Source organism: Capra hircus, assembly GCF_001704415.2.
Source record: "Capra hircus breed San Clemente chromosome X unlocalized genomic scaffold, ASM170441v1, whole genome shotgun sequence".
Taxonomy (NCBI): Eukaryota; Metazoa; Chordata; class Mammalia; order Artiodactyla; family Bovidae; genus Capra; species Capra hircus.
The window spans coordinates 41787536-41858440 of NW_017189516.1; the positions used below are offsets into that span (position 1 = coordinate 41787536).

The 70905-nt window shown below is 46.7% G+C and overlaps 3 protein-coding genes and 1 pseudogene across 4 annotated transcripts; 3 read left to right on the forward strand and 1 right to left on the reverse strand.

Moving 5' to 3' along the window:
- Positions 1-1367: 1367 nt before the first annotated feature.
- Positions 1368-19971, forward strand: LOC102171238 (melanoma-associated antigen B1-like). Of its 2 annotated transcripts, none has more exons than XM_018043670.1 (2): positions 1368-1462; positions 18404-19971. In XM_018043670.1, exon 2 carries the CDS (start codon positions 18462-18464, stop codon positions 19473-19475), a length of 1014 nt encoding a protein of 337 aa, XP_017899159.1. In that variant the 5' UTR covers positions 1368-1462; positions 18404-18461; the 3' UTR covers positions 19476-19971. The 2 variants fall into 2 exon arrangements, with proteins under 2 accessions (XP_017899159.1, XP_005701947.1); XM_005701890.3 differs by lacking the exon at positions 1368-1462 and adding an exon at positions 14629-14727 and having other exon boundaries at positions 18404-19475.
- LOC102171782 (melanoma-associated antigen B2-like) lies at positions 3887-7840 on the forward strand. The gene is made up of 2 exons (XM_005701892.2): positions 3887-4910; positions 7737-7840. Exons 1-2 carry the CDS (start codon positions 3887-3889, stop codon positions 7838-7840), a joined length of 1128 nt encoding a protein of 375 aa, XP_005701949.2.
- A 4460-nt stretch (positions 19972-24431) lies between the features above and the next one.
- On the reverse strand, positions 24432-39481 carry LOC102172057 (annotated as a pseudogene).
- A 2949-nt stretch (positions 39482-42430) lies between these two features.
- On the forward strand, positions 42431-43790 carry LOC108634304 (melanoma-associated antigen B2-like). The gene is made up of 3 exons (XM_018043699.1): positions 42431-42647; positions 42684-43393; positions 43494-43790. The coding sequence occupies exons 1-3, from the start codon at positions 42431-42433 to the stop codon at positions 43788-43790; spliced, it is 1224 nt and encodes a 407-aa protein (XP_017899188.1).
- The last annotated feature ends 27115 nt before the right edge of the window (positions 43791-70905 follow it).

Sequence of the window (70905 nt, forward strand, 5' to 3'; positions counted from 1 at the left end):
GAGCAACTCACTCCAGGATTCTTGCCTGGAGAATTCCCATGGACAGAGGAGCCTGTCAGGCTACAGTCCATGGGGTTGTAGAGAGTAGGACATGACTAAACAACTAAGCACACACCCAAAATCTAGCTGAAGAGAAGGAATATATGAGCTCTTTTTCTCTGACAGCATAACATCTGTCCTGAGTTCCTTGATTTCTGCTGCATTTTCCAAATCTTACATCACTTTAGGGACTGAGACCCATTTTCTCCAAGATTTGCTAGAGGATAACTGCTCAAGTGTAGGAATATGCATTTCCCAGGAAGCCTTTAATCAAGCAACAGAAGCTGATATCGGAACTCCATGAAAGAGGACTGCAGAGACAATGACTTCTGATTACAGTGGTCACCCAAAGAGGTATCTTACATCAGTAGAAAGAGCAGTCCCAGGCTGTGGTAGATGTAGTGAGGATGCTGAGCAAGAGGAATCCAGAAGGACTCAAGTTGCATCCCCACTGCCTGTTTTCAGAGGCCCTTATGGATTACGATCACATGAGGGTCACCCTGACTTTCAACTTGGAATTCTCAAGGAGACTAGGACCTTGATGTAAGACAAGCAGCTCCATAAAGCAGAGAGTGGAGTTACAGGGTTCGTCACATGTCAATGTGAGGACGTGAAAGTGGACTCACAGTAGCACACACTGCATCAAAGGAGGCCCTGGAAAATCTGTCGCTGTGGTCCCCAGGAAGCTCAGGGCACAGATGTCAGGTTGATTTCAGTCTGGAAATTCTCATTGAGGTGAGGCCTCTGTCTAATAGGATCAGCCTAGTTTTGTGGGTGGATGAACCTGAGCCCAAGCAGGACCTCAGATGACAATGCTGAGTGTTAGAGGGGACCCCTGGAGAGGGAGCCAAACAGCATTCTGTAAATTCTTAGCTCTGAGAGACCCAGAGGACCTACTTCTGAGTGGTCCCCTCATTCCACCTGTGTGATCTCAGGGAGGGCATGGCCTTCTCTAGCGGGATAGGGCCCCAGATCTGCAGAGGGGTGTCATCTTGACCATAACCGGACTTAAGGTGAGGAGGATCAGTGCTAATGAGAGGATCTCTCCCCAAAGAGGGAGGCTTACAGAGTGGCTCCCCTCCTGACAAGCAGAGATTCTCAGAGCAGTGCCCTGATTCCCTCCACTAGGGACTTGGGAAGGCGAGGGCTTTGTTTGGGGGTGTAGGATTTGGGTTCTTAGATGGAGGTGTTCAGGGCTTTGATAAACTGCACCCGGAGGACCCTGAGAGAGAATCCAGGGACGGATGAATATTGAGCTACCCGGGTTCCCGTAGCACGCTGCCCTTGCCGTCGTTCCTGGGCGACCTCACGTAGGACCTTACGCAGCTCCCCTCCACTTCCGCTTCGAAGGCGAGAAGCTCGACGGGTAGCCGCAGCGACCGTTTGGCGGAGACTTAGTGTCCAGGACTCGTCCGGAACCAAGGTGAGGACCTGAATGGAGCTGAAGGGACTTCCCAACCCTCCCAGTAATGAAAGTGACCCATCCACATCCCACCCCTGTGATATGGCTCTTGTGGGCCCCTCAGTGCTATCGGCTGAATGTGGTTTAGAGTGTCTCAGGCTAAGGCGTTGGTCTGTGGGGAGGTCTGCAGCTCCTGCTGCTAAGTCGCCTCAGTCGTGTCCGACTCTGTGCGACCCCATAGACGGCAGCCCACCAGGCTCCGCCGTCCTGGGATTTTCCAGACAAGAGTACTCGAGTGGGTTGCGATTGTGGGGAGGTCTAGGACCTAGAATAAGGTCCTGAGAACTGATGAGCTGACGTCGACACCGCAAAGGAGCCACATTGAGCTACTCCCCTCAGTGTGGGACTGAGTGACTCCCCTCCCTGGGCTCTAGGAAGCCCCAGGTAGAGCTGGCCAACTGTGGTGCCTCCTGGTGTCCACTGGAGCTGGTTTTGGGGGAGTGAGAGCCTTGCTCTAACAGAATAAAACCAGTTCAACAAAGGGAGCTAGTCCCCAACATGATTCATGGTTGTGACGCTGAGTGAGGATGGGGGCCAGTTCCTTAAGAAACGGGGCCACATAAAGCGCCAGCCCTGTTTTCAGGCCTGGGAGAATCGGGCATTTGACATGACACTTCCCGGGACATCTAAGGGAAGTGAGTGACCAGGTCAAAGGGCGCACCCTCAGGTTGACAAGGGAGGGTTTCAGATTTGCGAAGGGTCATGGTGAGAACCTCGGGGGCTGTGGGGATGTTCCACACCACATCATTCAGACCAAATCATCCCTGTCGTCATCCCTGGCAGACCTCAAGAATATATGTCGGTCCCCACTGTGGGCTAGGGAGTGGTCAGCAGAGGGAGAACTCTTACATCCTGTCATGAGTCAAATGTAGACCTTGGTTACTTCTATGTCCTGTCTATTGTAAATAGTGATGCAGTGAACATTTGAGTACAAGTATCTTTTTCAATTACCGTTTCCTCAGGGTATATGCCCAGTAGTGGGATTGTTGACTCATGTGGTAGTTTTATTCCTAGTTTTTTATGCATAGTGAATTAAGTCAGAAAGAGGAAAGCCAATATCATATATTAATGCATATATATGGAATCTAGAAAGTTAGTACTGATGAACCTATTTGCAGGGCAGCTGAAGATGCAGACCTAGAGAACACACTCGTGGACACAGTGGGGGAAGGAGAGGGAGGGGCATGAGAGAGTAACATTGAAAACGTACATATTACCATATGGAAAATAGATAACCAGTGGGAATTAGTTTGACTCAGGGAGCTCAAAGCCAGTGCTCTGACAGCTTCAGAGGGGTGGGATGTGGTGGGAGGTGGGAGAGAGTTTCAAGAGGGAGGGGACATACAGTATACCTATGGCTGATTCACATTGATGTGGGGCATAAGACAACACAATATTGTAAAGATATTATCCTTTCATTAAAAATAAATAAATTTGTTTTAAAAAGACATAGAGAAGAAAAGAGGAACAAAAAGAAAATTAACTTTGAATTGGGATCTTGGATGAGACCACAGGGACATCAACCCGCCTGCAACAGCTTCCATTCTTAGGAGACCGTGTTTGGTAAGATGAGGTCATCTTCACTTCCTCCTGCTGGGACACAGGGTGATTGGCTTTTACTATCAGACAGGTATCAGTGCCGGAGAAAGAATAAGTTCTCTACCAGGAGCTCAGTTGAGGAACCTGAGTGAGGACTCAGAGCATCCATCCCAATCCTTGGATTTCAACCCAGGAAATCTCAGGGATGGGCTGTGAGTTTGAATACCTGCTTTACTGTTTTATACCAAGTCTAGGGGAGGGGAAATGTCTAGTCTGAAGGTGCAGCCACCAGTCAGCAAATGGAAAGCAGTACCCAATGTTTGAAGGAGCCACGGTAAGGACCATGAATGATGATCCCAGTGAACACAGGATAAAAAAGACCCTACTGAGTTCTCAGCACTGGGTATCCCCTGGGAGGGAGGTGGGCTGAAGCATCCCTTCACTTGTTTCTGGATCATGTGGAGGTCTAAAATGTCTGTATCAGAGTATCAGAGGGAAGGGTGCCCAGGCTCCACCAGGACTTGACGTAATAATACTGAAGATGAGCTGAGAGGACCCCACTGCCAGCACCTGCTGTCACCTCAGTAAATCCAAAGCAGGGCTGAGAGGTCGCAGAGGAAAAGTAAGGCTTCTATTCTTCCTCTGTGGGATTCTCAGGGGACGGGCTGACCAGGAAAACAGGAGCCTTGTGGGTTCCTAGGGCAGTGTCCTCAAGGATTTGATTAAACCAAGGTGGAATCTCCCTGTTTTAAGGTACTCATGCCACCTCATTCTCCAACCTCCAGGTGCCCCAACCTCCTGTCTATTGGCCCAGACTCGTGCCTGCGGTCCCTGACCACAGCCATCATGCCCCGTGGGCAGAAGAGTAAGCACCGTGCTCGTGAGAAACATCGCCAGGCTCAGGCTGAGACCCAGGGTCTTCATGATCAGGCTACCACATCTGGGGAAGAAGAGACCACCTCCTCCTCCCCTCCTGATTCAGAGAGCGGTCCCTCAAGTTCGTCTGCTGCTGGCATCTCCAAGGGGCCTCAGGGAGCCCAAGGCACCACCAGCGCTGCCTCAGGTGCTATACGCAAAAGATCTGGTGTCGGGCGCGCAGCACGCTCGAGATCTGTTGTTGGTGTAGGTGCCGAGGGCCAAGTTCAAGAAGGGGAAAATTCTTCCCAGGCCTCAGCTGCTGCTGAGAGCTCTCATACAGATCTTCTGACCTGGAAGGCAGAGATGTTGGTGCAGTACATGCTGTGTAAGTATAAGGCGAGGGAGCTCATTAAGAGGTCAGAAATGCTGAAGGCAGTCACTAGAAGGTACAGGGAGCAATTCCCTGAGATCCTCAGCAGGGCCTCTGAACACATGGAGATGGTGTTTGGCCTGGTGCTGAAGGAAGTCAGGCCCAACAGTCACTGCTATACCCTGGTGAGTAACCTAGATCTCAGTGACAGTGAGTCTATGAGAGGTGACTGGGGGCTGCTGAAGAATGGTCTTCTGATGCCTCTGCTGGGTGTCATCTACCTAAATGGCCACCGTGCCTCTGAGGAGGAGATCTGGAAGTTCCTGAATATTCTGGGCATCTATGATGGAAGAAGGCACTTCATCTTTGGAGACACCAGAAAGCTCATCACAGAAGATCTGGTGCGGGAAGGGTACCTGGAGTACCGCCAGGTGCCCGGCAGCGATCCCCCTCGCTATGAGTTCCTGTGGGGTCCTAAAGCGCTCTCAGAAACCAGCAAGACAAAAGTCCTGCAGATTTTGGCCAAGGTCAAGGATTTGGTCCCCAACGCCTTACTGCCGCATTATGAGGAGGCTTGGAGAGAGGAGGTAGAGAGTTCCAGAACCAGAGCTGTAGCCGGGACCAGCCCTTCTGCCTCGGCCAGTGTTGGCCCTTCTGCCTCAGCCAGTGCTGGGCCTTCTGCTCGGCCAGTGCTGGCCCTTCTGCCTCGGCCACACCTGGCACTTCTGTTGCAGCCAGGGCTGACATGTCTGCCATGGCAAGGCCCAGCTCTTCTGCCTCAGCCAGTGCCGGCCATCCTGCCTCGGCCAGATCTGGCACATGGGCCTCGGCCAGGGGTGACATGTCTGCCAGGGCCAGGCCTGGCCCTTCTGCCTCGGCCAGTGCTGGCCCTTCTGCTTTGGCCAGCGCTGGCCATCCTGCCGTACCCAGACCTGGCACATCGGCCTTGGCCAGGGCTGACATGTCTGCCAGGGCCAGGCCTGGCCCTTCTGCCTCAGCCAGTGCTGGCCCTTCTGCCTTGGCCATACCTAGCACATCTGCTGCAGCCAGGGCTGGCACTTCGGCCTCAGCCAGTGTTGACATGGCTGCCAGGGCCAGGCCTGGCCCTTCTGCCTCTGCCAGTGCTGGCCTTTCTGCCTTGGCCAGACCTGGCACTTCTGCTGCCAGCAGGGCTGGCACTTTGGCCTCAGCCAGGGCTGACATGTCTGCCAGGGCCAAGCCTGGCCCTTCTGCCTTGGCCAGTGCTGGCACTTCTGCCTTGGCCAGTGCTGGCCCTTCTGCCTTGGCCAGACCTAGCACATCTGCTGCAGCCAGGGCTGGCACTTTGGCCTCAGCCAATGCTGACATATCTGCCAGGGCCAGGCCTGGCCCTCCTGCCTCTGCCAGGCCTGGCCCTTCTGCCTCTGCCAGTGCTGGCCCTTCTGCCTTGGCCATACCTAGCACATCTTCTGCAGCCAGGGCTGGCACTTCGGCCTCAGCCAGTACTGACATGTCTGCCAGGGCCAGGCCTGGCCCTTCTGCCTTTGCCAGTGCTGGCCCTTCTGCCTCGGCCAGACTTGGCATTTCTGCTGCAGCCAGGGCTGACATGTCTGCCAGGGCCAGGCCTGGCCCTTCTGCCTCAGCCAGTGCTGGCACTTCTGCCTTGGCCAGTGCTGGCCCTTCTGCCTTGGCCAGACCTAGCACATCTGCTGCAGCCAGGGCTGGCACTTCGGCCTCAGCCAGCATTGACATATCTGCCAGGGCCAGGCCTGGCCCTTCTGCCTCTGCCAGTGCTGGCACTTCTGCCTTGGCCAGTGTTGGCCCTTCTGCCTTGGCCAGACCTAGCACATCTGCTGCAGCCAGGGCTGGCACTTTGGCCTCAGCCAATGCTGACTTGTCTGCCAGGGCCAGGCCTGGCCCTTCTGCCTCTGCCAGTGCTGGCCCTTCTGCCTTGGCCAGACCTGGCACTTCTGCTGCCAGCAGGGCTGTCACTTTGGCCTCGGCCAGGGCTGAAATGTCTGCCAGGGCCAGGCCTGGCCATTTTGCCTCAGCCAGACCTGGCACTTCTGCTGCAGCCAGGGCTGGCCCTTCTGCCTTGGCCAGGGCTGACATGTCTGCTAGGGCCAGGCCTGGCCCTTCTGCCTCAGCCAGTGGTAGCCCTTCTGCCTTGGCCAGGCCTGGCCCTTCTGCCTCAGCCAGTGGCAGCCCTTCTGCCTTGGCCAGGCCTGGCCCTTCTGCCTCAGCCCGTGGTAGCCCTTCTGCCTTGGCCAGGCCTGGCCCTTCTGCCTCAGCCAGTGGTAGCCCTTCTGCCTTGGCCAGGCCTGGCCCATCTGCCTCAGCCAGTGGTAGCCCTTCTGCCTTGGCCAGGCCTGGCCCTTCTGCCTCAGCCAGTGGCAGCCCTTCTGCCTTGGCCAGACCTGGCCCTTCTGCTGAATCCAATGCTGGCACTTCATGCTCGGCCAGGGCTGACACGTCTGCCAGGGCCAGGCCTGGCCCTTCTGCCTCAGCCAGTGGTAGCCCTTCTGCCTTGGCCAGGCCTGGCCCTTCTGCCTCAGCCAGTGGTAGCCCTTCTGCCTTCGCCAGGCCTGGCCCATCTGCCTCAGCCAGTGGTAGCCCTTCTGCCTTGGCCAGGCCTGGCCCATCTGCCTCAGCCAGTGGTAGCCCTTCTGCCTTGGCCAGGCCTGGCCCTTCTGCCTCAGCCAGTGGCAGCCCTTCTGCCTCAGCCAGGCCTGGCCCTTCTGCCTCAGCCAGTGGTAGCCCTTCTGCCTCAGCCAGTGGTAGCCCTTCTGCCTTGGCCAGGCCTGGCCCTTCTGCCTCAGCCAGTGGCAGCCCTTCTGCCTTGGCCAGACCTGGCCCTTCTGTTGAATCCAATGCTGGCACTTCATGCTCGGCCAGGGCTGACACGTCTGCCAGGGCCAGGCCTGGCCCTTCTGCCTCAGCCAGTGGTAGCCCTTCTCCCTCAGCCAGGCCTGGCCCTTCTGCCTCAGCCAGCGGTAGCCCTTCTGCCTTGGCCAGGCCTGGCCCTTCTGCCTCAGCCAGTGGTAGCCCTTCTGCCTCAGCCAGGCCTGGCCCTTCTGCCTCAGCCAGTGGTAGCCCTTCTGCCTCAGCCAGTGGTAGCCCTCTGCCTTGGCCAGGCCTGGCCCTTCTGCCTCAGCCAGTGGTAGCCCTCTGCCTTGGCCAGACCTGGCCCTTCTGCTGCATCCAGTGCTGGTACTTCATCCTCGGCCAGGGCTGACACGTCTGCCAGGGCCAGGCCTGGCCCTTCTGCCTCAGCCAGTGGTAGCCCTTCTGCCTCAGCCAGGCCTGGCCCTTCTGCCTTGGCCAGACCTGGCCCTTCTGCTGCATCCAGTGCTGGCCCTTCTGCCTCAGCCAGTGGTAGCCCTTCTGCCTCAGCCAGGCCTGGCCCTTCTGCCTCAGCCAGTGGTAGCCCTTCTGCCTCAGCCAGGCCTGGCCCTTCTGCCTCAGCCAGTGGTAGCCCTTCTGCCTCAGCCAGGCCTGGCCCTTCTGCCTCAGCCAGTGGTAGCCTTTCTGCTTTGGCCAGTGCCCACTCCAGGGCCACATCCAGCTGCTCATCTCGCCCTAGTGTGGTCTGAAGCTCACTCTTCACTTTGTGGTTGGCAAAGCCTGTCAACTTGTGTTCCTCATATGCATCAATAACTTGTTGACTCCCCCCCCCCAAATTTTCAGTATTACTTTTTCCAACAAAAACTTTATTTAGTTTAATGATAGAAGTATATTATTTACATGGGTACACATTGTTTGCTATTTGTTAGATTCAGGAGTAAGAGTTTTGTTTTTTGAAATACATATTGGAAATCTTTAAATCACTTGTGATTCAGGATGAGAATAACATCACTTTAGGATGAGAATATGCTTAGAAATGTGAAAGACACCACGCTAAGAGAGGCTCAGAACATTGATACATAAATAGAGATATAGCTGAAAGCTAGTCAGTTTTTGGTTTACTTTCCTCTCTGTTTAGTCTCCCTTTTTGTAAAGGTAAGAGTTATATACCTGAATATGCTTATGTTTTTCAAGAATGTTTGAGATTATAAATTATTGCAAATGATTTATTCGTGGTTCTTTTACACAAACATTAATTGAGCATCTGCTTTTAAGAAGTCTTCATGCTTATACTGGTGATATTTAGTCAAAAATGTCTCAGCCTCTTCCCATTCAATTATAGTCTCTCAGAGAGAGAGGATCAGAATGTGTAGCCAGAGCAGTAAGAATACCAAATATATTTAACCAAAAATACATATCCCTTATTCATTACTCACAGATTAATGAGACAATATTTGGTGCTCTCTACCTCAAGAAGAAAAAAGGGTAAAGTGGGGTTGGAAACAGCATATTACTTTGTTTTCATTGCTAGGAAGAATTTTTGCTAGATTCAGGAGGTTGGGTATTTTTTTTCCCTTCAGTTAGAATGCTGCATAGTACCTGATATCTCTTAGATGCAAAAAAAGAAAAAAAAAACCAGCTGATGTAATCCCAGCTAATTATCTGAGGTCAAGATAATCATAGTAATAACTGCCATTGCCCCTAATGTCTCAGTAGAGTCAAGCACCATGACAGATGCTTTCTGTAAATACATATATTCCACCAGTCCAACAAGACAGGGCCTATCAAACACAGTTCATGATGGAGAGCCCAAGGCTCATAGAGATAGTGTTTGATTTTTGCTGAAGTACTTCAGGCTGGAAAATGACAGAGTTGGGACTAGACTTCTCTATAAACTACTGTAGCACTCATACTATTTCCACCGCCCACCCCTTGTCTTTTTTTTTTTAACAAGTACTTTTAACATTTGATATTTCATTTCCTTTTTCTTATTTATTTGGCTGTGCTGGCTCTTAGTTGCAGCACGTGGGGTCTACTTCCCTGACCAGGGATCAAACCTGGGCCCCCTGCATTGGGAGCCTGGAGTCCTAGTGCCTGGACCACCAGGAAAGTCCCCACCCTGTATCTTTTATTTCAGGGTTTTTCTTAATACTTCAAAATTTGTTCTAGGTGATTAAAAAGAATGCCCTTATGCTCAAGCTCCTGGATCAGAATGTGTAGCCAGAGCAGTAAGAATACCAAATATATTTAACCAAAAATACATATCCCTTATTCATTACTCACAGATTAATGAGACAATATTTGGTGCCAGTATAAGCATGTACGTTGGCCATATTAGATAACCTCTGAAGACCAAGGGCTCTCCATATCATGCTTACAGTCTCTTGCTGGTGGAAATTATATCTATCAGAAATAACATGAGAATCTTCACCTGGCAGATGAGGAGATAGACTGATGTACTTTTTTTCCCTAATGGGTGACCACCTGTCCTGGGACTCCTGCCTTGGGCTATAGCTTCTCCATCTCCCATCACTCCTAGGACAGGGACCCATTCTCTGTAGCACTGCAGAGCAAATACGGCTCAAGAGTTTGCAGAGATGTATAATTTCCCCAGAAGCCTTTAATCCAAGACACAGAAAGCAAGATGAGGACCCCATTGTAGGAGGATTAAGGAGAGCAACACACCAGAAAAGGAGGGAGTGGTCACTGGAACAGCATTCCCGACTGCTCTCAGACACACAGGATCTCAGAACTGTTAGGCAAAGCATAGCCTCGCTTATTCTTCAGGCTTCTCAGAGACCTAAGAAACTTGGTGTTGGGGCAGAGTTCTGAGTTTAGATAGGAGTGAGGATCAATCTCTCAGAATTGACGGTGATTAACGTGAATGAGGGTGATAGAAAGACCCAGCCACAACAGTAGCAACCCATAAAGACCTGTCCTCATTGGCAAGCCCATAAAGTCCGGAAAAATCCAGGCTGCTGTGGTTAATGCTTTCAGCTCAGGTCCCGGGAAGGTGGGGACATTGGGAATCAGCAGAGTCAGCCTCAGATCAGCAGAGAATAAAGCCCCAGGAAGGGTGCAAATTGAAGACCCAGAGTGTGGATATGGAAGCCCCTCAACCCCAGCTGACAAGGCTACACTTACTCCCTCCTCTCCAGTTAGCCCTGGGAAACATAGGTAAGTGCTAGCCAGCTAAAGGGCCCCTTGACTTCTGCCTGGAGGGTGTCGAGATGTGGACATTGATTTATAGGCTGGCTCTTCATCAGAGAGTGGAAATCCCAGACATGACATTTGCACAGTCCTGTATGAGGAGTGTGGCAGCCAGCTACCCCTTTACAGATAAATTCTTAGACAGTCCTACAAATGTAATGGGCCCTAGGAGGGAACAGGCAGGGCTTTCAGACTAAGTTTATCCCTTATTTTCTGAAGGTGAATGGCTTCAGCACCTTAAAGTCCTTGGGCTAATGGAGGGAGCCTGTATCAGCTGAGGAAGGGTACCCAGTTCCTAACAGGAATCAACTGATGATACAGACCGACAGCGAAGGATCCCTCCCAGAAAGAAGGGGGCTACAGAGGGCACTGTCCCTGTTAGGCCTTAGACTGTGCCACTAGGCCTGGTGACATGGTGAGTCCTACTCACTTCCTCCCAGAGGATCACATGGAGGTAAGGAACCTCATCCTGATCAAGGCAGCAGCCGAAGCTCAGTAGAAGGATGATTTTCAGCTTGTGCCAGAAGTCAAGGTAAGGACCCTGAAGACTGAAAAGACCACCTGCCTCAAAACAGTGGGGGCAGAACATATTCCTTCCACTACTGTTAGCCTTGGAAGACCACAGACTGGGTGGCCCATTAGACAAATTCCACCTACCTTGAGAGTCTCAGGGAATTGGGGGCCTGATTGGAGAAGCGTTAAGGCAATTCAGGGAGCATTTCCAGGTTATTTCCAAGTCAGATTGAAGATGGTAAAGAATGTGAGAGTACATATACCAGGATGTCCACACAGAATCCTCCCTACTGTCAGGCTACAAGGCCCCAGGCAAAGTTGTCAGGCCAAGGGGCCGTTCAGTTCTGACCGAGGAGTAGCAGGAAAGTTAGGGTTTTGGGTCCGATGTTAACAAGGGGGAATCTTGGGCTTGGCTGTGAGTCAAATTTGAGACCCTGATTTGGGACCCTGAGAGGAACCATCTGTCATCCTCAACCAGCTTCCAGAACTTTCATCCTTATGAGACTATTGGCAGGCATGGCTAGTTAAGGCCACCCTTATTTCTTCCTCCAGGCTCACAGGGAGGTATCAGTCTTACTATGAGGAGTTCAAGAAGGAGGGGATTCCCCGGGCCCCACCAAAATTCAAATTGTGGAGCCCGAGTGGAGACTGAGGGGTCTATCCATCGTTGAATAGAGGGGACAAAAGAGAGTCATGCCCTATCCTTTGATGTCAGTTCTAGAAGATCAGGGCATGGCTGTCAGCACTCTCCCTAACTTCTTTATATCACACCTTTTTGTTATTATTGAATTGCTAAGTCATGTCTGACACTTTTGTGACACCATGGACTGTAGCCCACTAGGCCCCTCTGTCCATGAGATTTTCCAGGGAAGAATTTTGAAGTGGGTTGCCATTACTTTTTTTAAATTTTTTGACATTACTTTGCCAACAAAGATCTGTCTAGTCAAGGCTATGGTTTTTCCAGTAGTCATGTATGGATGTGAGAGTTGGACTGTGAAGAAGGCTGAGTGCTGAAGAATTGATGCTTTTGAACTGTGGTGTTGGAGAAGACTCTTGAGAGTCCCTTGGACTGCAAGGAGATCCAACCAGTCCATTCTAAAGGAGATCAGCCCTGGGTGTTCTTTGGAAGGAATGATGCTAAAGCTGAAACTCCAGTACTTTGGCCACCTCATGCGAAGAGTTGACTCATTGGACCCTGATGCTGGGAGGGATTGGGGGCAGGAGGAAAAGGGGACGACAGGATGAGATGGCTGGATGGCATCACCGACTCGATGGATGTGAGTTTGAGTGAACTCCAGGAGATGGTGATGGACAGGGAGGCCTGTCGTGATGCAATTCATGGAGTCGCAAACAGTCGGACACGACTGAGTGACTGAAATGAACTGAACTGAACTGAATGGTATATGAGGCTGAGCATCTTTTCATATGCTTGTTTGCTATCTGTGTATCTTCCTTGGTGAGGTATCTGATCATATGTTTTGTCCACTTTTGTTAGATGTTAGTTTTCTTATTAAGAGTTCTTTGTATATTTTAGATTAGAGCCTTCAGATATGTCTTTTGCAAATATTTTCTCCCAGACTATGGCTCATCTTCTTGTTCTCTTGGTTTATTTTTATAAAGCAGAAGTTTAAAGGGAATGAAATCTAGCTTATCAATTATTTCGTTCATGGATCTCTATTACTTTTTTCTATGATGATATTTTATTGATTGATTGATTGATTGGTATATGGCACATGGGGTCTCAGTTCCCCAACCAGGGTTTGAACTCACACTCCTTGCACTGGAAGCACCATTTTTCTTTAATTTTAACTTTTTATTTTGTGTTGGGGTATAGCAAATTAACAATATTGTGACAGGTTCAGGTGAACGGTGAAGGACTCAGCCATCCATATACATGTATCCATTCGTTCCCAAACTCCTGTCTCATCAATACTGCCACATAACACATAATTAACCAAATAATTAAGAGTGATAAATAAAGGAGACAGAGATAATGCTCAGTAACAGTATGATCATCTGCTTGTGCAAAATTAAACACCTTCAAGTCATCAAGGCTTACAAGATTATCTGCCACTATCCCTCTCTATAGAAAGTAAATATTTATTTAATTAAAATATTTATTTTTATTTTTATTTTTTGACTGCTCTGGGTCTTAGTTGTGACACTCGAATCTTTTTTGCCATGGGCAGGCTCTTTAGTTGTGGCATTTGAGATTTTTAGTTGTGGCAAATGAACACTTAGTTGTGGCATGTGGGATCCAGGTACCTGACCAGGGATCAAACCCAGGCAGGGAGCACAGAGTCTTAACCACTGGATTAACAAGGCAGTCCCAAAATAAAGATTTTAGAACTAACCTAAATCTGATGGCTCAGATGGTAAAGAATGCACCTGCAATGCAGGAGAGCTGGATTCGATCCCTGGGTTGGGAACATGCCCTGGAGGAGGCAACCCACTCCAGGTTTCTTGTGTGGAGAACCCACATGGACAGAGGAGCCTGGCAGGCTACAGTCCATGGGGTTGTAAAGAGTTGGACATGACTGAGTGAATAAACACACACCGTAAATCTGACTGAAGAGAAGGAATATATCAACTCTTTTTCTCTGACAGCATAACATGTATCTTGGATTCCTTGATTTGTGCTGCATTTTCCTAATCTTATATCACTTTGGGGACAGAGACCCATTTTCCCCAATATTTGCTAGAGGGTAGCTGCTCAAATGTTGTAGGAACATGATTTCCGAGGAAGCCTTTAATCAAGCGACAGAAGCTAATATAGGAACCTGCATGAAAGAGGACCGAGGAGACAGTCACCCCTGAATGTAAGGGTCACCCAAAGACTAAGAAGAAGAATCTCAGATCAGTAGAAAGAGCAGTCCCAGGCTGTGGTAGGTGTAGTCAGGATGATGCTGCGTAAGAGGAGTCCAGAAGGACTCAAGTTGCATCCCCACTCGGAGGCTCCAATGGACTACGATGTAACGAGGATCACCCTGACTTCCAATTTGGAATTCTGAAGGAGACTAGGACCTTGATGTAAGACAAGCAGCTTCATAAAGCAGAGAGTGGAGTTACAGGATTCGTCACGTGTCGATGTGAGGACGTGAAAGTGGACTCACAGTAGCACACACTGCATCAAAGGAGGCCCTGGAAAATCTCTGACACTGTGGTCCCCAGGAAGCTCAGGGCACAGATGTCAGGTTGATTTCAGTCTGGAAAGGCTCAGCGAGGTGAGACCTCTGTCTAATATGATCAGCCTCATTTTCACAGAGGGAGGGACCTGAGTCCAAGGAGAACCTCACGTAATAATGCTGAGCGTTAGAGGGGACCCCTGGAGAGGGAGCTAAACAGAATTCTGTAAATTCTTAGCCTTAAGAGACCCAGAAGAGCTACTTCTGAGTGGTCCCCTCATTCCACCTGTGTGATCTCAGGGAGGGCAGGGCCTCCTCTAGCGGAATTGGACCCCAGATCCGCAGAAAGAGGCATCTTGACCATAACCGGACTTAAAGTGAGGACCGTCGGTACTAGTGAGAGGGCCTCCCCCCAAAGAGGGAGGCTTACAGAGTGGCACTCCTCCTGACAAGCAGAGGTGCTCAGAGCAGTGCCCTGACTCCCCCGACTAGGGACTTCAGGAAGCAAGGGCTTTGTTTGGAGGCTGGAGGACTCAAATTCATAGATGGAGGCGTCCCGAGTTCTGATAGGTTGCACAGGGTCGACTGTGAGACAGGATCCAAGGACGGGTGAATATTGAGCTACCAGCGTTTCCGTAGGTCCTTACCCCTGCCATCATCCCTGGGAGACCCCACGTAGGGCCGTATACCCCGCCTCTCCACTTCCGCTTCTGAAGCGAGGCGCTCTACCGCTTGCTGTGGCGTCTGTTCTGCAGAGATAGATTGTCCAGAACTCGTGTGGAGCCAAGGTGAGGACATGAATGTAGCTGAAGGGAATTTCCCAACTTCTCCCAGTAATAAAAGTGACCCAGCCCCATCCCACCCCTGCAATACACAGTTTCACTGGCCCTGTCCTGAATTACAGGGCCGAGGAGCCATCTTGTAGTTGCCATGTGGAGGGCCACAGCGGGTCGGGCGGCTTTGTTTAAAGAGGGCAGCCTCTTTAGGCGGAGGGAGTAGTCTTGTTCTCAAAAGGTGAAAAGATGGGGCCGTGAGAGCTCACAGGGGTATCTCTTTCCAAAGAGGTGACTGCACAGAGGCCCCTCCTGCCGCCACTGCTGCAGGGACCTGGAGTAGCAGCCCCCAATCTTTTTGGCACCTGGGACCGGTTTCTTGGACGACAGTTTTTGCATGGGGTGGGGTGAGCTGGTGGGATGGGGCGTGACGGGGTGGACAAGGAAGGGTGGGGTGGCATGGGAGTAGGGTGGGTTAGGGTAAAGGGATGGTTTGGGGATGCACATTACATTGTTACTTTATTTCTGTTTTTATTACATCTACTCCAGTTTAGATCATTAGGCATTAGATTGGGAAGGTTTGGACTCCTACCATAGGGGTCCAAATTACCATAGAGTAATTCAGGCTGAGAGAACCCATCATTTTTGTGTTGGGGGTGGTGGCAAGCATTGGGGGTAAGGGACGTTCAGGTAGAGAAAGACATTTATATAAAAAGGTATGGACCTAGAGAGTATTATGTATGTTAGGTGAAATAAGTTAGAGAAAAAGAAACTATATGATTGTACTTCTATGAGAAATCTGTAAAACAGAAACAGTTGTGATGCAGAGGAAAAAAAGGAGGTGGTAATTGATGGGAGTTAGGGTTGAGAGTGTGGGGGAGGAGAGAAATAGATGAGGAAGATTAAGATGTACAAACTACCACTTACGTAATAAAATCAGTGGGTGTGAAAGGTAAATAAAGAGCAAGATAGATAAGGTAACCCCATTAGGCATAGGGAGGAGTCTCAGCCTTAGGAGGAGTCAAGCCAGGACCTTCAGTGCTAGTCAGCAGGCCTGGCATCCAAGCGGATTGCTGCACTAAGGAGCAGCCCCGCTCTCAGATCTGGGCATCCCCAAACAAGGTAGCTGGATATGGAGCCCCCAGCGTCTCCTCTAGCCACTCAGGGAGGTGAGAGCTTTGCTCTGGGGCATGTAGACTCGGGTCAGCAGAGGGAAGACTCCCAAACTGGAGGCCAGAATCCTGAGTGGGGACTGAGGGAGCCCCTGACTCCAGAACTGAGGCAGGGGGTGGAGGTCAAGAGTCCTGCCCTTGTGGTTAGCAGCATAGCCCCAAATCAGTTTTGGCAGGATGTGACTCACTCTGTCACCTCTGGTCCCAGAAAGGTGAAGACCTTTTTGCAGGGTTTTGGGCTCAGATTGACAGAGGGCAGAGTCCCAGGAAGGATGCGGAGTCGAGGGGAAGATCCATACACGGTAGAGAGAGCCACATCTGATGCCGCCTCTGCTGTCAGCCCCTGGGGTCCCAGGGCAGAGCTGGCCAGTTCTGGTGCCCCTGACTTCTGCCTGTGGGGTCCAAGGGAGATGAGGGCCTTGGTTTCAGATCTGGCTGCCCAAGTCAGCAGAAAACAAGGAGTCCCAGGCCATGACAGATGTTGAGGCACCAATTCTATGTGAGGAAGGAGACAACTGACTCCCCCAGAACAGAGGAGCCCACACAGAGTGCCACCTCTGCCGTCACCCTGGGAAGCCGGGTTAGAGCTCTCAGGCTGAAATACCCTCTCATTTCCTCCAAGGATGGTCTCAGGGACATTGGGGTTTCAGTGTGATGGGCGAGGCCTCATTCAACATAGGGAGGAAGCCCGGTTCCTAAAAGGAGTCACAGTGGTAACACTGAATGAACATGTGAGAACCCCACCCAGAAGGAAGTGAACCACGTAGTCACATCACTCCTCTCAGACCTGGGAGACCCAGGCATGGGGACCAGATGACCCCCACTTGCTTCTGCCCAGAGTCTTGCAGGGAGGTGAGGAACCTAGTTGATGGGGGTATGGGTTCAGGTCCACCACTGGAGCATTTGCAGCTAGTACCAGGAGCCCAGAAGAGGACCTAAGAATTGAGGGGACCATCCAGCTACCCTGCGACAACAGAGGGCAGTGCAGAATCTCTTCCTGACTGTCTGCATCAGGAGTCCACACACAGCTGTAGCTAGAGATCGGGAAAATGTTGCTGCTTTCTAGTGGGTCTCAGGGAGATGGGGGCCTTAGTAGGAGGGAAGAGATCTCAAGTCGAGACAGAGATTTCCTGGTCTTGCCAGGAGTCACAGAGTCACAGTAAGGACCCAGAGAGATGACTTAGATGAGCACCTACCCAGAGCAGTGGGGGCCTGCAAAGTCCCAGCCCCTGTCAGCCCTGGGGCACCCCAGGCAGAGGTCGCCAGATGTCACCCCTCACTTCCAGCCCCAGGAACTCAGGGAGATGTGGGCCTTGATCTGAGGACAGGAGAGTCAGGGTGGACTAAGAGAGGAGCATAGATCCCATCCAGGTGAGGACGAAAGGGGCCAGCAATGACGGAACAGTGGAGTCCCAGAGAGTCCAGCCCCTGCTGCCATCCCAGGGAGGTCAGGGACAGGGGTGACAGGAGGTGGCTCACACTTTCTTTCACCTTGGGAACCTCAGTGTGCTCAGGCCAGCAGAGGGAGAATTTCTAACATTTGCCAGGACTCACAGAGAAGATGCTGAGGACTGTGGGAAACTCCCAGAATTCCTCTCACTGTCACTCCTTGGTGCCCCCAGGCATACATGGCAGGCAGAAGCGTGCCTCACTCACAGCTAACAGGGAAGTGAGCGCCTTAGTCTAATGGGTCAGCAGGAGAAGGAATCTTAGACTCTTTGAGTAAAATCTGGGAACCCATTACAGGGCCTCAACCTCCTGCTGCAGCTCTTCAGGCCCCAGAGACCATGGGCGGTAGGGCCAGGTAGGGCCACCCTGGCTTCCCCCAACGATCTCAGGGAGCTGTTGGCCTTGCTGTGAGGAAAGGTCCTCAAGCCAGGAGAGAAAGGAGCCCCCAGATCCTCCCAGGAGTCAAAGTGGGGACTGCGAATTTGGACTGAAGGTAGCACGCTCCCCCTTCCAGCTAATCAAACGAACGCTAGAGTCTTGCCTGATCCTCCTCATTTCTTTGTGTCATTTCTAAGGGAGCTGAGGTTCTTCACCTGAAGGGGCGGCACCAGAGGCAGGAGGGAGGGGCCCATACCCTTGGTGTTGACAAGATGAGGACCCTGAATGGTGGAGAACCGAGTTCAGGACAGAGCAGGCCCCAGAACTGCCAGTGCCATCCACCCCTAGTGTCCATGACTCAGTTCCTTCTCATGGGTCCCAGGGAGCTTTGAGGCATCACCTTTCAAGTGGCACATGGCAGGGGTCCCGGCCCCACTAAGAGCTGATGTGATAGTCGTGTGTGCGAATGAAGGGACCCAGAGAGGGCCCCACTCCCAGGATCTGCTGTCACTGGAGGCAGCCACAGGCAGGCTGAGGCTGGCGCGCGCTCACTTCTTACACCGGGTTCTCAGGGGATAGGCTGACCAAGCACAAGAGGCCAGCGGTTCCTGGAGCAGGGCTCTCCAGGAAACGGGCAGAGCAGCCTTCCCTCCATGCTGAAGGAGCTCATCCACTCATCTTCCCTCCTCCAGGTGCCAGCATCACCTACTTGCCTGCCTGCTCCCCTGCCTGCTGTGCCTGCTGATAGTCATGCCTCGGGGGCAGAAGAGCAAGCGCCGTGCACGTGAGAAACGCCGCCAGGCACGCATGGAGACCAAGGATCTCGGGGATGCTCAGGCTGCTGCCTCCCCCGCCCCTACTTCTGGGAGTGCACCCCCGGGCCCCCCCACTGCTGATGCAGGCCAGAAGCCTCAGGGAGCTGAAGCCACTAGCTCTCCTGTTGCAGAGGCTTCACCCCCAAGATCTAAAGCACGTGGCAGGCGCCAAGTTAAGGAACATAAAAATTCTTCCCAGGCCTCAACCTCTGCTAAGACCGCTCCTCCAGATCCTCTGACCAAGAAGGCAGCGGTGTTGATACATTTCCTGCTTGAGAAGTTTAAGATGAGAGAGCCCATTAGGAGGATAGATATGCTGAAGCTTTTTCACAAAAGGTACAAGACACGCTTCCCTGAGATCCTTAGGAGAGCAGCTGAGTGCATGGAGCTGGCCTTTGGCCTTGAATTGAAGGAAGTCAAGCCGAATGGTTACTCTTATACTCTGGTCAGCAAGATAGGCCTTGTTAGTGATGAGGTGCTGAGCAGCAGCTGTGAGCTGCCGAAGAATGGGCTTTTGATGCCTCTGCTGAGTGTGATCTACCTGAATGGCAACCGCGCCTCTGAGGCTGATGTCTGGGAGTTCCTGAATGTTCTGGGCATCTATGATGGAAAGCAGCATGTCATCTTTGGGGATCCCAGGAAGCTCATCACGGAAGAGTGGGTGCAGCAGAATTACCTGGTGTATCGTCAGATTCCCGACAGCGATCCCCTGAGCTATGAATTCTTGTGGGGCTCAAGAGCCTACACTGAAACCAGCAAGATGAAGGTGCTGGAGTTTTTGGCCAAGATCAATAGTACCATCCCCAGTGCTTTCCCATTCCATTATGCGGAAGCTTTGAGAGAAGAGGAAAAGAGATCCCGAGGCAGATCTCTAGTTAGATCTCGTGCTGCTGCCAGGGCCACTGCCCGCTCCAGGTTCCCACCCAGAGATCCGTCCAGTGCCCAGTGAGTTCTCAGGCAGCTTCTTCACTTTGTTTGGTCGATACTGCCAACCTTTTAAGAAGTGAGAGGCTATAGTAGGCCTGGAAAAGTAATAATATATATCTTCTTTGTGTTCCTGTTTTACCCTGTTACCTTTCAAATGTTGTTTCGTTTCCTAGAATGTTTGTTTAGATTCAGAATCCAAGTTTACAAATGACAGTTTTGTTGTTATCTGTCAGATCTAAGAGTAAGAGTTTTGGCACTGTGTAGTAGAATTCAGAAAATTCTTCCTCTTTTTTGGATCCAGAACAAGATAACATAGCTTTGGAATAGGAATTTTCTTGGAAATGTGAAAGAATGTTGTTGTTTTAAAACAGATGAAAATCAAGTAAGCTGTAGTCAAGTTTTGATTTATGTTATTCACCTTTGTCTTTCTCTTTATAACATTCAGTAGTACCTTTAGCAATACACTTAGATGTTGTTAGTTTATTCAAGAATGCCAATAAAAATAATAAGAAACTACATTCCTTGCTTGGTGGCTCCTTTATGCCCATCTTTACTTGAGCATCTGCTCTTCAGAAGGTTCTGTGCTGGTGAGGGTGATGCAAAGATAAAGGAGACCCTGCGCCTGCCTGTAGATGTCTTGAGTATATGAGCAGTGATTCTATAAGGAAGGTGACAAAAAGCAGGGAGGATGCTGGGGAGGGAGTTGGGATGAGAGCGGCGAGGTATAAGTTCTCTCAGCCTTTATTCTCTTAAACTAAAACTTTGAGGTTTGGTATTTTGGCCAAGGTCAATGGTAACATCCCCAGTGCCTTCCCACCCCATTATGAAGCGGCTCTGAGAGATGATGACGAGAGAGCCCGAGCTGCAGTCAGGGTTTGTCGTCCTGCCAAGGCCAGTGTGTGCTCCAAAGTCACGTCTAGCAGTCCCTCCAGCCCCTAGTGAGGTCTGAGGCAACTGTCACTGTGTTCCATCAACACTCCCAACCTTTTAAGTTGTGAGAGGCTAAGGTGGGGCTGGAAAGCTAATCATAATATCCCATCTTTGTGTTTTTGTTCCTTCTTGGGAGGTCATTTTAAGTTGGCTGCGTGGTGGGCTGGATGAATCTGTGATAATGGTGAGCTGGGCCCAGACCCCTAGATGGTGGGCCTCAGATTTGGGAGGCTGAGACTGAAATGAGAAGCTGCCCTGAACAGTTACCCTGAGATTGTGAGTCAACCAGAGGGAATCTCCGCCTGTGGGAAAGAACAGAAGGTGTCCAGTGCTCCTGCCCCAGTGCAGGTGAACACAGTCCACAAACCAGGTGTTTGATGCGTATTATTGTCACCTTTGTGATGGGATGTTGAGACGTCACTGTGCTGGCACTCTGGGCCCTGAACGGAAGGAGCCCCAGCACACTCCAAACATGAGGGTATCTTGAGTGTAATCTAGTAGACCTGCTGAGCGGGGCTAGATTTTAGTGGTGGTGAAATACATGAAAATTAGGGTGTTCTGTTGGGAGGGCTTTGGGAGGCAGGGGAGTTACTGGTCCTTGACGTAAATTCTATAAGGTTTTGTGTTGCATCCTGGTAAAACGCTTGCCTCTAAATTTACTTAGGGTTACTTGTTTAGTTGCTAAGTCATGTCTGACTCATTGTGGCCCCATGGAGTAGCCTGGCAGGCTCCTCTGTCCATGGAACTTTCCAGGCAAGAATACTGGAGTGGACTGCCAATTCACAACCCAGATTGCCAGTCTTCACAACCCAGGGATTGAACTGACATCTCCTGATTGTCAGGTAGATTCTTTACCACTGAGGCACCTGGGAAGCCCTACAGTTTCTTGCTAAGCAGCAGTTTGATTGACTTAGCTTTCTTTGTTTAGAAGACCACATAGTCTCTAGTTTCTCCTGGATAAAGAAAAATTTCCATAGATGAAGGTAGAAATTCCCATAGATTGTCTTTCTGGTATGAAAATAAGTGTCATAAGACCTAAACATTGCCAGCTGCAGTGCCAGGTGCTGTACACAAGCTATATATGTTCTGATACTTCTGTAAGACAAGGCTTATCAAATTCACTTAGCAGACAAAGAACTTCTATTCTACAGGCTGATAAAGTGACAGAACTGAGTGTAGAGCCTGGTCTGAATTGCGCTCGAGTCCATAATGTTTCACTCCTCCCAGTCTGAGGCTGACATTTTGTCAATTCATTTCTCTTCACACTGCCTGGCCACAATCCCCCTTGCTATAGGGGGATCCGAGAGCGCTCCTGTGGGTTCCAAGAGCCGTTATGGAAACCAGCAAGGTGAAAGTCCTGGAGTTTTTGGCCAAGGTCAACTATACTGTCCCCACTGCATTCCTGCCCCCATTATGAGGCGACTTGGAGAGAGGAAGTAGAGAGCACCAGAGCCAGAGCTGCAGCTGCATTTCTCCCTGGGTGGTGATGGCCCTTCTGTGGCCAGTGCCCACTCCATGGCCGCACCTGGCCACTCATCTCACCTCTAGTGTGGTATGAATCCGTTCTTTACTTTGTGATCAGAAAAGCCTGTCAACCTGTGTTCCTGATATGCATCAATAACTTTTCGACTTACCCTTTTCTTGCGGGGGGTGAGGCAGTAATTTTCAAGTGATTTTCTTTTCAGTAGAAAGTTTTATTTAGATTCAAAACATAAGCTTATGAATGACACGGGTCACACACTTATTGCTGTTTACCAGATTTAGAAATAAGAATTTTGCTTTCTGAAATACAAACTGAAAAATTTTAAATCATCTGTGTGATCCAGAGCAAGATTACATGGCATTGGAATAGGGGTATCCTTGGTAATGTAAAAAACCCCACACTAAGATAGGATAAGAAGAGAACAAAATTTTAAAGTGATTCAGTTATAGGTCTAGCTTACTGTATTCAGTCTCTCATTCCTAAATTTCAAAGATATATACTTTTTAAATTTAGAAGCATATGTAACTTGCATTTAGGATATACTTAAATTATTAAAGAAAATGTGAGTTTATGAAAATGTAAATTGATTCAGCCACTATGGAAAACAGTATGCTGGTGCTAAGTCACTTCAGTCGTGTCTGACTCTGTGCGACCCCATAGACGGCAGCCCACCAGGCTCCCTTGTCCCTGGGATTCTCCAGGCAAGAACACTGGAGTGGGTTGCCATTTCCTTCTCTAATGCATGAAAGTGAAAAGTGAAAGTGAAGTCACTCAGTCGTGTCCGACCCTCAGCGACCCCATGGACTGCAGCCTTCCAGGCTCCTCCATCCATGGGATTTTCTAGGCAAGAGTACTGGAGTGGGGTGCCATTGCCTTCTCCGGGAAAACAGTATAGATGCTCATAAAAAAACTGAAGATAGAACTACCATGTGATCTGGCAACTCTACTCCTGGAAATTTAGCTGAAAGAAATGAAGCCAACACCTGGAAAAGATATCTGAACCCTCCCCCCATGTTCGCTGAAACATTATTTACCATAACCAAATTATGAAAACAACATAACTGTCCATTAATGGATGAATGGATAAAGATAATGTCACATAGACACACACAGACACACACAAACACTCATCCTCACTCAGATATTATTTAGCCAATAAAAGGAAAAAAGGAAATCTGGCCATTTGCAGTAACACTGATACACCTTGAGGGCATTATGCTAAGTGAAATAAGTCAGACAAAGACAAATACTATATAATCTCACTTATATGTGAAAATTTTTGAAAAATGAACTCACAGAGAATAGATTGGTGGTTGCCGCAAGTGGGGGTTGGAGGATGGATTAAATGGGTATAAGTGGCCAAACAGCATAAACTTTCACAACTTTCACTTACAAAATAAAGAAGCCCTAGGGATATTATATACAGCATGGTGACTGTAGTCAGTCATTGTTAAGTCACCAAGTGGTTTCCTACTCTCTGCAACCCCAGGGATTGTAGCTTGCCAGCCTCCTCTGTCTGTGGAATTTTCCATGCAAGGATACTGGATTCAGTTGCCATGTCCTTCTCCAGGGGATCTTCCTGACCCTGGAATCAAACCCTCATCTCTGCATCAACAGGCAGATTCTTTACTGCTGAGCCACCAGAGAACCCCATAGTTAATAATACTGTATAGTATATGTGAAAGTTCCTGAGAGAATAGATTTTTTTTAAGTGAGGTATAGTTGACGTGGGCTTCCCTGGTGGCTCAGATGGCAAAGAATCTGCGTGAAAGGCAGGAGACCTGGGTTCAATCCCTGGGTCAGGAAGATCCCCTGAAGAAGGGAATGGTTACCCACTCCAGTATTCTTGCCTGGAGAATTCATGGACAAAGCAACCTGGTATGCTACAGTCTGTGCGGTCAAAAAGAGTTGGACAAGACTGAGCAACTAATACTTTCACTTCATTTTCATAGTTGATGTACAATATTTTATAAATTACAGATGAATAACAAAGTGAGTCACAGTTTTTAAAGGTTATGTTCCATTTACAGTTATTACAAAATATTGGCGATATTCCCTTTGTTGTACAATATATCCTTGTTGCTTATTGTATACATATTAGTTTGCACCTCTTAATCTTCTGTCCCTGACCTTCCCCTCCTGCTTCCCACTCCCCACTGGTAACCACTAGCTTGTTCTCTGTATCTGAGAGTCTGCTTCATTTCCCAGGTCTGTTTTATTTTTTAAATTCTCCATGTCAGTGGTATCATACAGCATTTGTCTTCCTCTGTCTCACTTATTTCATTAATACCGTCCAACTAATACCCTCCAACTCCATACATGTTGTTGAAAAATTGTGAAAGGTCATTCTTTTTAATGACTAATATTCCATTTGCACGCACACACATGCGTGTGTGTGTGTATAGGTTGTATACATATAGATTACTTTTGTACCTTGGCAAATGTCAGTAATGCTGCTATGAACATTGGAGTGCATGGAATTTTTCAATTAGTGGATTTTTTTCCATTTTAAACAGTAATTTAAAGTTTACTCAAGATTTAATGCAGGTTATTCTGACTTTTACGTTAGCACAACATGGCATACTTATGATTACCTTCCGGAAAAATTCTGTTGTACTTATCTCTGTCTGTCTTATAGATCTATGCAACCTCTGGCACTGAGGAGGCTATCATTTGGATTCGGATCGCATAGCAGGGAACAAATGGACACCAGAACTCTAGAAATCATGAAAGCAAGAGACCACAGTGATCTTAGAGTAGCGAGCCGAGTGCCGCCGTTAGTGTTCATGTCTGGGTGATAAATTCTGTTGCAAATGCACCCTTAGGTAGTGTGAACGGGTAGTCTTTATGGAAATGAATTGTCACAGAGAATACACTGCCTTGATATGGGCTGCCATTCTTTTTCGTAATTGTGATTTGCCAATGAAATGTATCATCCCCAACTGGACCTGCAGAATATTATGCTGGACGGTCACTGGCCACATCACTATGTTCCTTATTAATCCATTTCAGTGCCACAGTCTGTGCTTTTTGTCTGACTCCTCACTGTCTCAGTGTGTGCTCAAACGTCCAGCTAAACCTCCTATCTGATAGCTGGGAAGGACTATCTCTTCATCTCACACTGGCTCTGCCAGACACAGGTGCCTTCTTAATAACCAGAGAGGTTGGACTGGGGAGGGCTCCCTGGCAGAGAGTAGATGAGGCTGGAGGGGAAGGGGAGACGAGCAGTGGAAACCCTTAGACTCAGACAAGCATCGAGTACCTGACAGAGACCATTCAAATTAGTGGGTTATTTTTTTTTTTTCAGCTATACACCCAGGAGTGGGATTGCAGGGTCATTTGTTTGGTCTGTTTTTAGATTTTGAGGGCCCTTCTTACTGTTATCCATGGTGGCTGCACCAATTGACATTCGCACCAACAGTGTACAGATCTTGTCCACATGTTCACCAGCATTTGTGACTTCTCTTCCTTTGAGATGGTAGCCCTTCTGATAGGTGTAAGATAATACCTCATTGTGGGTTTAATTTGCATTCATATGATGATTAATGATGTTGAACATCTTTTCATGTGCCTCTCGGCCATTTGTATGTCTTCTTTGGAAAAATGTGTATTTAAGTCTTCTGCCCATTTTTTAAATTCTTTTTTTAAACTGTCAAGTTATATAAGCCATTCATATATTTTGGATATTAACCCCTTATTGGTTATATCATTGGCAAATATTTTTTCCCATATAGTAGGTTGTCTTTTCATTTTGCTGATGGTTTCCTTGCTGTGCAAAAGTTTTTAGCTTTAGTTACATCTCATTTATTTATTTTTGCTTTTATTTTCCTAGCTTTAGGAGACAGATCCAAAAAAATATTATTATGAATTATATCAAAAAGTGTCCCACTCATAGTGTCTTTTAAGAGTTTTATGGTTTCCACTCATATTTAGGTCTCTAATCCATTTTCAGTTTATTTTTGTATATAGTGTTAGAGAATATACTAATCTCATTCTTTGATAGCAACATGTCAAAAATAAGATTAGAGGCTAAACACAACTTGGTATTATCAGAAAACTAAATATGCTTTCACATTTGAGCCAGTAATTAGAGTTTTCAGAAATTAACCCTGAAGAGACATCCACAACCATATGAAAATACTTACATATCCATGAACATGCTAACTGAAGGAACATAATACATATCCACAGAGTGGAGTACTATACAGTTACAAAAAATAATGAGCATGGTCTTTGTAAACTAATATGGAGTGCTTCCATGATAGATATAGATATATAAAAGAATGTGGGAGTTTGGGGCTAATGTCAATGATACCAAGTCCAGTGCCTTCACATCCTGGTATGAAGAGGCTTTGAGAGCTGAAAGAGAACCAGAGCCAGAGCTGCAGCCAGGGCTCTTATGGTGCCAGGGCCACTGCACTTTCCGGAGCATGTCCAAAGCTCCTCCCACCCCTAGTGAAGTCTGAGCAGATACTTCACATTGCATCTAGAGAAAGCAGGCAGCCTTCCAGCTACCAGAGGGCCAAGGTTTTTCTCATGGAAACACAGCATATAAAGTATTTGTGTTCCTATACAATATGCACAAATTGGAGGTTTTTCTTTTTTCTATTTTTAAATGTTGTTCCTTTTAATTAAAGATGTGTTTAGCTTCAGAGTCTAAGTATACTAATGGCACACCTCCCCCATGTACTGCAGATTGTCAAGTTGAAAAATAAGAATTTTCGTATTACATGGCAAAAACTGAAATCCTTGAATCATTCCTTGTCATTCAGAACAAGGAAACATGATATTAGAATATGGATTTTTTGCAAAAATGGAAATTATTTCACGGTGAAGTCTGTGTAATTATCAGATACAGAAAAAAAGAAATCTTAAGAGGTATTCACTTCTTGGTTTGTTTTATTCCTTTTAGTCTTTCTTTGTAAAACTGAAATGTATATACCTGGATTGGCTTAGCTTATTTAAGAATGTGGGAGAAGTGAAATCCCAGTAAACTTCACTTCTTGCACACTTTCACTATAATTCTTCAAATATTAATTTAGCATCTGCTCTTTGGAGGCTTCTGAGTAGTATTGGTGATGCTAAGAAAAATAAACCTAACCATTTCCTATAGGATTCTAGAGTCTAAGAGAACAATTCATATAAAGTAGCTTGTGGACAAAGATCTAGGGGCCCAATAAAAAATGAGGTGTAAGGAGGTGAGGGGATTGAGGGCTTCCTCATGAGGAGTCTAGTGTAAATACACTGAGGCAAGGCACTTGGAGACTTTAGGACAATAAATGTCCATGGGAGGTAATTTTAAGTTAGGCTACATGTTGAGCCCACCAGGGAGGCTGTGGAAACACTAAATAGAGGCCAGACCCTCAGATGGTGGGTCTTAAAGATGAGAGACTTAAGCCTGGAATGGGAAACTACCCTGAACAACTGCTGGGGAATTATGGGGCTTCCCAGGTGGCTCACTGGTAAAGAACCCGCCTGACGCCGCAGGAGATGTGGGTTCAATCCCTGGGTCAGGAAGATCCCCTGGAGGAGGAAATGGCTACCCAACCCAGTATTTTTGCCTGGAGAGTCCCATGGACAGAACAGTCTGTTCAGTCCATGGGGTAGAAAAGGGTCAGACACGACCGGGTGACTAAAGAGCAACATGACTAGACGAGAGAGAAATCCCGCCTGGGGTGGGGGTGGAATGTGCCCTGTGCTCCTGTCCCAGTGCCCGTGAACACAGTGCACAACCGAGATGTTTCATGCACATCATCTCCAAGGAGCTTCTGTGAAAAAAAGTAATAGTAGAATGAAACCGGAAACTCAGAAGCCAGTGGGCTGACACTCTGCTGTGAGTCATGGAAACAGCTCATTTTATTGAAAGGGCATTCCATTCAGCGCTTTTGGCTATGTTGATAATTCCGCCAAAGTCTGTGAGGTGAGTATATTTTAGGTGATGGTGAAATTGAAGATAGGGGCTTATTTTATTTAGTTACTTATTTATTTGGCTATGCTTGGTCTTATCTTTGGCACGCAGGATCCTTGATCTTCCTTGCAGCCTGAGAGTTCTTTAGTTGCGGCATGGGGAATGTTTCAGTTGTGGCATATACGATCTTTAGTTGTGGCGTGTGAACTATTAGTTGCAGCAAAGCTGTGCCATTTGGGACCTAGTTCCCTGATCAGCAGGGGAATCTAGGCCTCCTGCATTGGGAGTGCAGAGTCTTAACCCCTGGACCACTAAGGAAGTCTCTAGGAGTTGTTCAGATGAAGGAGCAGCCGGGAAGGAAGACAGAATTAGTCTCGGAATCAAATTTAGATTCTTGGAATTTCGTTCAGTTAAAATACTACCTCCACACTCAAAATATGATTTAGTAGTGGAAATGAAAGATTCTTTCTAAAGAGCATTTTGGACTGATTTGGTGTTCCATGTCCAAGAATGCCACAGATTCTCTGCCATCTCCTGGATTTAAGAACTTCATCAGGGTCGGTGGTATCCTCCAGGATGAAAAGAATCATAATCATAGGAAAAACAGATATTCTGTAAAGTCTCAGTGTGGCCCAGGCACTGTGCCAGGTGCTTTAGCGCCATGCCACTAGCCCTACAAAAGCCACTTCACCTGAGGGTCCCCGAGTTGGGGATGGACCCAGGTCCACACAACTGATAAGAGCCAGAGCTGGGACTGGACCGCTGGTCTGAATTTGTGCACAGCGTGTAGCCTTCCCCTTGTCCCGGCCTGAGGTGCTCATGAGTCAGTTAATTCACTGTCTTCTAGCACTCCAAAATGTATCTTGAGTGACAGGAAGAAGGACTCTGTGATGAAAACACGGGGATGGAGTACCTAGCCAAGGCAATACAAGCACCAAAATAATAAAGAGGTGTGAATAAAGGAGAGAAGGAGATACTGCTCAGTAAGCATATGATCATCTGCAGGTGCAAATCAGACAGCCTCTAGTGATCGAGGGCTTACAAGATTATCTGGCGCTGACCTTCTATGTAGAAAGTAAACATTTTCTTTGTTTTAACTAAAAATAGTTATTTCTACTTATTTTTTGACTGCTCTGGGTCTTAGTTGTGACACTTGGAATCTTTGTTGCCACATGCTGGCTCTTTAGTTGTGGAATGTGAGATTTTAGTTGTGGCAGGAGAACTCTTCGTTGTTGGATGTGAGAGTTTTAGTTGTGGCATGTGGGATCATGTTGCCTGACTAGGGATCAAACCTAGGACCCCTGCATTGGGGGCGCAATACCACTGGACCAACAGGGAGGTGCCGAGAGTAAATATTTTAGAACTACCCTAAATCTGGTGACTCAGATGGTAAAGAATGCGCCTGCAATACGGGAGACCAGGGTTCGATCTCTGGGTTGGGCAGATTCCCTGGTGGAGGGCATGTAACACACTTCAGTATTCTTGCCTGGAGAATCTGCATGGACAGAGGAGCCTGGCGGACTACAGTACATGGGTCACAAAGAGTGGGACATGACTGAGCGATTAAGCACACACGCAAAATCTGGGTGAAGACCAGGAATATATCACCTAGATCTCTTTGTCATCATAACATCTGTCCTGAGTTCCTTATTTCATTTCATTATTGCATTTTCCTAATCTTACATCACTTTTGGGACTGAGACCCATTTTCTCCAAGATTTACTAGAGGGTAACTGCTCACTGTTTGTAGGAATATGCACTCCCCAGGAAGCCTTTAATTGAGGGACAGAAGCTGATATGGGAACCTCCATGAAGGAGGACTGAGGAGACAATCACCCCTGAATATACTGGTCCCCCAAAGCCTAAGAAGAGGAATCTTAGATCAGTAGGAGGAGCAGTCCCAGGCTGTGGTAGATGCAGTGAGAATGTTAAGCAAGAGGAATCAGACGGACTCAAGTTGCGTCCCCACTGTCTAGTCTCAGAGGCCCTGATGGACTAGGATCACATGAGGATCATCCTGACTTCCAACTTGGAATTCTCAGGAGACTAGGACCTTGATGGAAGACAAGAAGCTTCATAAAGCAGAGAGTGGAGTTACAGGGTTAATCATGTGTCATCGCGAGGACCTGAAAGTGGACCATACACACACTATACAGTATACACACTATACACACACTATACACACACTATACACTACACACTACACACACTATACACACACTATACACTATACACACTATACACACACTATACACTATACACACTATACACACACTATACACTATACACACTATACACACTATACACACATTATACACTATACACACTATACACACACTATACACACACTATACACACACTATACACTATACACACACTATACACTACACACTATACACTATACACACTATACACACACTATACACTATACACACTATACACACACTATACACTACACACTATACACACTATACACACACTATACACTATACACACTATACACACACTATACACTATACACACTATACACACACTATACACACACTATACACACACTATACACACACTATACATACACTATACACTATACACACTATACACACACTATACACACACTATACACACACTATACACTATACACACTATACACACACTATACACACACTATACACACACTATACACACTATACACACACTATACACTATACACACTATACACACACTATACACACACTATACACTGTACACAGTATACACACACTATACACTATACACACGATACACACTATACACACAATATACACACACTATACAGTATACACATTATACACACACGATACACTATACACACTATAGACACACTATACACTATACACACTATACACACACTATACACTATACACACGATACACACTATACACACAATATACACACACTATAAAAGAAGGCCCTGGAAAATCACTGATGCTGTGTTCCCCAGGAAGCGCTGGGCACAGATGTCAGGTTGATTTCAGTCTAGAAAGTCTTAGCGAGATGAGACCTCTGTCTAATACAATCAGCCGCAGCTTCGCAGAGGGAGGGACCTGAATTCAAAGAGGAAACACTCAGCACATATGATGCTGAGTGTTAGTGGGGACCCCTGCAGAGGGAGGCAAACAGAATTCTTTAAATTCTTAGCCCTGAGAAGCGCCAAAGAGCTACTTCTGAGTGGTCCCCTCATTCAACCTGTGTGATCTTACGGAGGGCTGAGTCTCCTCTAGCCAGATCAGAACCCAGATCTGCAGATGGGGGTGTGTTGACCATAACCGGACTTAAGGTGAGGACCATCAGTTCTAGTGGGAGGATCTCTCCCCCAACGAAGGAGGCTCACAGAGTGGCAACCCACCTGACAAGCAGAGATGCTCAGAGCAAAGCTGGCCTCCCACCACTGGGGACTTGGGAAGGCTAGGGCTTTGTCTGGGAGCTGGAAGACTTCGGTTCATAGAAGGAGGCATCCTGGGCTCTGATACACTGCACAAGGAGGACCCGAGAACCGATGTATTTTGAGCTACCGGGGTTCCCGTAGCACGCTGCCCCTGCCGTCATCCCTGGGAGACCCCACGTAGGACCCTACGCAGCTCCCCTCCACTTCCGCTTTGAAAGCGAGCGGATCGGCCGGTAGCCGCAGCGACCGTTTGGCGGAGACTTAGTGTCCAGGACTCGTCCGGAACCAAGGTGAGGACCTGAATGGAGCTGAAGGGACTTTCCCAACCCTCCCAGCAATAAAAGTGACCCATCCACATCCCACCCCTGTGATATGGCTCCTATGAGTCCCTCAGCGCTGTCGGCTGAATGTGCTCTAGAGTGTCTCAGGCTAAGGCGTTGGTCTGTGGGGGGTAGGCCCGGATTCTACCCCCGGAGAAGCTCTAGGTCCTAGAGGAGGGCCCTGAGGGCTGATGAGCAGACTTCGACACTGCAAGGGGGCCACTCTGAGTGGCCCCCCTCTACTGGGCTCTAGGAGGCCCTGGGTAGAGCTGGCCAACTGTGGTGCCCCCTGGTGTCCACTGCATCTGGTTTTGGGGAAGTGAGAGCCTTGCTCTAATGGAATAGACCCAGGTCAACAAAGGGACCTAGTCCCCAACAATATTAATGGCTGTGACGCTAGTGAGGATGGGGGCTCCTCCCATAAGAAATGGAGCCACATAAAGCGCCAGTCCTATTTTCAGGACTGGGAGAATCAGGCGTTTTGACATGACACTTGCTGGGACATCTCAGGGAAGTGAGAGACCAGGTCAGTGGGGGCAGCCTCAGGTTGGCAAGGGAGGGTTTGCGGTTTCCTGGTGGATGGTGAGAACCTTGGGGGCTGTGGATGTTCCACATCACGTCGTTCGGACCACATCTCCCTGTCTTCGTCCCTGGGAGACCTCAAGGATGCATGTCGATTCCCACTGTGGGCTAATGGGGAAGCCAGGGTCTTGGTCTGAATGGAGTGGTCAGCAGAGGGAGAAATCTTCCACCCTGTCATGAGTCAAATGTAGGCCTTGGTTGCTTCTGTGTCCTGGCTATGGTAAATAGTGCTGCTGCTGCTGCTGATTCGCTTCAGTCATGTCTGACTCAGTGTGACCCCATAGACAGCAGCCCACAAGGCTCCCCCATCCCTGGGATTCTCTAGGCAAGAATACTGGAGTGGGTTGCCATTTCCTTCTCCAACGCATGAAAGTGAAAAGTGAAAGTGAAGTCGCTCAGTCGTGTCTGACTCTTAGCGACCCCATGGACTGCAGCCTACCAGGCTCCTCCATCCAGGGGATTTTCCAGGCAAGAGTACTGGAGTGGGTGCCAGTACCTTCTCCAGATAGTGCTGCAGTGAGCATGAATACAGGTGTCTTTTTCCATTACCATTTTCTCAAGATATATGCCCAGTATTGGCATTGTTGGCTCATTATTCCTAGCTTTTTTATGCAGAGTGAATTAAGTCTGAAAGAGGAAAGCCAATATCATATATTAATGCATATATATGGAATCCAGAAAGATGGTACTGATGAACCTATTTGCAGGGCAGTCTGGAGATGCAGACCTAGAGAACACACTCGTGGACACAGTAGGGGAACGACAGGGAGGAGCAGATTGAGTGAGTAACATTGAAAAGGTACATATTACTATGTGGAAAATAGATAACCAGTGGGAATTGGTTCTATGACCAGGGAGCTTAAAGCCAGTGTTCTGTGATAACTTAAGAGGGGTGTGACGTGGGAGGGAGTTTCAAGATGGAGGAGACATAAGATAAACCTATGGCTGATTCATATTGATGTGTGGCAGAAACTGGTACAATATTATAAATTAATATTGTAATATTGTAAAAAATAAATTTATTTCCAAAAAGACATATAGGAGAAAACAGAAGCAAAAGAATATATTAGACTAAAATATTTAGAATATTTTAGATCCTTGAATTGGGATCTTATGAGGGTCCACAGGGACATCAACCTGCCTGCACCAGATTTTGTTCTCAGGAGACCCTGTTTAGTAAGGTAAGGTCATCTTCACTTCCTGCTTTTGGGACATGGAGTGATTGGCTTTTACTATCAAGCAGTCATCGCTTCAGGAGAAAGTTGAGCTTCTCTACCAGGACACCAAAAAGAGTGTCTAACAGGCTTTAATGGGGAAGCGTTCCCAGGTGGGGTTCCTGGGCCCGAATGAGGCAGGTCGAGGAAGTAAGTGCACAGAATGTGCTGGGGAGTGGTTAATATGTGTTGGTTGTGGGGGATGGCCAGGCTAGATCGCCCAAAAAGGTACGGTTAGTGAACGGGGTTTCGGATAGGTCACCAGTCCCAGGGGTCTCGGGCTGACAGGTCCTTCTACGTGGCTGGGGTGGGGCAGCTTTAGCTGGCGAACTGTACTGTCACTGGTCCCTGAGATCTGGGTGGCTCCTTCCATTAGGGACTTTCCCCCACCCACCCACCCGCAGGCAGAAGAGAGGAGGGGTGGCCCATCATGGCCCCAGGGTCCGGCCTTACAATCTGACCCTTTTGATAGGCTCAGGGGCGCCATTATGGCTTCCGGCTACTTCCTGCTGAACTGGGGCGTTGCTGGGGCTGAGGGTCGTGGCTGGATCCCAGTGACCTTTAGGGGGCCTCAGGGTCTCTGGATGGGAGTCTGGAGCATGCGGCCACCATCAACATCTGTCCAGTGGCCGTCTGGGTCAGCTCCCTGATCTTCCGGAGGATGATCTGAAAAATACAAGGTCCTATCGACAGGATGAGGAGCAAGGCTGCAAGGGGTCCGAGAAGCCATTTTGCCCAAGACGACCTCCACCATCCCGAGAAATCTAAACGTCTGACTCGGCCTGTCTAAGTCTGATGCTCTCAGCTCTCGGACCTTGTTCTGAGCTATCCCCGAGGCATTAATGAAAAAACAACAGTCTTCCCTTAAGAACTGACAGGTTCCCCCTTTTTCAGCCGTTAGCAGGTCTAGGGCCCTTTGATTTTGGAGAGCCACTGCTGCCAGAGAGGTTATCTGGGTTTGTAATGCCATTAGGGAATTTGCCAGTGTCTAGGTCTCGATTGAGGTCTGCGGACAGCTTATAGTAGAAGTGCGTGGCTGATCCCTATCCTCCCACCCCCAGTCCTAAGGCAGTGAATAAACCTACCCCGAGGAGCAGGGGAGCTGCAGCCGATGCCCTTCAGTGGCGGCGGGTTGGTTGGATCTGGTCTTCATTGCCTGCAGTGTCAGAATGGTCAGGTAGGGAGTAAGGAAGACTGGGGTGCAAGGCTGAGTCCAGTTAGGCGGGAAGCATCGTAATAAGGTGGTTTGATTACAGAGAGAGAATATCCGGGTTTTCCGCATACCAGAGGATTTGGGGATAGAGGGTATCGTCTCAAACCGTCACAGGCCACTGTGGTTAATGAGGTGCCATTGGCCAGAACACAAGAGGCATTGGCTGGGAGATACAGTGTCTCAGAGGTCAAGGGCCCCATTGGCAAGGTTACTTCAGTGGCATTTCGAGTGAGATTTTGGGCCTCTGTCCATTTCCTGGGGATCGGTTGGGCAAGGAACAGTTGGGGTCTCAAGGGGAGACAGAGCCAACATGAGAGGTTTGGTGAGGCTTCAGTCAGGGTCTGATAGGTGTCATTGAGGCTGGTGAAAATTTGAGATGAAAAATCCAGGGGTTTGAGCACCTGATGAACCTGGTCTAGGAGTTTGTTGGGCTCATGGTGTGGATCAGAGGCTTCAGTTGCCAGCTTTATGAGGTCCTGTTGGACCTTATGTTGGATTTGTTCTTGCCTCTGATCTTGGGCCCCCCTTCCCATCTGTCATTCCTTAGTGAGTTTGCATGGTAAAACAGAGATCTTTGTCCCCAGTTTTATAGCAGTTAGAGGCTGAGCTTAATTTGGCAATCCCAAGGCTCCTGGCCGTGCAATACCATTTACCCCTATGGGAGCACGGCTGGGTAGGTGAGGCATAACAGTCTCGGTGGACATAAGTATAGGCTGTGAACCCACTTCCCCAGCAGTCTCCTTCGGGTGCAGCCCCGGGGGCAGGGTGTAGGTTGTCCCACCCGTGTTATCACGGCCAGGAGGAATAGTGGCAAGAGCATGTTTAGCTATGATATTAGAAAGAGAGTGATAAAAGAGAAGAAGTCAATTTGAGATTCTGTAAAAAGGAGGAAGGTCCCCTGTAAGTGTAGATCAGAAATTGCCTGAAAGAGTCACAGTCAATAATCGGGGTAGCCAGCCAAAGGTCCTGTAATAGGGTCAGGATAAAGTCTTCGAGGCAGGCTAGGTTGAGAGACATATGGCCAGGTCAGGCCACCCCAAAGGAATAGCACCCCAGGAGCTGTGAACAGATGATAAGGTAAGCAAGGGCCAGTGAAAGTCGAAGTGTGAGTGGCCAGTCCCGGGGGGGCCATGACAGCCAGTCCAATGGCGAAGAGCATGGCCAGAGTTGTGATTGGCAACAGCCACAGCAGATGAGGCCAGACAAGCATTGGACGGGGCGTGTCACTCACTGGCGGGAGGCAAGGGTGTCTTAGTAATGGTGATTTTGGTAGGTCCCGAGATTTTACAGCTGTAAGTCTCCAGGGGTTTGGGAGAAGGCAGGCCGTGTAGTGGAGCCCGTTTGAGCCATGTGATGTGATATCATGGCTCGTGTCCCCACAGTTTGGCTGCTTTAGGGGTGGTGAGGACCACCGTGAAAGGCCCAGTCCACTGGGGCTGAAGGGGTTGAGGCGTCAGCGTCTTTAGGAGAACCTGATCTCCTGGTGCCAAAGCGGGGGACGGGATCGCCTGGGCGTGATCTCTGACAGGTTGAAGGAGGACGTGGTCAGCGTGTTCTCTAAGTAGGGACCTCAGGAGTGTGAAATAGGGCAAGTAAGTCCCCAGAAGGGGATCCGGAAGGTTAGTCAGCAGATATGGCCTACCGTACAGCAGTTCAAAAGGTGTCAAACCCATCTTAGCATGAGGAGTTGTCTGTATGCGGGTCAGGGCTACTGGCAGGAGATCGACCCAGGAGAGTCGAAGTTCTGCCGTTAACCTGATCAGATGAGCCTTGAGGATGCTGTTAGCCCATTCTACCTTGCCTGATGGCTGAGGTCTGTATGGGACATGGAAGTGCCAAGAAATGTTTAAAGCCTCGCCTATTTGCTGAGTGATTTGAGAAACAAAGGTGGGCCCGTTATCAGACTGGATGGATTTGGGGAGCCCAAACCGTGGAATGAGGTGTATTGAGAGTGTTGGTGACGGTTTGGCTGTCTCCCGGGCAGTGGGGAATGCTTCTACCCATCCAGAAAAAGTGTCAACACAGACCAGCATATACCAGAAGGTCCGATGTCTAGGCGTGTGAGTAAAGTCTATCTGCCAATCCTGTCCCAGCAGGTGTCCCCTCAACTGGTGAGTTTCTTGTGACCGCCTGAGTCCTCCTTGAGGAGAGGTCTTGGCACAGATTAGGCAGCGATGATGGACTGCCTGAATGGTAGGTTGGAGATGTAACGGGGAAAAGAGGGCTAGGGAAGTTCAAGAGTGTGTGGGGCCCAATGTGTAAAGAGTCATGGATCTGGATGATAATGGACATTGCCTGTTTTTCAGGTAGGACTAGTTTGTCGTGGAGCGTGATCCATCCTGAGGGGTGTTTGGAAGTGCCCTCCTGTGAGAGGAGGGCCTCCATTTTGGCCTTTGAGTAGTTAGGTGTAAGGGAGGTCCTGAGAAATAGTATAGGCGGAGGCCCCTGTTGTAAGGCTATCTGTTTGGCCACCCAGTCAACCTTATTGTTGCCTAGGGAAACCGTGTTGTGAGTCGTCTGATGTCCTTTGCAGTGTAGGATGGCTACCAGGGTGGGCTGTGAGATGGCTTCCAGGAGCTTGGTGATTAGGGGGCCATTTGAGATGGGTGATCCCTTGGTGGTGAGGAATCCCCTCTCTCTCTAAATAGCTGAATGTGAATGTACAATCAAAAAGGCATATTTGGAGTCAGTATAGATGTTAACCCATTTTCCCATTGCCAGGTGTAACGCTCTAAGGAGCGCTAATAATTCTGCCTTTTGGGAGGTGGTTCCCTCCGGTAGCAGGCGAGCCTCGAGGATGTCATTGGTGGTCACAACTGCATACGTAGCAGCCTGATGACCGTTAGGGTCTCGTTTTGAATTGCCATCTACAAATAACTTGAGGTCTGGGTTTTATAGCGGAGTAGCAAAAAGGTTTGGGGGCGGTTAGATAAGAGTGTCCAGGACCTCTGTGCATGAGTGAGGTCCTGTGTCTTTGCCTGAAGGACAGGTTGGAGGTGAGGGGAGAGAATATAGAGGGTTTGGGTGGGAGCTGTGGCCCAAAGTAACCTGGGGGTTATCCAGAAAGACCAGGTGGAATTGTCGGAGCCTAGAGTCACTAAGGTCTGACAGGAATTTGGAAGCCAGGAGGTCGGCCAAGCGGTGTGGTGCAAATATAGTTAGCGGTTGAGCTAGAATTAGCTTTTTTGTATTTGCATATAGAGAAGCTGCTGCTGCCAGGGCACATAGGCAGGGGAACCATCCCTGGGCGGTGGGGTCTAACTGTTCGGAGATAAATGCCACTGGCAGCATTTCAGGGCCTGCAGGCTGTATGAGGGCTCCAAAGGCTATGCCCCATTTTTTATCAGTGTAGAGGTGATAGGGGAGGTTGAGATTGGGCAGGAAGAGCAGGGAAGAGGACAGCAAAGCTGAGCAAAGGTTGTAGAAAACCTTCTGGACCTCTGTTTCTGAAGAGAGCGGTCCAGTAGGGGTGTCTTTTACGGCTGCATAGAGGGGTTTAGCCAGCGAAGCATAGTTGGGGACCCAGTGCTGGAAGAATCCTGTTAACCCCAAAAAGGACAAGCTTTGTTCTCCAGTGGAAGGGGGGCAGAGGTCTTGGAGAAGGCTGAGTCTGTCAGTAGTTAGAGCCTTGGTTTTCAGGGTACTCTTTAGACCTAGGTAAGTCACAGAGGTCTGGGTGAGTTGGGCCTTTTGTTGAGATGCTTGTTATCCCTTAGAGTTAAGGAAGTTAAGAAGAATAGTCGTATGTGTCTGAGAGAGAGCTTGTGAGGGGCTGCAGAGCAGAAGGTCATCCACATACTGTAAGAGGACACTGGGGGCCAAAGGGCATGTAGCCAGATCCTGGGCCAGAGCCTGGCCAAAAAAATGGGGGCTGTCTCTAAACCCTTGGGGGAGGACTGTCCATGTTAGCTGGGAGGACTGTCGGGTTTCTGGGTCGGTCCATGTGAAAGCAAAGAGGAACTGGCAGTCTGGGTGTAAGGGAATAGTGAAAAAGGCATCTTTGAGGTCTATGACAGTAAAGTGAGTCGTACTGCTAGGGATGTCAGAAAGCAAGGTATAGGGATTGGGGACAATCAGATGGGCAGGGATCATGGCCTTGTTTATCAGTTGAAGGTCCTGGACCAGTCGGTAGCTGCCAGCAGCTTTCTGTACCGGGAGAATGGGGATACTGCAGGGAGAGGCCATGGGGACTAGGAGGCCCTGGCCTAAGAGATGGTCTATGATTGGTTAAAGACCACATAGGTGAGTCTGAGAGATGGGGAATTGAGGGCGGTTTGGGAAGTGGGAAGGATCACATAGTTTAATCAGGACGGGGGCGTGATGGGTTGTTACCAGAGGGATTTCAGTGTCCCAGATGTTAGGGTTGACAACTGAAGCCTCACGGGAGCAGAGGAGGAGTAGGGGCAAGGTGAGAGATTGGGAAAGTGAGAGCGGTAGGTGAATGGTGGCCCTAAGCTTAGCTAAAATGTCCCGCCCCAGCAGGGGAGTGGGGCATGAAGGGATTATCAGAAAAGAGTGTGTGAACAAGAAGTGATCAAGCTGACAGGGCTGTGGCCCAGTCTGCCAGGGTCGTGAAGATGTGCTGTCTGTACCTACCACCGAGACCTGGGAAGGATGTAAGGTGTCCCCGAAGGAGGGAAGAACTGAGGAAGTAGCCCCCATATCTATGAAGAAATTGATAGACTTACCTGCCACTTGAAGCATTACCGTGGGCTCGGCTTGGGTTATGGGGGTCCCTGCGTCTGGGCGCCGTCCATCTTCATCAAAGGAGAGAAGTTCCAAGGCGGGGTGCAGGGAGGAAATGTCCTTTCAGGAGCCAGACCTCGGCCCGGTAAGGCCGGGGCCTGAGTCGCCCGGGGACAATCACTTGCCCAATGTCCCGGCTGTTTGCAACGAGGGCACGGCTTTGTCGGGAGCCAGGGGTTTGGGCATTGGCGGGCCCAGTGGCCCTCATGACCGCATTTGAAGCAGGCTCCCAGTGATGGCTTCTGGGGACCCACCTTCTGTCCCGTGGCCGGCCGCAGGGCTGCTACCAGTGCCTGGGTGTGTCTCTCAAGGAGGTTAGCCTGGAGTTCGGCTTTTTGTTTAAGCCTTGCCTTAGGGCTGACTTTGGCGGTTTCCTCTTGCGCATTATAAACCTTAAAGGCCATTTTTACCAGGTCTCAGAGGGGATGTCTGAGGCCCATCCTCTACCCTGGAGAGTTTTTTTTTTTTTTTTTTAATGTCTGAAGCTGATTGGGATATAAAACGGTTGGCTAGGGTGGTGATTCCCGCCGGAGAATCTGGGGCAATCCGGGTATAGGTGGTGAGAGCCTCTGTCAGTCTGTTAAGAAAGGCTGCCGGATTCTCATCAGGGCCCTGGGTTACTTCATCTAGCTTAAGCAGGTTTACTATCTTGAGGGAGGTGGTCTCCATTCCCTCCAGTAGGCATTTTACTATGCATTGAATGTTGGCTTTTCCTCTCTGTGTCTCCTGATAGTCTCAGTCTGGGTCTACATCTGGAATAGCAGCTGCTCCAGGTGGCCAGGCTGGGTCTGCTTGGTTAGCTAGTTGTTTTTGGTCAGCCACCATTTTTGCCACAGCCCAAATGGCCTTTCTCTCCTCTGGGGTAGTGGTGGACGCCAGAATGACAAATACATCCTGCCAGGTGAGGGCGTAAGACCGAGGCAGCTGGGTGAAGTTTTTGATGTAGTTAGAGGGGTTGGCCGAATAGAAGCCTAGCTGTTGTTAAATGTGGGCAAGATGTTGGAGTGAAAAGGGCACGTGGACATGGGCGAGACCCTTCGGGCCGGCCACCTGGCGGAGAGGAAGCAGGGGAGCTGGTGGCAGATTGGGAGCGGTCTGGGACCTTGTGTGTGAGCTGACCAGTGAGTTAGAAAGGGGTGGGCACGGAGGAAGGGGTGGATGCTGAGGCAGAGCCAAGGGAGCGGCGAGAGGCTAGTCACAGGAGGGCTGGGCTGTGAGGACGATGGGGGAGGAGTGGATATGGAGGCACTTGGTGAGAGCAATAGAGGGGGAATTGGTGTAGGGCTAGGAAGGGCCATGGTTAGGAGAATTTCAGAAGGGGAACAGTGGGTATATAGGGTGGGACGGGAGCACAACAGCCAGAAAGCCTGTATGTAGGGTGCTTCAGACCATTTTCCCATCCTCCGGCAGTAATTATCTAAGTCACGGAGGATGTTAAAATCGAAAGTTCCAGTTGGCGGCCATTGTGAGCCATTATCCAAAGAATATTGGGGCCATGCCTCAGAACAAAGGAAGGTTAAGCATTTGGAACGAATTTCTCCGGAGATATGTAGAGTTCTGAGGTTGGCGAGTAAACATTCTAGCGGTGTAGACCAGGGTTGGTCGGCCTTGGAGGCAGCCGCCCCCATGGTTACTATGACGCAAAGGTCCTGTACCAATCGTTAGTGGGGCTGGGAGTGGTCTGGTCAGTCATCCCCAAATGGGCCGTCAACCCAGTGAGGTGAGGAGAGGGCACTCAGCCAAGACGGACGACTCCAAGTTGACTGGCACCAGGGAATAGCAGGCCTGGCCTGTGGAAGAGGGGTCCAGCCACGGCCGTGATTTAAAGGGACCGAGACACCCTAAGAATAATCGCAATGTAAGCAACAACCCCCAGAACCGGACCTATGGAACTTACCCCGTATCCTGCCGGATGGTTGAATGGTCCCAGAGGGGTGACGGGGTGACCTGGTCCAGCACGGGCCAGACCCGAGGGGGCCTGCAAATCCTGCTCATCACAGGATGGGCCCTGTGCCTCAAGCCCCATATTGTGCACCAAATGTTAGGTAAAAGACCAGGACACCAAAGAGTATCTAACAGGCTTTAATGGGGAAGCGCTCCCGATCGGGATTCCCGGACCCGAACGAGGCAGGTCGAGGAAGTCTGCACCCAGACTGTGCTGAGGAGTGGTTTATATGCTTTCGTTGTGGGGGATGGTCAGGCTAGATCGCCCAAAAAGGTACGGCTAGTGAACAGGGGTTCGGATAGGTCACCAGGCCGAGGGGTCACGGGCTGACAGGTCCTTCTACGTGGCTGGGGCGAGGTGGCTTTAGCTGGCAAGTGTGCTGTCATTGGTCCCTGGGATCTGGGACGCTCCTTCCCTTAGGGACTTCCCCTGCCGGCAGGAGAGAGGAGGGGCGGCCCATCATGTTCCCGGGATCCAGCCTTACAGGAACCTGAGTGGGGACTCAGTGCATCCAACCCAACCCTCAGATTTCAGCCCAGGAAACCTCAGGGAAGGGCTGTGAGGCTGAGCACTTTGTTACTGTTTTCTACGAAGTCTACAGGAGGGGAAATGTCTAGTCTGAAGGTGCAGACAGCAGTCCGCAAATGGATAATGGTGCCCAATGTTTTAAGGAGCCAAGGTAAGGACCATGAATGATTATTCCAGCGAACTCAGGGTAGAAAAGACCCTAATGAACTCTCAGCACTGGTTATCTATCTCCTGGCAGGGAGGTGGACTGAGGCATCCCTTCACTTACCTCTGGATCATGGGGATGTCTAAAGTGTCTGCATCAGTGTAGCAGAGGGAAGGGTGCCAAGGCTCCGCCAGGGCTTGACGTGATAATACTGAAGTAGAACTTAGAAAACCCCACTGCTGGCACCTGCTGGCACCTGAGTGAATCCAAAGCAGGGCTGAGAGGTCGCAGAGGAAAAAGTAAGGCCTCTATTCTTCCTCTGTGGGATTGTGTGGGGAAAGGCTGACCAGGAAAACAGGAGCCTTGTGGGTTCCTAGGGCAGTTTCCTCAAGGACACCTGCAGAGGCGGCCTTTGATTAAGCCAAGGTAGAATCTCCTGTTTTAAGGTGCTCATGTCACCTCGTTCTCCATCCTCCAGGTGCCCCAACCTTCTGTCTATTGGCCCAGATTCCTGCCTGCGGTCCCTGACCACAGCCATCATGCCTCGTGGGCAGAAGAGTAAGCACCGTGCTCGTGAGAAACGTCGCCAGGCCCGAGCTGAGACCCAGGGTCTTCATGATCAGGCTACCACATCTGGGGGAGAAGAGACCACCTCCTCCTCCCCTCCTGATTCAGAGAGCGGTCCCTCAAGCTCGTCTGCTGCTGGCACCTCCAAGGGGCCTCAGGGAGCCCAAGGCACCACCAGCGCTGCTTCAGGTGCTATACGCAAAAGATCTGGTGTCGGGCGCGCAGCACGCTCGAGATCTGGTGTAGGTGCCGAGGGCCAAGTTCAGGAAGGGGAAAATTCCTCCCAGGCCTCAGCTGCTGCTGAGAGCTCTCATACAGATCTTCTGACCTGGAAGGCAGAGATGTTGGTGCAGTACATGCTGTGTAAGTATAAGATGAGGGCGCTCATTAAGAGGTCTGAAATGCTGAAGGCAGTCACTAGAAGGTACAGGGAGCAATTCCCTGAGATCCTTAGCAGGGCCTCTGAGCGCATGGAGCTGGTGTTTGGCCTGGTGCTGAAGGAAGTCAGGCCCAACAGTCACTACTATACCCTGGTGAGCAACCTAGATCTCAGCGACAGTGAGTCTATGAGAGGTGACTGGGGGCTGCCGAAGAATGGTCTTCTGATGCCTCTGCTGGGTGTCATCTACCTGAATGGCAACCACGCCCCTGAGGAGAAGATCTGGAAGTTCCTGAATATGCTGGGCATCTATGATGGAAGAAGTCACTTCATCTTTGGAGAGCCCAGGAAGCTCATCACAGAAGATCTGGTGCGAGAAGGGTATCTGGAGTACCGCCAGGTGCCCGGCAGTGATCCCCCTCGCTATGAGTTCCTGTGGGGTCCTAAATTGCTGACAGAAACCAGCAAGACGAAAGTCCTGAAGTTTTTGGCCAAGGTCAAGGATTCGGGTCATACTGCCTTCCTGCCACAAAATGAGGAGTCTTGGAGAGAGGAGGTAGAGAGCACTGGAGACAGAGGTGCAGCCAGGGCTGGCCCTTCTGCCTCACTCAGGCCTGGCACTGCTGCCTCAGCTGCTGCTGGCCCTTCTGCTTCAGCCCGGCCTGGCACTGCACCCTCAGCTGCTGCTCGCCATTCTGCTTCAGCCCGGCCTGGCACTGCTGCCTCAGCCACTGCTCGCCATTCTGCTTCAGCCTGGCCTGGCACTGCTGCCTCAGCCACTGCTCGCCATTCTGCTTCAGCCCGGCCTGGCACTGCACCCTCAGCTGCTGCTGGCCCTTCTGCTTCAGCCAGGCCTGGCACTGCTGCCTCAGGCACTGCTGGGCCTTCTGCTTTGGCCACTGCACGCCCAAGGGCCACATCCAGACGCTCATCTTGCCCCTAGTGTGGTCTGAGGCCCATTGTTCATGTTGTCGGTGGAGAAGCCTGTCAATCTGTGTTCCTGATATGCATCAATAACTTGTTGACTTTATTTCCCCCAATTTTCAGTTCTCAAAATTTTTCAACAGAAAGGCCATTTAGATTCATGATATAAGTATATGAATAACATGGGTCACACACAGTGTGCTGCTTGTCAAATTTAGGAGCAAAAATTTTGTTTTCTCAAATATATTGGAAATCCTCACATCACCTTTGTGATCCAGGGTGAGAATAACATCACTTTAGGATAAGAGTGTCCTTAGAAATGCAGAAACACCACACTAATAGAGGCTCAAAACATTAATACACTGTTAGGGAGATAGCTGAAATTTCTACAGTGTTTGGCTTGCTTTACTCTCTGGTTAGCCTCCCTCTTTGTAAATGTAAAAGAGACATACTTGCCTCTGCTTATGATTTATGGTTTTCAGAATCTTTGAGAATATAAATTACAGCAAATGATTTATTCGTGGCTCTTCTTTTACTCAACCATTGAGAATCTGTTCTTCAGAAGTCTTCATGCTTGTACTGGTGATGTTAAGTCAAGAAAAGTCCTAGCCTCTGTGCATTCATGATAGTTTCTCAGAGATGCTGTCATTCTATGGAAGAGGCTGAGATAGTCTCTACTTCACGAAGAACAAGAAAGAAGCAGGGTAAAGAGGGGTCGGAGCGAACATATTACTTTGGTTTCATTGCTTAGCTGAATTTTGGCTGATTTGGGAGGTTGGGTCTTTTCTTTTCCCACTTGGAATGCTTCATAGTTTCTGACATCTGATAGATTGAAAAAAAAATCCAGCTGATGTAACATCTGAGGGCAAGATAATCATAGTAATAACTGCTGTTGCTCCTGATGTCTCAATAGAAACAGGCACCGTGACAGAAGCTTTCCATAAATACCTATATTCCACCAATCTGACAAGAAAGAGCTTATCAAACTTACTTCACAGCGGAGAGCCCAAGGCTCATAGAGTTTGGTTTTGTGCTGAAATACGTACGGCTGGTAAATGACAGCAGGCAATAGACTCCTGCTCTGAACTACTTTGGCACTCATACTGTTGTTCTCCCCCCCAATCTGAGACATACCCTTGTCTTTTTTTTTTTAACAAGTACTTTTAACATTTGAGATTTCCTTCTTTATTTTTATTTATTTGTTTATTTAGCTGTGCTGGATCTTAGATGTTGCACGTGTGGTCTAGTTCCCTGACCAGCGATCAAACCTGGGCCCCCTGCTTTGGGAGCCTGGAGTCCTAGCCATTGGACCACCAGGAAAGTCCCCACCCTGTATCTTTTATTTCAGTGCTTTTCTCAGGACTCCATAATTTGTCCTAGTTGATAGAAAAGATTGCCCTTGTGCTCAAGCTACTGGATCAAAATGTGTAGCCAGTGCAGTAAGAATGCCAGGTATCCTTAACCAAAGATATGTATCCCTTACTCACTACTCATAGATAAGTGAAAGAAACAATATTCAGGGACAGTATAAGCGTGTACACTGGCCATGTTAGGTAACCTCTGAAGACCAAGGAGACTCCATGTCATCCTTACAGTCTCTTCCCTGTAGAAAGTAAACCTATCAGAACAGAAATGACATGAGAATCTTCACGTGGCTGAGGAGATAGATTGATCTACTTTTTTCTCTCTAAAGGACTACCACCTGTCCTGGGATTCCTGCCTTGGACTATAGCTTCTCCATCTCCCATCACTCCTGGGACAGGGACCCATTCTCTGTAGCACTGCAGAGTAAACATAGCTGAAGAGTTTGTAGAGATGTGGAATTTCCCCAAAGGCCTTTAATCCAAGACACAGAAAGCAAGTCCCCCATGTAGGAGGGTTGAGGAGAGCAAGACGCAAGAATATGGGGGATGGTGGTGACTGGGACAGGACTCCCTTCTGATCTCGGACACAGAGGAATTCAGAACTGTTAGGCTTAGCCTATTAGCATAGCCTCAGTTATTCTTCAGGCTTCTTGGAGACCTAAGAAACTTGGTCTCGGCGCAGAGTTCTGAGATTGGTAGGGAGAATCAATCTCTCAGAAATGATGGTGATGAACCTGAATGAGGGTGATGGAAAGACCCATCCAGAACAGTAGGATCCTTAAGACGCGTCCTCATTGGCAAGCCCATGAAGTCCAGAACTATCTGGGCTTCTGTGCTTAACACTTTCAACTCAGGTCCTGGGAAGGTGGGGACATTGGGAATCTGCAGAGAATAGAGCCCAAGGAAGGGTGCAGAGTCAAAGTGAGGACCCAGGGTGTGGACACGAAGCCCCTCAATCCACAACCGACAGGGCTGCACTTAGTCCCTCCTCTCCATCTAGCCCTGGGAGGCATAGGTAAGTGCTGGCCAAGTCAAGGGCCACCTGACTTCTGCCTGGAGGGTTTAAAGGAGATGACCTTGGTTTATAAGGCTGGCTCTTCACCAGAAAGTGGAAATCCCAGGCATGACATTTGTACAGTCCTCTATGAAGTGTGTGGCAGCCAACTACCCCATTACAGATAAATTCTCAGAAAGTCCTGCAAATGTGATGGGCCCTGGGAGGGAACAGGCAGGGCTTTCAGACTAGGTTTATCCCTTATTTTCTGAAGGTGAATGGCTTCAGGGCCTTAAAGTCCTTGGGATAATGGAGGGAGCCTGTATCAGTTGAGGAAGGGTAACCAGTTCCTAACAGGAGTCAATTGATGATACAGTCAACAGTGAAGGATCCCTCCCAGAAGGAAGGGGGCTACAGAGGGCACTGTCAGGCCTGTTGTCAGGCCTGAGATTGTGCCCCTAGGCCCAGTGATACGGGGAGTCCTGCTCACATCCTCCCAGAGGATCACATGGAGGTAAGGAACCTCATCCTGATCAAAAGGAACAGCCGAAGCTCAGCAGAAGGATGATTTCCACATTGTGCCAGAAGTCAAGATAAGGACTCTGAAGACTTGAAAAGACCACCCGCCTGAAAACAGTGGGGGCAGAACATCATCCTTCCACTACTGTTAGCCTCAGAAGACCATGGCCTGTGGTGGCCCTATGAGGCAAACTCCTCTTCTTCCTCAGGGACCAGGGAATTATTGGCCTGGGTGGAGAAGCTTTAAGGCAAGCCAGGGAATGTTTCCAGTTGGGGAATGTTTCCAAGACGGTGAGGCCAGCAAAGAATGTGGGACACAAATACCAGGATGGCCACACAGTATGTTCCCTACTCTCAGCCCAGAAGGCCTCAGGCAGTTTTACCTGGCCAAGGGGCCCTTCAGCTCTGACTGAGGAGTAGCAGGAAAGTTAGGGTTTTAGTCTGATTGTGGTGTTCCCATGTCAACAGAAGGGGGAGTCTTGGGCTTGGCTGAGAGTCAATTTGGGACCCTGATTTGGGACCTTGAGAGGAACCGTCTGTCATTCTCAAGGAGCTTGCCACAGTGTTCATTCTTGTGAGACTATGGGTAGGGGTGGCTAGATAAGGCTGCCTTATTTCCTCTTCCAGGCTCACAGGGAGGTATCGGTCTTACTATGAGGAGATAGGCCTCAGGTCAAGAAGGAGGGGATTCCCCAGGCCCCACCAGAAGTCAAATTGTGAAGCCCGAGCAGAGACTGTGGGTCTACTCATCCCTGAATAGAGGGGACAAAGGAGAGTCATGCCCTACCCTTTGATGTCAGTTCTAGAAAGCTCAGGGGAAGACTGTCAGGCAGGGCTCTCCCTCACTTCTTTATACCAGGCCTTCTTCTTCTTCTTGAATTGCTAAGACGTCTGACTCTTTTGTGACTCCATGGACTGTAGCCCGCCAGGCTCCTTCGTCCATGGGATATGGCAGGGAAGAATTCTAGGGTGGGTTGCCATTTCCTCCTCCAGGGGATCTTCCTGACCCAGAGACTGAGTCTGCATCTCCTGCAGCTCCTGTATCACAGGTGGATCCTTTACTGCTGAGCCACCAGGGAAACCCCATATTAGGCCTAAGGGAGATGAGATCTTCCCAGGAATGGGCAGCCACCAGTCATGAGAAGGGAGGGTCATGGTGCCTGCCAGGCTCTGTGGCAGATGCTTTACAGTTACCACCACATGCCAGCAGTCCTTCCAGACAGGGCTTGTCAATCTCCCTTCACAGTTAAGAACCCAAGGCACTCTCAGAGAGTTCACCAATATGACAAACTTCCATGGCTGTTTAAGTGACAGGGATGGTCATAGGCCCTTGAGTTGAGTTAGTCTAAAGCTCACCCTCTCACTCCTGCAAGCCTGATCTGACCTTGTGCCCTTACTTCCCTTTTTATTCTCATTACTGTGAAATGTATGAAGCATTAAGAAGAGGGACTCTCAGGTCAAACTATTCTATTGTAATCCATAGCCAGAGCAATAATAATAATAACACCAAAATAAATATGACATATGAAGAGACGAAAAAAGAGATAGTATTTGCTGACAATAGGATCATCTGCCCAAACATATGAGGGTTCAAACATCTTAAAATATCTGAAAGTTTTAAGTTTCAGATAAGTTTATAAGATCAGTAAGAGACTCAAAAACCTCATCTCACAGCCATTCCTTTGTATAAAAGAAATCTATTAGATCTAAAATATAAAGGTTATTGATTAGAACAGAGGTTGCCTGAGAAGTCTGGCTGAAGGAGAGAAGGGACAGGTTACCACGTTTTGTTTCTCTCACAGGTCTCTACCTGGGCCCCCTTATGCCATGGATTTCCTATCTCTTATCACTCCTAGGACAGGGATTCCTTCTCTGCAAGGTCTGCAAGAGAGAAAGTACTCAGAGCCTTCCAGGGATGTGGCATTTCCCAAGAAGGCTTTAATCAAAGGGGCAAGGGCCTTTAGGAAGACACCCATGCAACTGGACTGAGGAATGCAACAGCCCAGAATATGAGGTGTAAGAAGGCTTCAGGCAGAGCTCTCAAGCTGAGCATCTCTTTTCTCTGTTGTCTCAGTACAGTCGTCAGGGTCTTGAGACCTTTGGTCTAAGGAGGGCAATCTCAGGTCAGAGTAGGAACTGTCAAACCTATAAGTGAGGCCCCTTAAAAAGAAGTGAAAGAAAGGGCCACCCAGAACCACTGGGGTTCTGTAGCGTCCACTTCCTGCTGTCAGCCCTGGGAGGTCCTGAATTCCATCATACGATGAGGTAGAGAGAGGCCTCGAGAGCTGAGAGAGACAGAGCGCTACTGCCATGGGCCGGGCACGTTCCAGAACCAAGTCCGCCAGCTCCTCCCACATAGTGACATCCAGGGCAGATCCTTCATCTTGTGGTTGAAAAGAGAAGTAAGTATTCCAAGTAATTGAGTGCCAAGGTGGATCTGAAGGGAGCACATTTTATGTCTTTTTTGTTCTTGCTTGACCTCAGTAACTGGGAGATGTATCTTTTTCTGTTTAGGGGTTTCTTTTTGGCACTATTGGAATACCCTTCTTGTAATTGAAGGTTTATTTGACTTCCATATTTGTGTTTATGAACAAAGTATATCTCATTTATTGCTGTATTTCAGTATAAGCACAAAGGTGTTTATATTGAATCAGAAATCCTTGAATCTCCTTTTGTGGTTCAGAACAAGATGACATGACAAGAGAATTGGGAGTTTCTTGCCAATGATAATGGACAGTGAGTGAAATTGTTCTAATCAGGAAATTAAAAGAAAAAAAGGTCTTGTCTGTGTGGCATCTGCAATAGAGGGGAATAGGAATTCCTAGCCCCTGTTTCCCCTCCGCAGCCCAGATTTTAAAAGTATATAAGTAGCAAAATAACCTTTATAGAAGGCCCAGAATCCAATTAAGAACTTGCAGTAGCACTGCTGCTGCTAAGTTGCTTCAGTCGTGTCCAACTCTGTGCGACCCCATAGATGGCAGCCCACCAGGCTCCCCCGTCCCTGGGATTCTCCAGGCAAGAACAGTGGAGTGGGTTGCCATTTCCTTCTCCAATGCATGAAGGTGAAAAGAGAAAGTGAAGTCGCTCAGGCATGTCTGACTCTTAGCGACCCCATGGACTGCAGCCTACCAGGCTCCTCCATCCAGGGGATTTTCCAGGCAAGAGGATTGGAGTGGGGTGCCATTGCAGGTAAGCTTAAGCCTTAGATCAGCTGCACTTGTAAGGGTAAGAACAACACACACACACACACACACAATTCTGCATCAAGAATAGCACTATTCATCTACGATGAACAGTTTCTATACTAAAGTGTTATTTCAAAAACTGTGATCACCAGTGGTTCACAGCTATTTCTTACTCTGTTAGGTACGATACTGTAAACTTTGAATAACACAATAGGACTCATGTGAAGTGCCGCTAGTGGTGCTGGAAGTGCTCTCAAGAAGCAGAGAGAAGTCATGACATTATACAAAAAGGTTGGATGGCTCGTTGTATACTGGTTTGGATCTGCAGTCATGGTTGCCACCATTTCAAGATGAATGAATCCAGCATAAGGACTACTGTAAGAAAAAGAAAAGGAAATTTATGAAGCCATCACTGCAGCTACACCAGCAGGTGTGAAAATCTTGTGCTTTTTGTGAAATACGTTTTTATCTTGTATTGAAGATATAGCTTGTATGTGGGTGCAGGATTACTATAAGCAAGGCATATCTACAGACTCTAACATGATTGAAGAAAAAGCAAAGGCATCATGACAACCGAAAGCCAAAGTGGGTGAGGGATCTAAAGCTGGAAAAGTTAATGCCAGCAAAGGATGATCTGATAATTTCAGAAAGAGGTTTGACTTCAAAATATCTAAATGATAGGGGAAGCAGCTTTTGCAAACAAGAGGCAACAGGTGGTTTCCCATATGTCATTAAGGAAATCACTGGGTACTAATTTTGTATCCTGCAACTTTACCAATTCATTGATGAGCTCTAGTAGTTTTCTCGCAGCAACTTTAGGCTTTTGTATGTCTAGTATCATGTCATCTGCAAACGGTGCAGGTTCACTTCTTTTCCAACTTGCATTCCTTTTCTTTCTTCTCTGTCATGGCTAGGACTTCTGAAATGATGTTGAGTAAAAGTGGAGAAAATGGGCATCTTTGAACTTTTCATATTAAGTGAAGTCAGACAGAGACAAATGTCACATCACTCAGATGTGGAAATATCATTTTAAAAAATGATAGAAATAAACTTATTTACAAAATAGAAAAAGAGTGTACAGATATCAAAAATGAACCTAGGGTTACCAAGGAGGAAACGTGGCAGGGAGGAATAAATCAGAAGCTTGGGATGAAAGTATAAACAGTACTGCATTTAAGATAGATAGCCAACAAGGATCTATTGCATAGAACAGGAAAGTCAACGATGTGTGATAACTTATATGAGGAAAGATTCTCTAAAAGGATGCATACATGTATATGAATAACAAATCACTTTGCAGTACACCTGAAACTAACACAACATTGTAAATCAAATACACTCCAATAAAATTGAAAACAGAAAATCACTGAGGAGAAAGGACATCTGTCTGGACAGGTTTTAAGGTAGATGAAAGTGCCCTATTCTGGACGAAATGCCACAAAGTACATTCACTGGTAAGGAAGGGAAATGAGCTCCAGGATTTGAGACAGAAAGAGAGAGGCTATTTTATGCTTTTGTGCAATGCCGTCAGGTTTTTGTGCAAATGATCAGGACTCCCCTAACCTATAGAGCTGCTAACCCTGAGCTTTAAAGGGAAATGATAAACATCATCTGCCAGTGTTTCAGTTGTACAGCAAGAAGGCTGGAGAGCAGGAACCCTTTGGGGGGATTGGTTTCATCCGTGCTTCGTCCCTGGATGCAGAAAGTACCTTGCCAGTTAGGGACGGCCTTTTAAAATTCTTTTGATACTGGACAATCTTTGGCCACCCAGAACTCTGTGAGTTCAACACTGAAGGCATCAAAGTGTCTCCTTTCCCCTAAACACAACATCTCTAAGTAAGCCTATGGATCAGAGGGTCAAAGGGACCTTTAAAGCTCATTACACCTGGTACTCTATGGAAATGATTGTCAGTGCTGTGGAAGAGAGCCCTGATAGAACATCATGAAGTCTGGAAGGATTACACGACTGAAGATGCAATTGTTGTTACAAAAAAAAAAAAAAAAAAAAACATGAAAGTCCCAAACAATAAATTCCTTCTTAAAAAACTGTTCAGGTGTTGTGCATGCCTTCTCAGGATTTGGGACAGAGTCAGCTAAGAAAATCATGAAAGAGACGGTGGATATAGCATGAAAAGGTGGGAGGGGTGAAGAGTCCCAAAATATGGATCTTGGAAATATCCAAGAGCTAGCAGACCCTACAGCAGAGGAATTAACAGAATAGACTTGATGGAGATGAGTGGTTCCGAACCAGAGCTGGATGATGAGGGAGAAGACCTAGAAGCAGCAGTGCCAGAAAACAAACTGACATTACACAATCTGGCAGAAGCGTTCTGAGTTCTCAAGACTGCTTTTGACTCTTGTATGGCATGGACCCTTCTGTGATATGGGCACTGAAACAAAAGCAAATGGTGGAAGGAGGACTGATAACACACAGAAAGGTTTTTAGAGAAATGAAAAACAAAACCTTCAGACAGAAATTACAATGTATTTCCATAAAGGTACCCTGAGTGTGCCTGCTTCCCCTGCCTCCCCTTCCACCTCCTCTGCTCTTCCATCTCTGCCACTCAGCAAGGTCAAGCCCTCCTCTTCCTCCTCCTCAGCCTCCTCAGCAAGAAGGTGTCAGGAATGAAGACCTTCATGACGATCCACTTCCACTCAATGAGTAGTAAATACTCACTGTGCCATACCGGTAATAATCTTATCTGTTGGGTATGTGTGTGAGTGTCTTTGTGCTAAGAGCTAATAACTGTAGGCAAGGACTGTATGAGATGTTTCTGTGTCACCATCTTCCTCACCACCAGCTAAGTATTCATCATGTAGAACATAGCGTGCAAGACTTGTGTTGAAGTGGATAGCCTACCATTGCATAGGCAGAAGCTGAGTGACATTTAATATAAAATTAATAACGTTTATATTCTCTGTTTTATAATTTTGCTTTCAAAGAATTATAGTACCATACACTGTCCCATCTCTCTCTTGTGAATGGATAAACTGCACATCAGCCTATCCTCACAGGTAAGTGTTTTCTCTTAAAGGAAGCATGTTTCCAGTACTTTATTATAAATATGACTGAAATAGTGTAGGGTAGAAAAATTTTTAGTGATCCATTCATTACAATATGCTTGGCTACCACGAAGCAATCCTGTCAGTTACACTAGGCTACTATATAGCAATCATACTGCTGCTTCTTCGTTATTGATGCTTGAATCATTATACCTGTAACTAACTATGGATTGCTTTTCACATTATTTTTTCATTGTTGATATTTAGTGTTTTGTATCTATAGTCTTTTGTGTCATATAAGGCAACATAGATGTATGTACTGACAGACAATTCTTGCAAATGCATGCTGTATACTGCAATATTGATAAATACAGTACTGTGAATATATTTTCTCTTAAGATTTTCTTAATAACATTGTGTTTTCTCTAGCTTACATTATTGTAAGAATACAATAGCTAAAACTTATAGCTACGTCAACTAGAAAGAAAGGAGTACATCAAGGTTGTATATTGTCACCCTGCTTATTTAACTCATATGCAGAGTACATCTTGCAAAATGCATGGCTGGATGAAGTGCAAGCTGGAATCAAGATTGCAGGGAGAAATATCAATATCCTCAGATTCGCAGATATACCATCCTTATGGCAGAAAGCAAAGAAGAACTAAAGAACCTCTTGATGAAAGTGAAAGAGAAGAGAAAATGTTGGCTTAAAACTCAACATTCAAAAAACAAAGATCATGGCGTCTGGTCCCATCACTTCATGGCAAATAGATGGAAAAACAATGGAAACCGTGAGAGACTATATTTGGGGGCTCCAAAATCACGGCACATGGCGACTACATGTGCAGCTGCTTTTCACGTGGTTTAATGTTTCAGTTATACAAGATGAATAAATTCCAGAGATCTGCTGTGCAACATTGTGCCTATATTTAACATTACTGTATTGTGGGCCTAAAGATTTAAGTGAGTAGATCTCATGTCAAATGTTTTTACCAGAACAATAATTTGAAAAGTTGATTGTCTGGCTCCCTCTCCAGGACAGAGTAAGATGATTAAGAGCAAGCATTTAGAGAACTCTGTTATAATGTTAGTGAGAATGTCAATGGGTGCAACCATTGTGGAAAACAGTATTGAGGTTCCTCAAAAAATTAAAAATTGAATTACCATATGATTCAGCAAGCCCACTTCTGGGTTTTAATCCAAAGGAATTAAAATTAGACTCTCCAAGAGATATTTTCCTTCCCATATTTGTTGCAGCATTATTCACAATACCAATACAGGGAAGCAGCCTAAATGTCCTTTGATGTATCAATGGATAAATATGTAATATATACATATCATGGAGTGTTGTGTGTGTGTCCTCAATCACTCAGTTGTGTCTGATTCTTTGAGACCCCACAGACTCAGCTCACCAGGCCTCCCTGCCCTTCACTCTCTCCAAGAATTTTCTCAAACACATGTCCATTGAGTCAGTGATGCCATCCAACCATCTTGCCCTCTGCTGCCCCCTTCTCCCCCTGCCCTCAATCTGTCATTGCTAGCATCAGGGTCTTTTCCAAGGACTCAGCTCTGCACATCAAGTGGCCAAAGTATTGGAGTCAGATTCAGCATCAGTCCTTCCAACAAATATTCAGGGTTGATTTCCTTTAGGCTGGACTGGCTTGATCTCCTTGCTGTCCAAGGGACCCTCAAGAGTCTTCTCCAACACCACAGTTCAAAAGTATCAATTCTTCAGAGCTCAGCCTTCTTCACAGTCCAACTCTCACATCCATACATGACCACAGGAAAAACCATAGCCTTGACTAGATGGACCTTAGTCGGCAAAGTAATGTCTCTGCTTTTGAATATACTATCTAGATTGGTCATAACTTGCTTTCCAAGGAGTAAGCGTCTTTTAATTTCATGGCTGCAGTCATCATCTGCAGTGATTTTGGAGCCCCAAAAAATAAAGTCTGACACTGTTTCTAGTGTTTCCCTATCTATTTGCCATGAAGTGATGGGACCAGATGCCATGATCTTCGTTTTCTGAATGGTGAGCTTTAAGCCAACATTTTCACTGTCCTCTTTCACTTGCATCAAGAGGCTTTTTAGTTCCTCTTCACTTTCTGCCATAAGGGTGGTGTCATCTGCCTATCTGAGGTTATTGATATTGCTCCTGGCAATCTTGATTCCAGCTTGTGTTTCTTCCAGTCCAACATTTCTCATGATGTACTCAGCAAAATCCCTAGGTCCATCCATGTTGCTGCAAATGGCATTCTCTCCCATGGCTGAGTAATATTCCTTTCTATTTCTGGACCAGATGTTTATCTGCTCCTCTGTTGATGGACATTTAGGTTGCTCCCATGTCTTGGGTGTTATAAATATTGCTGCAATTTACATTGGAGTGATTGTTCCATTTCCAAATTATGATGTTCTCAGGATATCTGCTCAGGAGTCAGTTTGCTGGATATTATGGTAGTATTATTTTTCTATTGCATTTTATTGAGTATCATTAATTTAAAATGTGTTAGTTTCAGGTTATAACAACGTGATTCACTTAAACATACGCATATTCACTCGTTTTCAGATTCTTATGTCATTCAGATTACTATAGATTATTGAGTAGAGTTCCCTGTGTTATACAGTAGGCGCTTTATGGTTATAGCCATTATATATATTAGTTGTAGATGCGGGCTTCCCAAAGGCGCAGTGGTAAAGAATCACCTGCCAATACAGGAGACACAAGAGAAGTGAGTTCAATTCCTGGGTCAGGAAGATCCCCTAGAGGAGGAAATGGCAACTCACTCCAGTATTCTGACCTGGAAAATTCCATGGATGGAGGGTCCTGGTGGACTACACTCCATGGAGTCACGAAGAGTCAGACACAAGAGTCGTGTTTGTTTATCTCAGGCTCCTAAAGTATCCCTCCCCCAACTTATCTCCAGTGGTAATCATAAGCTTGTTTTCGATATCCATAAGTCGGTTTCTATTTTGTAAATAAGTTTATTCGTGAATTGAAATGAAAGTCGCTGTCTTATCCGACTCTTTGTGACCCCATGGCCATAGAGTCCATGGAATTCTCCAGGCCAGGATACTGGAGTGTTCCCCAGTCCAGCCCCAGTGGATCCAGTGTAATTCAAAGTGGGGACAGCATGGTGAGGAGAAACTTACTTATTTAGAAATATAAATAGAGGTCAGGAAGAAATAGTATAGTAGGAAAATTGGTGGAGAAAGGAGCCTGAATAACTTTCTTTACACGGAAAACTAATAAAACCTCGAGACAAGAGGTTTGCACCATCTACGTTAGGCCACCGGCACCTACTTGAATAGCGGAGGGTGCCTCGCCTTGGGCTCCCTCTAGCGTGGGTCTTAGAAGCCAGGGCAAGTAAGTAGACATGGCGAGCCTCCACACCCCAGATGGGAATTCAGCCTGAAAAGAAGAGGGAGGGAGAGAGAGAAAGAGAGAGAGAGAGAGATTCAACACGAGGGGAGCCAGATTTCCAAGAAACCAGTTCGATGAAGCTGGTCTGAGAAACTGGTCCATCCTTTATTGTCTGGAAAAGCTTTTTATACTTTTGATTGTACATAGAGATCAATGGATAATACAAAATTATGCAGCATCAGCAGCCCTGATGCTTATCGAGACCAGGCTTTTACTCTGCATACCTAGCTGTATACACAAGTCTTAGGTGATTTACATCATCTTCTGGCCAGAAGGCCAATTAACATTTTACAGCCCTTTTCTGATAAGGGTCTGTCAACCAAAAATCTTAAAAGTGTTGTTCTTCCTAAAGTCTGGTGCCACTCTCAGAAAGCACTAAATAAAGTTACATACTTACATAGCAAGGACACAAGTTATAACAAAGAAAGAGGAGTACAGTGATTTATAACAGAGTAAGTTCAGTAACTCCAAAAGTCTAGTGTTGCTAATATCAAAAACTACTATATTCCTTTTTCTATATCTCAATTGCATTGATTAATATCCTTCAGGTGTCTAAATGAGAAAGAATATGGAGGCCTGGCAGCAGTTATTGACTCAACAGTGAAACCCTTCACCAAAATAATTCTTAGCTCTAAAAGGCTCTATATCTTTAAGATGTTTTAAGCTTCGTGCCTCTCGCGGTTGGGGGGCTGTAAACAATTCACATGTGTAATTGTAAAAATCTGGACAGACCGGTCAGGTAAGATAGAAAGCTATCAGAGGGGTTTAAGCTGAGACTTTCTTTTTATATGCAGGAGACTGTTAACTGGAGCTCTAAGTTAATTCCTTTACAGAGGAAGGTGGTCGGGGATAGCCCCCTGTAAATGTCGGAAGCATAAGGAAAAAGCATAATGCAGTATGGCAGACAGACTGGTTTGGGGGGTAGATGTTCGAGAAAATTCAGCAAGGCTCCCTTAAGGCCCGACTTGCCTTTGCCTGTCAGACCCCTTAATCTCATGACCTTTGCCATGGGCGGGACTCCTTGTGCTGGCTCCCGGCAGGAGTGGGTAGGCATTCCCTTCTCCAAGGGATCTTCCCAGCCCAGGGATCAAAGCCAGGTCTCCCACACTGCAGGTAGACCCTTTACTAGCTGAGCCACCAGGGAAGCAAGTTCATTTGTGTCATTTTCTAAAAATTAGATTCCACTTACGAGTGATATCACATGATATTTGTCTTTCTCTGTCTTACTTTACTTAGTATGACATTCCCTAGGTCCATCCATGTTGCTGCAAATGTCATTGATTAATTCTTTTCATGGCTGAATAATATTCCGTTGTACATATGTACGGCATTTGCTTTATTCATTCCTCTGTTGATGGACATTTAGGTTACTTCCATATCTTCGCTAATGTAAATAGTGCTGCAATGAAGATTGGAGGGCATGTGTGTTTATGAATCATGGTTTTCTCTGGATATGTGCCAGGAGTGGGATTGGTAAATCATATGGTAACTCTATTTTTAGTTTTTCAGGGAACTTCCACAACATTCTCCATAGTGACTGTGTCAATTTGCATTCCCACAGAGAGTGCCAGAGTGTTCCCTTTTTTCCACACTCCATCATTTATTGTTTGCAGATTTGGGGATGATGACCATTCTGGCTGGTGTGAGGTGATAGCTCATTGTACTTTTCATTTGCATTTCTCTGATTATTAGTGATGTTGAGCATCTTTTCATATGCTTTTTGGTCATCTGTATGTCTTCTTTGAAGGAATGTTTGTTTATACACTCTGCCTCCTTTTTTATGGGATTGTTTATTTGATACAGAGATGCATGAGCTATTTCTATATTTTGGAGATTATTCCGCTGCTCTTTCTTTGTTTGCAAATATTTCCTCTCATTCTATGAGTTGTCTTTTTGTTTACAGTTTCTTTTGCTGTGGGAAGCTTTTGACTTTAATTAAAGGTCACCTGTTCATCTTTGTTTTTATTTTCATTACTCCAGGAGGTGGATCAAAAACCATTTTACTAAAAGGAAAAAAATACTGCTGCAACTTATGTCAAACAGTGTTCTGCCAAGGTTTTCCTCTGAGGGTTTTAGAGAGTCTGGCTTTACATTTCAGTCTTTGATCCAATTTGAGTTTATTTTTGTGTGTGGTATTAGAGAATGTTCTAAATTCATTATTTCCCATGTAACTGTCCAGTTTTCCAGGCACCACTTATTGAAGAGACTGTCTTTTTTGGTTCGCTAGTATTTTGTTCACGATTTTTCCATCTGTGTTCTTCAGTGATATTGGCCTGTCATTTTCTTTTCTGTATGTGTGTGTGTGCGTGCGGTGTTCTATCTGTTTTTGCTCTCAGGGTGATGGGGGCCTCATAGAACGAGCTTGGGAGTGTTCCTTCCTCTGTAAGTTGTTTTGGAAGAGGTTGATAGAATCTCTAAGTGTTTGATAGAATTACCCAAGAAGCCACCTGTTCCTGGACATTTTATTGGAAAATTTTAAATCACTGTTTCAGTACTTGTGATCAGTCTATTCATGTTCTCTATTTCTTCCTTGTTTAGTCTTCAAAGTTTGTACCTCTCTAAGAATCTGCGCATTTCTTCTTGATTGTCCATTGTATTTGCACACAGTTGTTTGCAGTAGTCTCATGATACATGGCGTTCCACACGAGTGTATTCTTAATGGAACCAGCCCTCATAACCTTGTTGTGGCGTGAGCATAAATGTAAAACGAGGGAGTATAAAGCAGGAAACGTCTCCCCGCCACCCCACAGAATATCGCACCCTAATCTGGCTAAAGAATTTCATACAATTGGACACATTCTGGTCTTTCCTCACTAAAAAGTCTAGTCCTATTCTGTATCAGCCAGAATAGCAGGGAAGTAGTACTGAACTACGTTCATATATTTGTGCATGTGTGATGTTAAAAATGAAATTTTACCAGGAAAAATAGCCATTGGTTGTGGTCTTAAAGGCCATGGGCTACATTGAGGCCTTGGAGTGAATGTATTTCCCCTGGAAACTGCCCAGACATCTAGATTTGCTTGTCGATGATCTCTGCTGGAAGGGTAAAGTATTTTGGTCATCTACCAGAAAGATTAAACCCCAGCATGCTCAGAAAGGAAGTGAGGAAATCGGTGATTAAATGTGTGTGCTCCTGAACGGCTCTCTGAAAGTCAGCTCTGCCTCAGTGTAAGACAGCTTCCTCTTTCACTTTCTTCAATGTGATGCAATCACTCCCTCACCCTCCTGCTCACTAGATAAGGTTTTCTATGTGGAGAGTGAGACAGAGCCTGAACTTCCATAGCACCCTCTTCAGTAGACAAGCATGCCCTCAGCACATGGCGGGGCAGAAATATTAGGAGCCTCTGACCAAATGGGCTCCAGTCTTGGAAATGGTGGGACAGATTCCTTGGAAGCTGGGTAGCACGTGTGCCTTTCAAGCTACAGTTTGACAACCACATAGAATAATGGAAAACTTTTCAGGGTTCTTTAAGTGAACCCTCAGATCCAAGCTGGTCACCTTGAGACTGTCCATTCTTCTCAGTGGTTTCTCCAGGGAACTGATACAGCCAACACTTTCCAGAAACCAAACGAGGAGATGGAATTGGGTCCTAAATTAAGGGGCGATGCATCAAGTTTGCCCATTTTCTTCCTAAAAAGGAACAAAGCACTCTGAGCCACAGATAGACAAGCCCTGAAGGCTTTCCTACAGCTCCCATGGATGCAAGGGTTTTCCAGGGGAAGCCAACATTTCTTCCTCATCCAGAGACCTCAAGCTCCTGATAAGAGTGCTGGTTGAGGTCGACTGCAATCCATGAAGGCTGGGAAGAGGCATCAGGCATTGGTTAAAGACAGTTGGTCCAGGCTCTGTTTGCTGGCCAAAATGTAAACTATTTTGAGCACTACAGTGGAAGAAACTGGTCATTCAACTGCAGAGCTCAGTTTGGGCTGATGCGTGGCCAGGAAGAGCCACGACAGCTGACCCAATGGAAATAAATTGCATCCGGGCACCAAAATGTCAAACTTAAAGCAATAGCCTGTAAAGAGACATGTGAAGGAAACAAAGCCTCTGATAATCACCTTTCTTAAATACCAATTAATCCAACCTTGTCAATGCTTATATAACACTCCAGTCCTGGTGGTACAAAAATCTGGGACCTGGATTTATCATTTTCTACAGAAGTTGAGAATCATTAACCAAATTGAGGATGATTTCCACAAGCTTGAAGAATGTACAAAAAGAAATGGATTCTTCTCTGAATTCCTCTCGATCTGACGCTGTTATACTCCTCTTGCCCTAAAGCAGAGCTTGTGTTCCTTAACACGCAAAGGTATCTTGGGATAAAAGTAAGGACTCTGGATATATTCCAATACACGTCTTTAGGCACAAAGCCTTGAAGGCTACATCAATACATGACAGGAATAAAGAAGAGAAAAAGATGACAGGGACAATAAGATCGTCTCTCTGCAGTGTCAGATAACCTCAATCAGAATAGCACAAAACCATCTTGGATGGCTTTTTTCCTTTAGAATTGTACTCCTATCTCAGATATGGTGACTAGGGTTCTAGATTACTGCAATAAAGTGAAAATTGCCATAGAGTAAATCATTAGCAATTTGGGGGATTCCCAGTGCTTTGAAATTCGTTAATCCTATCGTACACTTACTACAAGATGTCTAAAAAATGCACATAGCTTAATTTACAAATGTAAGACAGTTACAATAGTACCAAAGACAACTGATCAGAGCACCATAAGAAATAAAATAAGGAAAGAATTTAAAATATTTAAAGAAGAAATAATAAATGTGGTACAGGGACCCCAAGTGAATACATGATGTTGGGAAAATGGTGCCATAGACAGGTTCAGTGCATGGTTACCATAAGCTTTCACTTTGTAACGAAACACAGTATTTGTGAAGCATGATTACATGCAGTACAATGTTTTAAAAGTATGCCTGTCAATCAATTAAAACAAGTCATGAAAAGAGACTGACTTTGGCTTTTGAAAAGGATGGAACAGCATTTTTCTCTGGGAGCGCACCCCATTCTGCCCCCTGCCTTCTGTGTTATTTCCCCATCTCAGGTCAAATCTGGGACATGAAACTGTAAGGTTTGCATTAGGGACACTGCTCAAGAGTTTGCCGGCATGTGGTTTTCCCCAGGAATCTTTTAATCCAAGAGATAGATAAAATTTAGGCCCCCATAAGTGAGGACTGGAGAGACAACCACCATAAAATACAGGTCATTCAGAGACCTGCCCAAACTTGCTCTAAGGCCTACAATGCCCAGACAGGACATTCCCTCTTAATAGCCTTGTAGTTCTCTACGAGGTTAAATTCTCAGTCTAAGAAGAATGGCTTCAGTTCAGCAGAGGGAGAATCTCAGGTTGGAGGGTCAGGTCGCAGGACTGGCCAGGACCATGGTGAGGTCCCTGAGTGAAGAAAGAAGTATCAGTAGACCCACAAATAAGGAGGCTTTACAGACCCCTGCCCCTATTCCTAACCCCAGAGGCTCCAGGCAGAGTGATAGGGATGAGAAGCCTCTTCATTTCTGTCTGGTCTCAGCGAGAGAATGGATGGAACCCCAGTTCTTAGGGGGTGACATCTTGGCCATCACCACTGGGAAGATGAGGACCATCAGTGCTAATGAGAGGGTCTCTCCCACCAAGGAGGAAGGCTCACAGAGTGGTGCTCCCCCTATCAAGGAGAGGTGCTCAGAGAAGCGCCCTGAATCCCCACTAGGGACTCAGAGACGTAAGGGCTTGGTTTGGGGGCAGGAGGACTCAAGTCTGTAGTGCGAAGTGTCCCGGGCTCTGACAGCCGGCATGGTGAGGACCCGAAGGGATGATCAATGGGACCGCTGAACACTGAACGACGGGTCCCCACAGAGCCCCGCCCCTTCCATCATCCCTCAGAGATCACGCACAGGGCAGCCATAGCCAGAAGTGTCTCTGCAGATCTTCCGTGCTGGTGGCGAAGAGCTCGCACTGATGTTCAGCGCATTCGTGTGGCTAAGAGTGGATTCCCAGGACTGATCTGCAGGCAAGGTGAGGACCTGAATATGGACTCAAGGGGCCATTTCCCTGTCCTGTAACAACGATAACGCCAAAAGTCTCATCTCTGTGATCGGCAGGGGACGGTTCCTTACAACTCTCTTAGGCTGATTTCTTCGGTATATCTTGATCTAAGACATTCTGTAAGATAAGCGATTACTTGATTCTGTAAATGAAGGAAACCTAGGTCCTAACTCCAGTCACCGGGAGAGCGCCAAGTGCTAACGAGACATGGGGTGGTAAAGATGGCGAGACAAAGCGGCACCCATGCGCTCAATTCCCGGACTTATCCCCTGCCGAACTCTAAGAGGTGAAACTTTGTTTGGAGGCTTGTGGGCACAGTTCCGTAAAGGGAGGAGTGTCAGACAATGGTAGATACGAAGATGGGGACTCTGATGAGGGCTGTAGAACACCCCGCCGGGCTTCTTCCCCCCCCTCCATCCCCACCCCTTCTGTCAGCTATCGGAGATCCTGGGTATCTCAGCTTTGGGAGGTGAGGAAGAGAGGGCCCGAGCCAGCGGCTGTCCCACTGTTCTCCAGAAATTCTTACCACACCTAATGAACTGAGCCAAATTCTGTACTTTGTGGCTGAAGATAGCATTCAGTGTTCTCTAAGTGGTATAGAACTGGGCATCCCAGAGGGTGCACAGTGTATAATTCCTTGGGGTTTGTGTTCTGTGTGAGGAATTTAGAGATAAATTTGTGTTTTTATGTTCGTGCTACCTTTCAAAGGTTGCCCCTCATTGAAAGTTTATCATCTCAGTGTACGAATGACATCAGTCACACTTACTGTTGTTTATCGGTCTTAAGGATAAGAGTGTTTCTGTTGTGTAAAACAAATGGGAAAGCTTCCATCTTATTTAGTAAGCTGGTGCAAGATAACATGGCATTATAATGTGTTATTTCTTGAAAATATGAAAAAATTAAGCAGTGAAATATGTGGGATCAAGAAATAGAGGGAAAGAGATAAATCCACACACATATGGACACCTTATCTTTGACAAAGGAGGCAAGAATATACAATGGAGTAAAGATAATCTCTTTAACAAGTGGTGCTGGGAAAACTGGTCAACCGCTTGTAAAAGAATGAAACTAGATCACTTTCTAACTCCGTACACAAAAATAAACTCAAAATGGATTAAAGATCTAAATGTAAGATCAGAAACTATAAAACTCCTAGAGGAGAACATAGGCAAAACACTCTCAGACATAAATCACAGCAGGATCCTCTATGATCCACCTCCCAGAATTCTGGAAATAAAAGCAAAAATAAACAAATGGGATCTAATTAAAATTAAAAGCTTCTGCACAACAAAGGAAAATATAAGCAAGGTGAAAAGACAGCCTTCTGAATGGGAGAAAATAATAGCAAATGAAGCAACTGACAAACAACTAATCTCAAAAATATACAAGCAACTTCTGCCAGCTCAATTCCAGAAAAATAAACGACCCAATCAAAAAATGGGCCAAAGAACTAAATAGACATTTCTCCAAAGAAGACATACAGATGGCTAACAAACACATGAAAAGATGCTCAACATCACTCATTATTAGAGAAATGCAAACCAAAACCACAATGAGGTACCACTTCACACCAGTCAGAATGGCTGCGATCCAAAAATCTGCAAGCAATAAATGCTGGAGAGGGTGTGGAGAAAAGGGAACCCTCCTACACTGTTGGTGGGAATGCAAACTAGTACAGCCACTATGGAGAACAGTGTGGAGATTCCTTAAAAAATTGCAAATAGAACTACCTTATGACCCAGCAATCCCACTGCTGGGCATACACACGGAGGAAACCAGAATTGAAAGAGACACATGTACCCCAATGTTCATCGTAGCCCTGTTTATAATAGCCAGGACATGGAAACAACCTAGATGTCCATCAGCAGATGAATGGATAAGAAAGCTGTGGTACGTATACACAATGGAGTATTACTCAGCCGTTAAAAAGAATTCATTTGAATCAGTTCTGATGAGATGGATGAAACTGGAGCCAATTATACAGAGTGAAGTAAGCCAGAAAGAAAAACACCAATACAGTATACTAACACATATATATGGAATTTAGGAAGATGGCAATGACGACCCTGTATGCAAGACAGGAAAAAAGACACAGATGTGTATAACGGACTTTTGGACTCAGAGGGAGAGGGAGAGGGTGGGATGATTTGGTAGACTGGGAATTCTAACATGTATACTGTCATGTAAGAATTTAATTGCCAGTCCATGTCTGACGTAGGGTGCAGCATGCTTGGGGCTGGTGCATGGGGATGACCCAGAGAGATGTTGTGGGGAGGGAGGTGGGAGGGGGGTTCATGTTTGGGAACGCATGTAAAAGAAAAAAAAAAAGAAATAGAGGGAAAGTAAGATGGATGGCACTTGGTTTCCTCCTCTTTTGTAGTCTGTGTTTTACAAAATTATAAGTGACAGTGTATGCTTCATTAATTCAAAAATGTAAAATTAATTTCTGAGAAATTCATCCTCATGCTCACAGGCTCATTTATTCCCTAAACTTTAATTGAGCCTGGGTTCATAGAAGACTCCATGCTAGTACTTGGAGAGCTGAGAAAAAGATCTGGCCACTGACCATAAAATTATAGAGTCGAGAGGCAGCTGTCATGTAGAGGAAATGGTGACATGACAGCAGTCAAATGTGAATTCCCTGACGCAAGGTAGTGGTGGGCCTTGGGAAAATGTAAGTCCTTCAGTGGGAAGGATTATAAGTTGCGTGCATGGCGGGCTGGATGAGGCTGTGGTAGTGGTGACCAAGGACCAGGTTCTCACGTGGTGGGCTGCATAGTTTAAAGATGAAGCCTGGGATGGGGAACTGCCCTAAAAGTTACAGGCACGCTTCACTCTGTTGCACTTTGCTTTATTGTATTTCACAGATACTGCTTTTCTTTTCTTGGTTCTTTTTCTTGACCAAATTGAAAATTTGTGTTAGTCAGCCTTGCTTCCAGCAAGTGTTTCGGCTCCATCTTTCCAACCCGTTTGCTCACTTCATGTCTGTGTCACATATTGATAGCTCTCGTAATGTTCACACCCTCACAGCTTCTGTGGATGTTTATATTTCTCTTTCTGACTTTCTTCACTCTGTATAATAGGCTCTAGGTTCACCCACTACATTGGAACTCACTCAAATATGGTCTTTGTTATGGCTGAGTAGTATTTCATTGTAGACATGTACCAAAGCTTCTTTTCCATTCGTCGATGGACATCTAGGTTGCTTCTGTGGCCTATCTGTTGTAAATAGTCCTACAGTGAACACTGGAGCACATGTGTCTTATTCAGTTATGGTTTCCTAAGGGTTTATGCCCAGTAGTGGGATGGTTGGGTCATGTGGTAGTTTTATTCCTAATTTTTAAGGAAACTTCATCCTCTTCTCCATAGAGGCTGTATCAATTTACATTTCCAACAACAATGCAAGAGAGTGCCCTTTTCTCCACACCGTCTCCAGCATTTATTGTTTATAGATTTTTAGATGATGGCCATTTTGACAGATGTCTTCTCACCCTTTATGTTTTGTATTTGTGATAAACACACTTACCATAAGATTTGACCTCTTAGAGAGTGTACAATATAGTATTCTTAACTATAAGCTCTATATTATATAGTAGATCCCGAGAACTTTTTCATTTTGTATAGTTAAACTTTGTAACTTTTAATTAATACTGAGATTTGGGATACTGCCTATTGTATCAGTGAATAACAGTGTCAGTTATCAACAGTTGCAGCCACCATGGATGGTGAACCCTGAGGGAACACAGGATGTAAAAATACAGGATACAGGCCCCAGATATGTGAAGTTCATATCAAAGGAATGATTTCAGTGAGCCCTGATTCTTGCATCTTTCCATATATGGAAAAGTGCTAAATTCCTTAACCTGGGTTATCTGGTTTTCCTTCATTTATCATAATCTTTTGATATTCAGACTACCTGCCCTTTGCTGCAAAACTTCTATGTAACCTGGCTCCTCCCCTCCCTTCCTTGGCACAGTTCTCTCAGGGTCACTGGAGACGCTGCCTCCTGGGTTGAAGTCCTAAAGGTTTGTACCAAAGAGAACATACCTGTCAACTTTTAGGTTGTGAATGTTTTTTTATTTCTTTTAATGTATTTATTTTAATTGGAGGCTAAGTACTTTAGAGTATTGTAGTGGCTTTTGGCATACCATGACATGAATCAGCCATGGGTGTACATTGTTCCCTTTCCTGAACCCCCCTCCCACCTACTTCCCAATGCCATCTCTCAGGGTCATCCCAGTGCACCAGCCCTGAGCACCCTGTCTCCTGCATAGGTTGTGAATGTTTTTCAAGTCTACAGTTCCTTCTCATTTACCCTGCCATAGACCATGGCAACCACCACTCTACTCTGCTTTTTTGACTTTGACCATTTTAGATTCTTCATATAAATGACATGTAGTATTTGTCCTTCTGTGTTTGGCTTATTTCACTGTAGCAGAAGGTCCTCTAGGTTTATCCACGCTGTCATAACTGGAGAGGTTAGCTCTTTTTAGGCTGAATGATACTTCATTGTATGTATATTTTGCATCTTCTTTATCCATTCATCTGTCACTGGACACCTAGGCTGCTTCCCTTTCTTGGCTATTGTGAGTAGTGCTGCAATGAACATGGGAGTGCAGAGCTCTCCTCATGGTCCTGATTTCAATTCCTTTGGATAGTAGTGGAATTGCGGAAATATTATGTGTTATTATTGATTTTCTGAGGAACTGCTACACTGTGTTCCCTGTAAATTGGCTGCACCAATTTACATTCCTGCCAGCAGTGTTGAATATATATAGTTTACTTAGAAACATGCAAACTGTCTTCCAAAGTGGCTCTACCATTTTGCATCACCATCACTGATGAATGAGAGTTCTTGTTGATTCACATCCTTGTTGATTCACATACCAGCATTTGGTGTTGTCAGTCCTTTGAATGCTGGCCATTCTGAAAGGCATGTCGTGGTAGCTGCTTGTTTTTTTTTTGTTTTTTTTTTTGTTTTTTTTTTAACTTTACAGTTCCCTAATGGTATGTGATTCCCTGGTGGCTCAGATGGTAAAGCATCTGCCCGCAATGCTGGAGATCTGGTTCAATCCCTGGTTTGGGGAAATCCTCTGGAGAAGGAATTGACAATCCACTCCAGTATTCTTGCCTGGGAAATCCCATGGATAGAAGAACCTGGTTTGCTAAGTCCATGGGATCGCAAAGAGTGGGACACGACTGAGTGACTTCACTTTCACTTTCTATGGTATATGATGTGCAGCATCTTTTCATATGCTTGTTTGCCATCTGTGTATCTTCCTTGGTGAGGTATCTATTCATATCTTTGGTCCATTTTTTATTAGATGTTAGTTTTCTTCTTATTAAGAGTGCTTTGTATATTTTAGTTTAGAGCCTTCATCAGATGTGTCTTTTGCAAATATTTTCTCCCTGACTATGGCTCATCTTCTTGTTCTCTTGGTGAATGTTCATAGAGCAGAAGTTTAAAGGGAATGAAATCTAGCTTATCAATTGTTTCTTTCATGGATCGCCATCACTTTTTTCTGTGATGATATTTTTTTGATTGATTTGCTATGTGGCACATGGGACCTTAATTCCCCAACCAGGGTTTGAACTCACACCCCTTGCACTGGAGGCACAGTTTTTGTAAAATGTTAGCTTTTTTATTTTGTATTTGGGGATAGCAAATTAACAATATTGTGACAGTTTTCAGGTGAACAAGAAGGGACTCAGCCATACATATACACGTGTCCACTCTCCCCCAAACTTCCATCAACACTGCCACATAATGTTAAGCAGAGTTCCCTGTGTTATACAGTACGTCCTTGTTGCTTATCCATTTTAAATATAGCAGTGTGTACATGTCCATCCCAAATCCCTTAACTATCCCTGTCGCACATCCTTTCCCAGCGGCAACCATAAATTTGTTCTATGAGACTGTAAGTCTTTCTATTTTGTAATTAAATTCATTTGTATCATTTTTTAAAAATTATACGTATAAGATATATAATATTTCTCCTTCTCTGTCTGAATCATTTTACTTATTTCTGTTTTATAGATCTGTGCAGCCTCTGGCACTGGGGAGGCTATCATCTGGGTTCTGATCGTATAGCAGGGAACAAATGGACACCAAAACTCTAGAAATCATGAAAGCAAGCAACCACAGTGATCTTAGAGTAGCGAGCCAAGTGCCGCCATTAGTGTTCATGTCTGGATGACAAATTCTGTTGCAAATGCACCCTTAGGTAGTGTGAACGGGTAGTCTTTATGGAAATGAATTGTCACAGAGAATACACTGCCTCGATATGGGCTGCCGTTCTTGTTTGTAATTGTGGTTTGCCAATGAAATGTATCATCCCCAACTGGACCTGCAGAATATTGTGCTGGACGGTCACTGGCCACATCACTAAGTTCCTTATTAGTCCATTTCAGTGCCACAGTCTGTGCTTTCTGTCTGACTCCTCACTGTCTCAGTGTGTGCTCAAACGTCCGGCTAAACCTCCTGATTATCTGGTAGCTGGGAAGAACTATCTCTTCATCTCACACTGGCTCTGTCAGACACAGGTGCCGTCTTAATAACCAGGGAGGTTGGACTGGGGAGGGCTCACTGGCAGAGAGTAGATGAGGCTGGAGGGGAAGGGGACACGAGCAGTGGAAATACTTAGACTCAGACAAGCATCGCGTACCTGACGGGGACCATCCAAATTAGTGGGTTATTTTTTCTTTTTTTTTCAGCTATACACCCAGGAGTGGGATTGCTGGGTCATTTGTTTGGTCTGTTTTTAGATTTTGAGGACCCTCCTTACTGTTATCCATGGTGGCTGCACCAATTGACATTCCCACCAACAGTGTACAGATCTTGTCCACATGTTCACCAGCATTTGTGGCTTCTCTTCCTTTGGGATGATAGCCCTTCTGATAGGTATCAAATAATACCTCATTGTGGGTTTAATTTGCATTCATATGATGATTAACGATGTTGAACATCTTTTCATGTGCTTCTTTGGAAAAATGTGTATTTAAGTCTTCTGCCCATCTTTTTCTTGATTGTTGTTTTTAAACTGTTATATCAACTGTTTATATATCTTGGATATTAACCCCTTATTGGTGATATCATTGGTAAATATTTTCTCCCATATAGCAGGTTAGCTTTTCATTTTTGTTGATGGCTTCCTTTGCTGTGCAAAAGCTTTTAACTTTAATTACCACCCATTTATTTATTTTTGCTTTTATTTCCCTAGCTTTAGGAGACAGATCCAAAAAAATATTATTATGATTTATGTCAAAGAGTGTTCTGCTCTTTTTATCTTCTAAGAGTTTTATGCTTTCCACTCTTACAGCTAGGTCTTTAATCCATTTTCCATTTACTTTTGTATATGGTGTTAGAGAATATGCTGATGTCATTCTTTGAGAACTACATGTCAAAGAATGAGAATAGAGCATAAATACAATTTGGTAATGTCAGAAAATTAAATGTGCTTTTACATTTGAGCCAGTAATTCAGTGTTTCCAGAAATTAACCCTGAAGAGACCTCCACAACCATAGGAAAATACGTAAATGTCCATGCACATGCTAATTGAGGCCACATGATACATCCACAGAGTGGAGTACTACGAAGCTATAAAAAGGAGTGAGTACAATTTTGTAAACTAATAAGGGATGCTGCCGTGATAGATAGAGGTATATAAAAGAATGTGGGAGTTTGGGGCTACTGTCAATGATACCAAGTCCAGCGCCTTCCCGTTCTGGTATGAAGAGGCTTTGAGAGCTGAAAGAGAGAGAGCCAGAGCCAGAGCTGCAGCCAGGCTCCTACGGTGCCAGGGCCACTGCACTTTCCGGAGCATGTCCAAAGCTCCTCCCACCCCTAGTGAAGTCTGAGCAGATACTTCACATTGCATTTCAAGAAAGCAGGCAATCTTCCACCTAGCAGAGGGCCATGGTGGGGCTCATGGAAATTCAGCATATAAAGCATTTGTGTTCCTATACAATTTACTCAAATTGGAGACTTTTCTTTCTTCTGTTTTTAAATGTTATTCCTTTTAATTAAAGATGTGTTTAGCTTCAGAGTCCAAGTATACTAATGGCACAGCTCCCACATGTACTGCAGATTATCAAGTTGAAAAACAAGAATTTTCATAGTACATAGCACAGAATGAAATCCATGAATCATTCTTGTCATTTGGAAAAAGACAACATGATATTGGAATATGGATGTTTTTGTGAAAATGGGAATTTTTCCACAGTGAAGTCTGTGTGATTATCAGATACCGAAAAAAATTTTAAGAGGTATTCACTTCTTTGTTTATTTGTTTTAGTCTTTCTGTGTAAAATTGAAGTTTATTTACCTGGATTGGCTTAGGTTATTTAAGAATGTGGGAGAAGTGAAATCCCAGTAATACTGCTTTCTTGCACACTTGCACTATAGTTGTTCAAATATGAGCTTAGCATCTGCTCTTTGGAAGGCTTCTGGGTGGTTTTGAGGATGCTAAGAAAACTAAACTCAACCCCTTCTTATAGAATTCTAGAGTCTAAGAGAAGCATTCATATAAAGTAGCTGGTGACCTGAGATCTAGGGGCCCAATAAAAATGAGGTGTAAGGAGGTGAGGGGATTGAGGGCTTCC

What these genes read in the sequence shown, in the direction of transcription:
- LOC102171782 (XM_005701892.2), top strand. Translation starts at nt 3,887, where the DNA reads ATGCCCCGTGGGCAGAAGAGTAAGCACCGTGCTCGTGAGAAACATCGC. An exon ending in CAGCCCTTCTGCCTCGGCCA is followed by an intron (nt 4,911 to 7,736) that starts GTGTTGGCCCTT and finishes CTTCTGCCTCAG; the next exon opens with CCAGGCCTGGCCCTTCTGCC.
- LOC102171238 (XM_018043670.1), top strand. Translation starts at nt 18,462, where the DNA reads ATGCCTCGGGGGCAGAAGAGCAAGCGCCGTGCACGTGAGAAACGCCGC.
- LOC108634304 (XM_018043699.1), top strand. Translation starts at nt 42,431, where the DNA reads ATGCCTCGTGGGCAGAAGAGTAAGCACCGTGCTCGTGAGAAACGTCGC. An exon ending in CACCACCAGCGCTGCTTCAG is followed by an intron (nt 42,648 to 42,683) that starts GTGCTATACGCA and finishes TCGGGCGCGCAG; the next exon opens with CACGCTCGAGATCTGGTGTA. An exon ending in AGGAGTCTTGGAGAGAGGAG is followed by an intron (nt 43,394 to 43,493) that starts GTAGAGAGCACT and finishes CTTCTGCTTCAG; the next exon opens with CCCGGCCTGGCACTGCACCC.